The sequence below is a fragment of the Salvia splendens genome, chromosome 1, assembly GCF_004379255.2.
Source record: "Salvia splendens isolate huo1 chromosome 1, SspV2, whole genome shotgun sequence".
Lineage (NCBI taxonomy): Eukaryota > Viridiplantae > Streptophyta > Magnoliopsida > Lamiales > Lamiaceae > Salvia > Salvia splendens.
In genome coordinates, this window is record NC_056032.1 from 220,741 (window position 1) to 290,853 (window position 70,113).

Here is a 70,113-nt window from a genome sequence, read left to right on the forward strand (position 1 = left end):
TTGAACCATTCTATTGTCCTCCAGAATATCATATCAATGCAAGCTTTAATTGGGAGTTGTCTTGCGCCTCTCAACACATTGTTGTAAGATTCCACCATATTAGTGGAAACCTCACCCCATCTTTTGTGTTTGTCATACGCCAGATTCCATTTTTCTAACTCCACGGCATCAAGGTACTGCAAAGCCTCGTTGTTGACGTTTCGAAGTAAACGACGTCTGATCTTAAACTTGCGCTTCTTGGTAGCAATACCAATTTTCCAAACAAGTCTTTTGACCATGATACCTTTGTGATTCTGCAAAACATTCTTTCTAACATGTACCAAGCAAAATCTGTGATGACCCACATTGGGTTCTTCTTTCCATATGGGAGAATTCATTGCATCTATGATTCCCACATGCCTATCAGATATGACACATATTTCATGCTTTGCTACATGAAGTCTAATGCGTTCCATAAACCAATTCCAACTTTCTTTGGTTTCCTCATCAACAATGGCATATGCAACAGGCAAACATTTCTTATTAGCATCAAATCCAACGGCAATAAGAATTTTACCTCGACATCGTCCACGTAGATGAGTTCCATCAACCGTTAAAACTGGTTTGCATAGTTGAAAAGCCTCCACAGCTGGTCCAAAAGCCCAGAATACGTACTTGAATACCTTGTTCATACCATTGCTTAATATGTCATCGTGCATCCATTCCACAATTGTGCCAGGATTTTGTCTTTGCACTTCATTCAAATAAGCTGGTAAAACTTTGAACGACCACTCCCATCCACCGTATACAAGCTCAATCGCTGTCCTCCGAGCATACCATGCTTTCTTGTAACTAACTTTGACATGAAATCTATTTTCAATATTCGCCACAATTGCTTTTACCTTGTAGCAAGGATCGTTTTCTATCTGATGGCGAACACTCAACGCTATTATACCCGACGAAAGATTAGCGTGACCATTATAGTTACGATCCCCCATGCAAGTATGAGCAGTGCTGAACACTCTAATTTGCCAGTGTTCATCATGCTTCCTCAGTGTTGCTCGGCACTCCCACAAACATGGCGGTAAGGACTTATCTTTCGGATTTCCCTGTGGCCACTTACAAACTGCATGCCATCTCTTTCCTTTACTTTCAACAACTGTATATTGTCGGATTTTTTCCAAATGCCAATGAGTCACAGCTGCCTTCAATTCCAACTTCGTTCTAAATTTAGTATGCAAACCGACATTGGTAGGATCCTTTTCACTCCAATAATGCACACTGGGATCATCACGCTCAAAGTTTTTGGGATCAAAACTATCATATGGACCTGGTAAGGTGCGAAAGTAGTTGATTCCAGGCTGTGGGAACTGTGGAACTACTCTTCCTCCAACTGCCCTTCCACCAACTGATGTTTCTCCAACTGCTGTTTCTCCAAGTGGAATGGATGGTCTTGAAGCAACAAATTGTTCATCATCCGACGGATCACCATCTGAGTCTGTACTAACCGTGTCGGAATCTTCAGAATTATAAGGTGATTGTGGATCAAGAAAGTCGGCTTTATCAGGACCTATTATGTCCTCCACCACATCACAATTGTCACGATCCCCTAAATGCACGCCTCCAGCTTCAAAATCTTGTGTTGCAGCTAAATATGGTTCTTCGGCTCTCGTAGACGTACCAACATCAAAATCTTGTGTTGCAGCAAAATATGGTTCTTGGGCTCTCGTTGACGTACCAGCATCATAACTTATGACATGATGACTATGATGTTGAGTAATTGCCGAATACTCAACATATAATTCAATTACACCTCCAATAACCATACTCTCACTAAACATTAGTTGCATGCATACTTCTTCTAGTTGAACACCTATAAACGTGACTCCGGATCCAAAGCATATAGTACGTTTCCATATTATTTGAATATTGTTTTCATATATGCTTATCCCCATCCTTTCACAAATTTTTTCCACAAGGTCATCGTACGAAATTGTTTCATCCAACATAATGAATCCTTTAGCAAAAGGAGGATCATACGAAATAACTGCTCCGGGAATTATCTTTCCACCCCAATATAAATTGACACACCACGTCATACTATCTGCAATAATGTAAAACACAAATAAATATGTATTATTTTTACATTCATCATTATGTAGAGTCAGCCAAAAAATTGACAAAATAATTCTATTAAATACACTACAATATGTATTATCATAACAATCCATAAAATATACTATAACATATAATAGCATAACAATTGGTCAAAATATTTCCATTAAAATATATACTATCATAATAATCCATCAAAATATTAGTGTACCCATAATAATTGGTCAAACTATTATATTAATTACACTACAATATATATTATCACAACAATCAATCAAATATTGGAAGACTAATGTTTAGAAGAATGAGTCTAAAATTTGATATACTAACCGATTAGAAGGACTAATGGTTGAAAGAATTAGCCAAATTCAAAATATCCACGCTTAAATCCACCACCGGGTCGACCCGAGCGAAAGGTTTTTATGCGTTTGGGAAGGGTTTTCGCGTTTTGGGGAGGGAAAGTGTTTATGGTCGCGATGTTGGGGGAGATCTGATAAGGATATGGTTCAACAGAAACACGCCGCTCAAATTGGCGTTTTTAAGCATAACACGCCAACCTCAGTGGCGTTTTTATTAATTAAACACGCCAACTACATTGACGTTTTACCTGGTATACACGCCAACTTCATTGGCGTTTTTTCCCGTCGCTGTATTTGGCGAAAATACACCTCCAATACGACGCGAAGATAAACGCCAATGAGGTTGGCGTTTTTACTAATAGAAACGCCAATGTGGTTGGCGTTTTTCCCATTTTTGGAATAGATAACAAAATGGGTACATTTACGTAATCTTTAGTGTAAAGTGCCCCATAAACCCGATTTTCCCGACTTTTACTATTATGGTTTTGATTTTTGAGTAAATCCTCTCCCGATGTCAAATCCGGCCTAACATTTGACCTGAGGCTGAAACGCAGCGTTTCACGTTAATAGTTGAGCTTCAGTGTTAAAACCGCGCAACCAGTCTCAGTCCGATGCCGCGACAAACCTCCGCCGCCACTGGATTGAAGGCGGAGGGGACAAAAAATATGTATTTTATTAAAAAAGTATTAAAAAACCCCAAGTTATCCTCCGCCGTCGCCGTGCTCCTCGCGGACGCCATCCTGGTTTCTCTCATCATCCCATATGTTCCATGTAACGAGAAATTCACTCTCTTCTTTGCAATTGAGTTAGGTTAGCTACATATTTATGTCTTAATCATTGTTTCGCTCGTGTGTTTCAGATACGAAAATTGATTGGGATGCTTACATGTCACAGGTGAAAATCCCATGTTTTTCTTTCAATTCTGAAAGAAAATACTTATAGTATTACTTGTGATTACTTGCAGTAACGTATGTGAAAGATGATTGGAATTTAGTTGGCATAGAATTGAAAAAAACCATTTTTAAAAGAAAAAGTTTAATTCTATCTAAATCCTGTTAAAGCAAATTTAATTTCTTGTTATGCGGTTTTGAAAAAAATTATATGGTGCAAATTGATTTGGATAGGTTACTGGTTTTCTGGGAGGTGAAAGAGATTACAGCAAATTGAAAGGTGATACAGGGCCTCTGGTATATCCAGCTGGATTTCTGTATATCTACTCTGCCATTCAGTATGTTACTGGTGGAGAGGTTTATCCTGCTCAGGTAAATTTGCAATTTGTTCAATTCTTTTGAACAAATTATTTGCCTTTTACAAATTGGATGAGTATGAGCTTCCCCTTTCTAACCATAAACTTTAAGTTCCCCACTGCCGACTACTTATATTGCTTTGTCTATTCCATGGTTACTGTTTTTTCCCCATTGTTTTGTGATTATTTATTGGCAGAATTTGCATTTCTGATGAATGTAAAGCAATTTAATCGTTGATATTATTTCCACTCTTGTTTGATAATTATTTTTTGTAGCCTTTTAAAAATCTAAAAAAGTACATCTCTTTTTGCAACTCTGATTTCATGATTACTTGAAAGACCATTACAGATATTATGTATACTAAGTTGTCATAACCTGATGTTCTATTGATTACAGATTTTATTTGGCATACTGTACGCTGTGAATCCCGGGATGGTTCTATTTGTTTATTTGAAGACGGATGTGGTATGGAGTTTGATCCTAGTGAACAACTAGTCTTTGTAGCAAAGGTTTTGATTTCAGATCATATGTCTTGCAGCTTCCTTGGTGGGCTCTATGCCTGCTTACTTTGTCAAAAAGATTGCACTCAATCTTTGTGCTTCGCTTGTTCAATGACTGTTTTGCCACAACAATGTTCCATGCAGCACTGATTTCATTTCTTTATCAGAAATGGCATCTAGGTTTAATCATTTTCAGGTAGCATACTGGTTAAATTGGTATTTATTTTTTCTAGTTCTTAATGCATTTGCCAGTAAAGTCATCATTCTTTATTGGTGAATATATTTATTGCCTAAAGGTGCGTTAGACGTTCTTCCTGTTAGCACAGTGGGGCTGTCTCAGTGAAGATGAATGTTCTTCTTTTCGCACCTCCATTGTTACTCCTCTTGCTGAAGGTAAGCTGATTGCTAACATTTTTCATTTGTCAAAATTCCTAAAATGACATTTACATTTTAAGAAACTTACTGGCTCAAACATGGAAAGCAGCTGTGGATGTTTTTGGGGTAATATCTGCTGGTGCAGGTGCGGCCTTAGTACAGGTGATTGCTCTTAAATCCTTCTTGATAATAAATCAGTGTTACCACTGAGTCGCTGATAATGTGTTATATACCTCTACTTTATTTGCTATAATGATATTTATTTATTGAGTTAATTAGCAAATTATCAAAATAAGCAATCTTCAACTGTGGCATGGTCTGACAAAATATTTACCTTTTACAGATTCTCTTGGCTTTACCTTTCATATTATCACACCCAGTCGCATATTTCTCAAGAGCATTTAATCTTGGTCGCGTGTTCGTCCATTTTTGGTACCTCCATTGACCCAGATAATTTTCTATGCTCGACACGTGTTACCTATTCAGTATCAGCACATTGTATACTTACTTTATCGTATAAGGACTTGTATGCAGGTTTATTTAACTATTTCTTGTGACTCTATGATTTAAAATTATTCTGCGGGTTATGGATCACAATGAAAATAAGCTAGTGTTAAATATTTGACATACTACATAGCAATGAGATTAATGCTATATGCATTTCCTGGGATAAAAGTTTAACTGTATTGTCCAGGTCTGTCAATTTTAAATTTGTCCCAGAGCCGGTTTTTATTTCAAAAGGATTTGCGCTGTTTCTACTGGCTGCTCATCTTCTTCTGCTTGCAGTCTTTGCTCATCATAAATGGTGCAGGTAAGGATTATCACCATTTCAATGCCACTAAAGGCTTTTAAGCTGGCCCTTTCTGCTAAATTTATAATCAATTTTTATTTGATTCTCTTTTATATTTTAAGTAAATTTCTTATCAATTCTAATATAGTAGGACCTTTAATATCCATCAGTAGCAAAGATAGTGTCCCATAATCCAATGCTACATACAAATGATTCTTTTTATTGATAAAGTGTCTTTGTTTTTCTTTTGACTTGGTGCAGGCATGAAGGAGGTTTGTTCTCTTTCTTGCATTGTAAACTTGCTCAAACGAAGCTCAAATTTTATAATCCAACTTCTTTCCCACTGAGAGGGCTCAATGAGCAGAATATCAATCCGAGAGTGCTTAAAACAGAGCGTAAGTAATAGCTAATAAATATCCATTTCCCTTTTTTACATATGATTTTAATCACGACTTCATTCCTTCATCCTCTTGTGGAACTCAATTCAGATATTGCAACGACTATGTTTGTTGGGAACTTTGTTGGAGTCGTGTGTGCTCGGTCTCTCCATTATCAGTTCTACTCTTGGTATGTGCTCTTGGACATTGCCTTAATGTTGGAGTCGAGTACTACATTCTTTACTCTGTTTGTAGACGTTCTTAATAATCTTTTCTGGGCCTTTTGTCACTTACAAAAAAAAAGAACCACCACCTACTGACAAACTACCGTCGAAAATAAAGAACAAGATAGGTTCCATGTAACATATTTTGAAAAACAACTCTTCTAATGTCATATATTGACTTGCAGGTATTTCTATTCTCTACCCTATCTATTGTGGCGAACACCATTTCCTACTTGGTTCCGGTAGGTCTCCTGACCTCGAAACTTTAATTCTCTAATCTATTTACTACTATTATCAGCTTCTCCGTCCCCTTTGATAACCCTAATATCTATTCCATGCAGTTTAATTCTGTTTGCTATGGTGGAGTTTTGTTGGAACCTCTTCCCTTCTAATATCTACTCATCAACACTGCTGCTCTGTGGATGGCACCCCCGGAGTATCCATACATGGACAATACTACGAACGGCAAACCTGCAAACTCAAAGAAGGCCAGATGATTATAACCCATGTCAATCAGATTTTGAGGCAGAGCTTGTAGTCCAAAAAAGGTGGGAGGATAGTAGTACTAGCATGGTCATGGCACACTTTTTTTTTTCTTCTTTAGGATACCGATAATGAGAGTTGTACGTAGTGGCAATTCTTGAATCTGTTTTCACACTTGATTTGATGAAAGAAAGAGAGTAATCTGTTTTCACACTCTGACCAAATCAGCGACCTCCTTCCAATACGTTATACGTCAGACCGAATTATATGATCCACTTCACACCACTTTATAAGAAATACCAAGAAATGATGTCAAATATGATCATTTACTATGTTTAGTGTTGTCTAATTAATTCATTGGAGCTCTAGAAATAAGAGAAGCACCCTCACTATTCACATGGAATGGAGTAGGTTCATTTCTTTGAAAATAGGTAAATTTTATATCTGCATTGCAGAGTGAGCCTAGAATTTTCAAAGCTGGGGAATTTTGAAATTTTAATGGTGTCATTTTCGTCACTTTACATTGTTTGTTATGAACCTTCATTAAAATGTTTTCTGCCCAAATCTGGGTTTATTTCATGCACAAGTATCCGGTTTCAATTATGTGGGCCATGTCTACCCAAATCTTTACGGGCCCATTTCTCTAGAAATGAAATAGAGACTAGTACTACTACTTTGAAATGGGATCATAAAATTCTATGTAAGTTCCACTAGATTCGACACGGATAATCCAAGCTCAATTGGGATTATATCAATAATATCACAAATCGAGCCAAAGAAAAAACAAGTAAAGGCCTTGATCTGTGTTTCATGATCTCCTAGTACAATAATGTTAGTTGCATAAAAAAATGTTGAGATGAAGCACAATAATGTATAGATGGGAAGGCAGAGAAGAGAGTAAACATTATTCAACAGTAGTTTCTGTTATTGGCACACTAAGAATCGTATAGGTAGAATAGAAGAAAAGCGAAAAAAGGAAAGAGATGAGAGATGTTTGAAATGCGGAAAAATAGATTAGTAGTAGTAGTAGTAGTACATGAATGTAAGATGTTTACGTAGCAGCCTATTTAATTTATGAACATATAACGAAGCTAACTGTGTGGCAGCGGAGCAGTTGTAGTACGACGTTGTTCGCCCATGCAGCTACACCGATTACTCACCAGCTGAATTCGCCGCCGCTGAGGAGGAGCGCCGTCACAGCTGCGGTGGTGGTTTTAATATTCAACCTATTCACCAAATTGCCACTCAGTGCCCCTCCCCTACCTAATTACTTTCCCATTTTAAAATTATGATTAACATTGCTTGCATTACCATCACACAAGCTGAAAAATACTCCATACTAGTACATCGTGTTTAGATCAAAGAGATTCTTGTAATACTCTTCATATTTGAAAATTTGTTTATTAACTTGTAATTTAAGAAGCCGATACAAAATAGTTCAAATAAAAGCCCTTCATAAATTATACTAGTATTTCCAGCTGTGTTACAATTTGCCTAAACAAGGATTTTGTTCTTTTATTGACTAAACATCTAACTATTATAAAAACTGCTCTAAGTCTTCTCACTGTGAACTGAACCACATAATTTCAGCTTGATTATTTAACAAATTTTGCAATTATACATTTATTTTTTAATATATTTAGCCTATAATATACATTACCTTATACATGTAATTAATGTGTATTAGGAAAAAAAATCAAAAGATAACTCAAAAAGAAACTGGTGGAGCTACTTTTGGTTTTAGCTTTTCTATACGTCTTCTCTATTTCATGTCCTTTTTTATTAATAAAAGTAGCGCTAGCTGTTTGTGATCTTTAATTGCTTTAAAAACTATAGAAAATACAAGGATTCCCAAATCTAGTTGGCGCTGATGATTGACATCAGACTCTATTTTATTTCTATTAATTTAAATTAGCTTGATCAATGAATTTTTTTATTTTCGGTATAAATTGGATTGAAATCAAGTACTCCCTATTTGAACTTGAACATTGATTATAGAAATGATCCATATATTCACCCTGAACAAAGGGGGGCTAAATTATTGAGAATCTCTCTTCCTGACTTATTGAAAACTTATTTTGGTTGGAAAATGATTGATCGATTTTTTTATTAATTAATTTTATCCGATCACCATAAACTATATAAAAATGCTTCAAAAGATTAAAATGAAAATAACAATGGAGAACCTTTATTTAGTAAGCAGTGAAAACTAGAAACAAAATCCCTTTGAAGAAATGATCCAAAAAGATAACGCAAATTGTTGATTAGGGTTTGAACACTTGAAAAAGGATGTTAATGCTTATGCACTTAGTCAAGTCAGCATATTCACAACAATAATCAATAGTTGAATTGTCCTAATCTTGATTAGTATAGTGAAATAATTGCAGAGTTAACCTACCAACAAAGACTAAGTTGAAAAGGGGCAAATGATTGTGATTGGCGGCAGGCGGTGGTAATATATACAGTACCATGTATACTAAGTAAACATTTTGAGAGAGAGAGAGAGAGAGAGAGAGAGGGGCAAAAGGAAAAAGAATTTATTATCCAACTTTTGAGTGGTTAAGATGTTGTAGTAGATGGTGAGTCAAGTACCACCTAAACATGAGCAGATATCAATGTGCACTATATTGGTAGCTAGCTCAATTTGAGAAAGAAATATGGAGTACAATATTTTCTCATAGAATAGAATTAATTTAATCTCAACTAGCAGTGTTTCGACACGTGGTTTATCTCTCCAGCTTGCTCAAGAGATCTTCCATTGGGGGCACCTCCTTCACAATTTCTTGCCAATCAGGCATTCCCTGCAAAACAAATGCTTACTATCTCAACATGGAAACCAAGTATATTCATCTGGCTCTTCACCCTTCAGACGCTCCGAATCAAGACTCTTCCATAAAGTTTACATATCTAAGCTAACAGACTGGCCATAAAAAATAGCAATAAGAATGCCAAAAATGTCCATAAAGTAGCTACAAGTTGATGTATAGTGAAATGGCAGCCTTCATATTCTAGTGGGAGGGAGACTTTGATCTTTGATGGTTGGTGGTCGAGAATCAACTTTACTAATGCTTCTGTGGCATTTTATGGTGGATAGGATATATTGATTTTCAGAATTGACACGCTTAATCCTAATTTGTAAAAAAAAAAAAAAAAAAAAAAACTGATCCGTGACTTAAGCCTCAACGTCTGACAATCCTGACCAGCTAGTCGCTTAGAGTGATCTTTAGTAACAGCTAATGCAACAGAACAAGGTTCGGAGAAGAGAAAAAGATATCCTTCTCCACCAATACATTCACAAATCACAATGAAGAGTTTCATTGGTTGCATAAAAAGATTTAACAGCTTATGAGGATTGTAATCAGCAAAGAATCACTAACCAGCCCTGATTTTCGAACACGGCCATCTAGACGGAGAATTATGTACACATCTTCACCCGGAGTTATGCCTTCAGCCTCTTGTTGATCTCTTATCCACCTGGAAGTAAAAAGGTTAAAGTCCATATTTGGTTTTAAAGCTTTACGTAATTCAAAAATCATGCACATTAATATAAACATTGTCTTATTGGAATATCCTACTCTCGGATAAGAAAAATTATCATGTGCCATCAATGGAGAGTTCCCGAGTAAAATTGTGGAAACAGTTACCAAGAAAATTACAGCCATGCTTTTCTTTATCTTGATAGTGGGATGTCTAGTAATCGAGAGAGCTAAGTCAAAAGATATTCATAATCTTGCAAGTACCAACCTTTCCCATTCAGCAGCTGATACCACTTCTGCTCGGAATCGAATCTCAGCTTTGATTTTTGAATTTGCAACAACTGATTGAGTTCGCTTATCAAAATCTTCCTAGCAAAATGTAAGTAGAACAAATCAATCAGAACAGAACATACACTGTTTTTTGATATATATTCAAGGGAAGGTAGAATAATAAGTAGAATGATCTTTTCTCTCAAACAGGACAATCATACGAATATGAAACAACTACCATTGACTATGTTATGACCAACAAAAACTTGATAAACCTCTGTCAGATGGTTAAGGTGCAACACAATTGACACCATGCAATATTAGGAGTCACTCAGATTCCATGACAAACAATTCATTTAGACCCTATCTAAAGTGTCTTACCCCAATTGATGGGAGAGAAGCAGCTGCTTTTGGAGAAAGACCAAAGCCTTTTTTCTCTGCCAGCGGTTCTCTCCTTTCACCCCATACAACAGGAATCAGTATAACTCCTCTCCGGAGAAGATTTGTTCGAAACCTCTCTGCCTTTCGCATGGCTGAATCAACTGTCTCTTTCTTCCCAGCCAAAATAACCTACAGCTGGTACCAGACTTAATGCCAAATGATGGAAGGATATAAGCAAAATGTGGGTACTGTGAACCCTCAATAGGATCAAAAGAACACAGGCACTACCACATAAACTAAGCCTCACTTCTAAAAGGTTAAAGAGGGAATTTGAATAAAAAAATTCAACTTCAAAATTATAAAGTGAAAAAAAAATTATTGAGGAAATGTTACAACAAACGTTGACAGAAAATGCCTGAGGTCATTTTAAACAAGCAGTTGTAACATCTAGAGAGGATATGATGCCAAAATAGAGTTCGTAGAGGGTTTTTCTCAGTAACAACTTAATCCTTGTTTGAAACCTTGTTAGAAAAAAAATGAGAGAAGAAGAGTCACTAACAGGCCTTGCTGTGTCCCGTAGCTGCACAAGTTCAACAATCCTGTTTGTCGAAAGGCGCAGAGGAAGCCTTGATAGTGTTTCATTCCTTGTAATTTGAGCAAACTGTTCCTCCTCCTTTTTGTTGTCCCATAAGAATAAAGCCACAAAAACAATAATACCTGCACCATGCTGAGCCAAAAACTTAATTAATTTCTTGAAAGACTTCTGTTATTTTGGGCATGACTTTATGTCATGCACACATTATACATTACACATTACACAACATACATTAGACATTATACAGTATACATTATACTTTACCTCCAATATTTATTCCTGCATTTTCAGATGTCTGTAACAGGTCAGGAGCACCATCACCACCTTTGATTGCAGCAAATAGTCTAGGTATGGTTAAGAACAATGAGATTCCCGCAGCAGCTGTGAATGCCACATAGAAAAATCTGCGAATCCCGCGGAAAGGTGCCTGGACCTCACTAATGAGCTTTAGATCCCTTCGAAAGCCATAGCCTATATCCTCTCCACCCAGTCTGGCCTGTTGATGACGTTGCAATGAGAAATGGTGCAAGATTTTACAAGGTGAGCATTGACAGTTGAAATATATTGGAATATCTTGAAATATAGAAACATATGCAAAATAAAAGGTGGCCATAATTGAGAAGCCAACGTCTTCTTGCAATTCCTTGAATTCAGGCATAGCTCTAAATGAGGCCAAATCAGGATCATTTAGAATGGTTCCAAACTTGAGGTCATATTCTCTCAAAGCTGTTCGTAAACATTCAGCAGCTTTCTTGGCTTCCTCCCTTCAACACACAACAGAAGGGAAAAAAAGGATTCCTCATCAATGCAAAATGATCAAATTTATACATAGTTGAATCTGACCCAAAATTCTACACCTGCATAGTATAGCAGCTTCTAAATTGTCAATCAGAAAGAGACTAGATTGGCTTTGTCTTGCATCCTTCCCATGGTAACACGAGTTCAACAAAGAATACAAATTTTACCTGTAGGCATGGCAGCAAGCTTTGTTATACAGAGCAGCTTGAGCCTCCACAGGGTTAGGATCCAAAGTGAGAGCAGTGTCAAACTGTTCAAGAGCATCCTTAACCTGGAATATAACTCGAAGAAATTGATACTAAAACTTGGAAGAACTCCCCTAGAAATACTAATCTTTGAAATCAAATGAGAGAAAAAGAATGCTAGTAGCCTTATGAAAACTTTATCAGAAACTTGTAGCCCTAATATTCATTTATTAAGAAAATAGCACTAAGCATTAAGAATCTCTTTCACATATTCTTCAGGTTTTACTCCCATGATGAAACATATACAACCACAATGCACATAAGTTTCCTATTTGAAATCCAAACTTTATCTCAACCGAGCTTACAAATTCATTTATCTTGGATAATTATTAAATGAGCTTAGCTCAAACAAGCTCCAATCCAGATAAAAACAACTTTGTTTAGCTGGGACTATTCATCAACGAAATACAAATACTGCAAGTCTACACAGACTATTGTACTGATCATATCCAATACTCTACTTTGCAACAAACTCTATAGCATTCTAAATCAATAGCCAATTACAAAAATAACTTCAAAATTGCAAAAAATAAAAAAAAATGAGACAGTAATTTAGTTTAAAACAAGTACCCGTCCTTTGGCGAAAAGAGACAGTCCCAAATTAACACATGACTCAGCCGTGGCGGCACTAATTTCCGGCGAAGTAGAGGATGGCGACGGAGAGCAATTAACTAACTGTCCATGAGTGATTTTCGCGGGCTGGATCGACGCACAAAACGAGTAAGAGGATGAAAAATTTCTGCTAAGGAAACACGCCTTTGATATCAACAACGAGCTCGAATTTGGCGGGGACGGGCAGCGGCGGAAATGGTGGTGGTGGAGTGGTGCAAAATTTGCCGCCGCCATTAATTCATAGGCAATATCTATCGGTTTATCTGTAACGGTTGCTACCATCCGATATTTTACTTTTATTTATTTTAATAAATTTTTAACGAATTCTACATAATTAATGGGCTGATTCTCAAAGCCCATTTTTCTGGATTCGGATTCCTAATAAACGGCCCATCGCGTACCCAAAAGTTACACCAATGATCAATGCCAATGAAGTCTTTTCCCAAATACTAGAATTACAATTGTTTTATTTTCAACCTCATAAATTTTACAATGATGGAGAAAATTGTGGTTTCCATTAAGATTTCAATAAGGATTTTGCTGTGTAGTTGCAAATCAGTGTCAGCATAGTCAAGCAATTATTCAAAATTGATTTGAATCTAAATGAGTTATAGTGTATGTATGCATATGCATATATATAAAATTGATCACTTCCTTTCCTTCTTGGCAATCTAATTATATCTCATTATTTTATCATCGATTTATTTAGGAGGTCCTTATCACCTTTATTTTCCTGAATGATCATATTCATCTAGAAAAGAAAGCACTAGGGAAGTGAATCATATTTAAGCTGCAGTGTAATGAGGAATAATAAAATTAAAGAATATTATTGTTTGTTGCTAGTGTAGATGGTATGCATTTGCAGAATATTTTTTCAATTAAAAGCAATATGAGAGGTTGTGATGATAGTTGCTGTCCCACATTGTTTGTCTTATTCTTGGAAAAGGCTGCTTCCGTCATCCTGCACCTGCAGTTTAAAATGACTGTTATTATTTTCAACAAAATAGGGTGTGTGTTAATTAGTAGTATATAATACCTAAGGCTAAAAATGTATTAATCACATTGATTTAGTGGAATTAATGCTATTTATTCAGATCTCGGACTAATCCGTTTAGTGATCCTCTATCACACTAACTTTATAACTTACTAAACAAGCAAAATCCGAGCTTACAATTCGAGATCATTCACTAATCAACCGTACAAATAGTATTATTTTACTTTCTCTACAATTACAATTTTTACACGATTTGTGTTTTTTTTTTTAATTTTGCCAAATTGATCCGACATGATAAATAGTCTGAAATTTACAGAAATAATTTATATCACCAATGTCACGTTAATTTAAAAACAACTAAAAGTTCACATATTTCACCATTGATCATAAAATGGATAAATAAATTATAGTAATAAAAACAAACAAAACAAAGGGGGTTATTGCTTTGTCAGTCACCACTTAACTTTGTCGAAAGGACATGACAATAATTTTCTGAAAAACTAATAATCTTACTAAGTCAACTCATCCAAGAATATTTTTATTTATTCATCTCAAATTAACAGAATCAAAATAATCAGAAATCCAACATAAAGTATGACGTAATGTAAATTAAATTAGGGGTGAATATAGAACGTAGGAAATGAAGGCATTTGACAATGATGAAATTTGTTTGTGAAGTGGCCACGATATATATCCACTTGGGAGAGCAATAATGCATGGGTATTTCATTAATGGATAAAGCAACCAACAAGTAATTTCAAGTACAACATTGTCATCATGCAACACCACATTATTAATGTACGGATTATTACATTTTCTAGAGTTGAAATATGAGTTTGCATCTACTAGAATACATATAGATTTCCATTTTCCTTACATTTTTATAGATTCCATTATCTTGTAATGTAGATAAGATTCATATTGTGTTCAGTTGTTCACCACCAATCGTAGATGTTTCCATTAAATGGTTTCCTAGATCTCCCTTTTTGGGTACTACTCCTACCACACATCAACAAAAAAAAGAGAGAGATGAAATTGATACATTTCTTAGATTTTAAATTTCGATTCTTATACTAGTATCTTTATGTGATTAATTAGTTGATAACGGTACACAGAAATATCAATTTATGGACCTCAACATAATTATAAGTTATAAGACAAAACCATGATTGTGATTGCAATGCGACGAAAAATATAAATAATTGAAAGTGGAATGGATAAGGCCGTATGAACTAAGGGTACGTGAATGATGTCATGTTCATAATAAAGCCTTTACCATTTCACTTTACAAGAGTATTTCATAATTATATATACCTTTTTTCTCCCCCTTCTATTTCTATTAAAAAGTCCACTTTATAGTACAAATTCTGCCCATCTAAGTAGTGTAAGAACCATTTTTTTTACGATTAGTAGTTTTTTTTTTTCTATTTCTATATATCTATGATAATAGATAAAGATTAAAATCCAACTTTTGTAGGTAGATGAGCCGTTTTCTTTGTTTTGCCAATAACCTTATGCTTCTCAGGGCCAATAACAATCTTGATCCAAGATAAGCAAAGTTATCCGATCTAAAATGTGTATTCTTATTATATTTTATCTTATCTCGTCTTCCCTATCGAACATGATATCCAAGTGAAATGGATGTGGGAGATTGAAGAGAAAGAATCATGGTAGGTTGATGATAATGGAAGACACAATTATGCAGACAAGGGCACGCTCATGTTGTCTGAATCTAGTCATAGAAAACAAGGCACGCCAAAAAGATATCTTTCTCTTGCATTGTGGGAAAAGCTGAACCCTAACCATGAGAGAGAGAGAGAGAGAGAGAGAGAGAGAGAGAGAGAGAGAGAGAGAGAGAGAGAGAGAGAGAGAGAGAGAGAGAGAGAGAGAGAGCACTAACTGTTGCCCTGAAATCATACATCTAAAAGCCATCTTTCACACACATCACCAATACATTAAGTCTCTCACTTGTTTTCAGAAAGGTAAAAACATTATTTTTGGGGCTTATGTCATTTGATGAAAGGGAGATGGACCTCTAATTTCTTTTCTTCACCCCTCCCCACCCTTTTTTTTTCTTTCCTTGTTTTCTGATCTGCATTCTTCAGAATTACTCTAATTCTTGATTACTACTATTAAATTATTGTCCTAGATCAATAAATGATCATTATAATGAACATGCACACACATATACAACATATGCGACATATGTATAGTCGCATTAAACTGTACATACGTATACATACTATGCATATAATACTTACATAGATATAGTCGAACCTGAGTGATGTCACTAAAAAGGGGCAAAGGGTGGTTGTGATAAAATGTTCACAGACATGAATATTAGTGAAGAATAATGCTAGTAAACTTTAATGTGGATAGGACATAACTAAATATATAAGGAAGTGTTAGGCTTCAAACCCTTTAAATTAAACTACAAATTACGAATTAAAACTTATTGTGAAATACTGAAATGTGTATAATTCGTTGATTAAATATATAAATTCATAAATATGTATAATTCATTGACTAAATATATGGAGCACCAATTAACACGAATTTATATGATAAGATGGTAAATACATGCATGCTAGATGATCTTTCGTAATTACCTAAATATAGTTAAAAACTGTTATTTTATTTTAGATAGACAGATAGATATGCCAGAGAACAAATTGTACATGTTGAGAGATTTGGTAGAAACGACACCAGGTTTCCGATTTATTCTGTTTTGATTTGCAAAGTCGTTGCACATAAGCCGCACAAGTTACAATCATACAAAAGAAAATTATTTGTTCCACACGTCAGCAGTAATTAACAACTTTTTCTTTAATTTTCCATTATTATTATTATTATTATTAATATTACTATTATTGTTATTATTATTATTATTATATAAAAGATGAAACAGATGCCCAGAAATAATGCGTGATTGATTCAATTGTCTTTTCTCATGCAAGCACTCATTTTGTGTGTTGGGATAAGAAGAAAAAAGAGGATGTTATTGTTTCTCTTATGTGGCGAACCAAAACCCAATCCCTTCCTTTTATTTTGTTCTTCCATCACAAATGTTTGGGTTTTATTCATTCTAGTAATACTTTTGGAATATAATGATTTTATCCTTTTAAAATTGGATGAGATGAACAAACCTTTATTGAACTTTCAATTTTATATACTACTTTGACTTCATTTTGTAATATTGTAATTACAATTTTGTTTTTTTTTTCTACATTTATAAGAGTATTATTTTTATTTTCTAGAAAAGTTAATGGTTAAGGGCTTTCAGTTACAAGCAAGTCTCATCTTTGGGTTATGTGATGTAAAAATGATCTGATAATTAATACAGGGAGTATTTTTTTCCAATTATTATTATTATTGTTATTATATTATTATTATTATTATTATTATTATTATTATTATTATTATTATTATTATTATTATTATTATTATTATTATTATTATTATTATTATTATGGCCCTGTAAAAGTACCAGTAACACAATTTTAGGCTGGTTTGATCCATCACTTAGGCGGAACTCTTTTTAATTCCCCCTTTCTTAAATTGTCCAAATTAAATCACAATATATCTATAATGGCTTGCGGATTTGGACATGAAATATAAAATTTTGAATTAATATAATCAAATTGTTTCTTGTCCAATAATAAAAAGCAACCCTATTGGTCACTGAAATAAATGTGAAAACAATATGATAAATAAGTATTTTTCGTTTGATGACGATGTCTATCATTATGATATGGAGTACTATTATTCAACAATCATAGTCTCATAGATAAATTATATTTAAAATTTCAAATTGTAATATGTAACTTGTAACTTTTTAATATATATATATAGGAGCGTTATTCTCCTATTCATTCCTTAGATCCTTTATTCTTCTTAATATGGGCCGTTAGATCTCATTCATCAACGGTTCAGATGATCTGCATTATTACACTATAATGGTGCATTATTCAACTGAAAATCTGCATTATTACACTATAATGGTGGATTATTAGCCGGTGTGCATTATTCAACTGAAAATCTGCATTATTAAATGACACGTGGCACCAATCTAACCGTCGGATGACAAAATCGTGGGACTGAGATTAAAAAGAACAAAGAACAAAAGATACAAAAAGGAAATGAATACATCCATATATATATATATAGGGTTGTGATCAATTGAGATTTTTTAGCTTAATTGAGAATTGAGATGCATTATAAGCCACTCATTTTTATTAAATGAGTGGTCCAGAATTTGCCACATGGAAAATATTTTTACATTAATTAATTGTGAAAGGGCATATTTGTAATTTCATCATATATTTTATTTAATAAATATTTTTTTTATTTTTTTAAAAAAATTTATTTTTTTTCGATTTTTTATTTATTTATTTATTTATTTTTTTTTGTCAACTACATATACAATTCATGTCAACTACACACATGTAATGTCAACTACATATACAATTCATGTCAACTACACACATATAATGTCAACTACATATACAATTCATGTCAACTACACATATATAATGTCAATTATAAGCTATTGACATTTGATGTGCAGAGCTATTGACATTTGATGTGCAGACTACACATCGTAGTTGACATAATGTCTCAGTAGTTGACATCGAGCGAAAATTTAAAAAAAATTTAAAAAAAATTAAAAAAAAATAAAAAAATTAAAAAAATTAAAATTTTTTTAGTTGTTGACATTTTAATACGAGTTGTTGACATTTGATATTCTGGCTATTGAAATGAAATGACGATAATACCCCTTAGTTGACATAATCTACTTGCAGTTGACATTTCAAAATGAGTGGCTGAAAATGCATCTCAATTCTCAATTAAGCTAAAAAATCTCAACCTAACAAGACCCTATATATATATATATATATATATATATATATATATAGGGGTGCATTATAATGATAACCCCAATTTCCGTAATAACCCTATAACTAAATCTGGACCACACATGTTTAAAATCACGTGGTCTAGATTCAAACTTAGCTTTCCTTCATAAAAAAGGCACAGAGGGTAAATATGTTATTTCGCTTATTTAATTTCTGAATTTCGCTCATGATAAAATTTACGTATCCAAATTTCGCTCATTTAAATACGTAAAATCTTATTTCCCATGATATACAGATGTATGAGGTTCAGTTACACGTATGCATGAGGTTCAGTTATACGTAAAATCTTATTTCCCATGATATACAAATTTCGCTCATTTAAATACGTAAAATCATATTTAAGTATCATTTTATCAGTTAAAAGTATCATTTTATCAACTCAGAGTATCATTCTATCCGGCAAAACTATCATTCTATGCAATACACCTAACATATATCATTTTATCATTTTATCAGTCAGTCAAAAGTATCATTTTATCAACTCAGAGTATCATTCTATCCGGCAAAACTATCATTCTATACAATAAACCTAACATATATCATTTTATCATTTTATCAGTCAAAAGTATCATTTTATCAACTCAGAGTATCATTCTATCCGGCAAAAACTATCATTCTATGCATTAAACCTAACATATATCATTTTATCAGTCAGTCAAAAGTATCATTTTATCAACTCAGAGTATCATTCTATAAGCAAAAACTATCATTCTATGCAATAAACCTAACATATATCATTTTATCATTTTATCAGTCAAAAGTATCATTTTATCAACTCAAAGTATCATTCTATCCGGCAAAACTATCATTCTATGCAATAAAACCTAACATATATCATTTTATCAGTCAGTCAAAAGTATCATTTTATCAACTCAGAGTATCTAATATCCGGCAAAACTATCATTCTATGCACTAAACCTAACATATATCATTTTATCATTTTATCAGTCAGTCAAAAGTATCATTTTATCAACTCAGAGTATCATTCTATCCGATAAAACTATCATTCTATGCAATAAACCTAACATATATCATTTTATCATTTTATCAGTCAGTCAAAAGTATCATTTTATCAACTCAAAGTATCATTCTATCCGGCAAAACTATCATTCTATGCAATAAACCTAACATATATCATTTTATCAGTCAGTCAAAAAGTATCATTTTATGAACTCAGAGTATCATTCTATCCGGCAAAACTATCATTCTATGCAATACACCTAACATATATCATTTTATCATTTTATCAGTCAGTCAAAAGTATCATTTTATCAACTCAAAGTATCATTCTATCCAACAAAACTATCATTCTATGCAATAAACCTAACATATACCATTTTATCATTTTATCAGTCAGTCAAAAAGTATCATTTTATCAACTCAGAGTATCATTCTATCCGGCAAAACTATCATTCTATGCAATAAACCTAACATATATCATTTTATCATTTTACGTGATATTTGGCGAAATTCAGAAATTAAATGAGGGAAATGACATATTATCATTTTATCAACTCAGAGTATCATTCTATCCAGCAAAACTATCATTCTATGCAATAAACCTAACGTATATCATTTTATCATTTTACGTGATATTTGGTGAAATTCAGAAATTAAATGAGGGAAATGACATATTTACCCCCGCGCCTTTTTTATGAAGTAAATCTAAGTTTGAATTTCAACCACAAGATTAGAAAATATGTGTGGTTCAGATTTGGTTATAGGGTTATTATGTGATTTAGGGGTTATCATATGATCACAACTCTCTATATATATATATATGTTTGTGATCAAATACTAACTTTTTATTGTAATAACTAATAACTAAATATCAATATTGTACGTTAAAAATATCAACACAAAGATATAAATTTGTCAATCTCTCTTGTGTTGATAAATTATGTTTTTGTATTGATATTTAAATTTACATGTTGTATTGATATAATTATGTCTTTGTGTTGTAATTTTAATACATAACATTGATAGTTATTAGATATTATTGTAAATAGTTAGCACCCTAGTCCAACCCTATATATATATAGGGTTTTGATCTATGCAAAACTAGATTTAAATACAGAAACGCAGAACAATATCACACGTAGGACACTTTTAGGTCATAGTTAGTTAATTTTTAGGTCATGCTAACAAAGCATGACCTAAAATGATCTTAGCATGACATTAAACCCAAATATTATAATATGACCTAAAATTGCTTAATTATGACCTTCCGTGTTTTTGATTAATTATTGATCATTAGATCATCTAATCATAGGGCCAAGATTTGGGCTGCATTTCTGAATTTAAATGCATTTTTATTTTGATCATCGTAAAAAAGCTTTGGATTAAGAGTTTTGAAACGAAACCACGTTTTTCACATAAAAAACATATGCATCGGATGCTGTCTGCCGACATCACTAAAATCGTTACAAGTGGGAAAACAGTAACAACCACATTCACTCAAAAAGCTATTTTTCCATGGCAATGGCATATACATCTAACTTGTTTTACTTTTACATCAACAATTTAAAATATATACAATTGTTACTTCACATGTCCAACTAATTAAATAATACTATATGATGCGCTACACATTGATGTTCTGGATGGTCGATATAATCTAAACAAACATATAGCACGTTTCTAAATGAAGAGCTCAACGTACAAAGCAAGAAATAAACATATACTACTAGTACTACGTAGTATTTAAACATTTGGGGTTATTAACGAAAGCATGCTTATTTATATATGTCAATAACTATATTTTTTAAAAATAGATTTTTGTAATTTTATCTATAGCAAAATAGTACTTTGCTCACAAATTAGGCTTTAATGTGTATATATATAGTAATTAAATAAAATATCCAAAAAATAAAAGAATAAATTGAGGGGTTTAATTTGCAGTGTGGATTGTTTCCAAAAGTGATTTGGCATTTCGCTAACAAATGTTGTTAGCTTTGTCGGGTGATATCTAAACCTCTCTATATTGGTACAAGACTAGTTCCCTTTTTCAAGAATTCGGTTTCACGAAATTTTGGTAAACATAAACAATAGAATGGTTTACGTGAAAAATAGATGTTATTTAACCACAAATAACTAAACCAACATTTTAGGATAACTACAACTTGCAAGAAAAAGGAGGAAACACTCACGTCATCACTTTTTAATTGTTTTTCCTCAACCAGTAATTAATGAAACATACAGTTGGTTTATAGATTAGATTAGCTTACAGTTTAATCACACTAATAGTACTCCTATAAAATTTTGTGGATATAGCTAAAGCTTTCAAAATAAGTAACTAACATCAATTGTTTGAATAAATTAGATTAGCTTACAATTTAATCACACTTGGTTCTGGGTCAGGTTACCTGGCCCAGAGATTTGTGCGTTTATTGCGAATGATTTTGGCACATAGTAATAATTTTCTTTATATATGCTCAATTAACGCTACTATGATTTGTGGTTTTTGTAATATACAGTATATCAATTGTTCAGGTTGATATTTGATAATTAATTAAAAAATAGTTTCATTTAAATTGCCTAATTTATATATATTTACAAAAGTAGAGTAATATAGGGAGGGGTTATACTAAAATGATAACCACAATTAAAATGACAATGTACCACTAATAGGAACCTTTAGATTTAGAAGCAGATTCAACCTTACTCTATCACGTGACAGTCTTGCTTGCTTATATATCACAGATTACTTGATTATCTCTGATTTTGTAATCGCAAATTGGTTGGGACCATATACCGAGTTGCGTGCATGTGTATCACATTTTGTTTATCTATGTATCGCAGATTATTTGCATATGTTGTCATTTTAATTATAATGTCATCATAGTGCTCTGTTCGGGTGCATGATACACTTTTCTTTTTTGTATTTCATATTTTATTTTCTTTAAACTATAAAAGTAAAAACGTGTTAGAATGAAAATATTGTTAAAGAAATAAGTCATTTTGGTTGGAAATGATATTGTTGGTGGCTAGGGCATAGGCAAGTGGGGTGTAGAATACTGGAATCAATTGAAACGACAACGTGCAAAGGGGAACCAATCCTCATATTCAAAAAAGAAATTAAACTAGCCACTATTCTTATTAGATTTTACTAATTAATATCTTCCACCTTATATATAGAACCATTGAACCCTCAAACTATTCAACCAAGAAACACAATTTCGAGCCATACCACACAAATTAGTCATCAATCCAACAGGAAACCAAAAAAACAAAAAAACAATAGTTTCTTCTCGTAAATAATTCCCTCGTTATTTACTGTACAATTCTTTTTTGTTTAATGGACGGCAAGAAATTGGAATACAAAGGCGATGAAGCACTGAATGAGCTGGAGAGGCTGACAAGTAAAGCAGGTGAAGTTCAACACGAAATTTTGAGAAAAATTTTGGAACAAAATTGTGATACAGAATACTTGAAAAAATATTTGGGAAATTCATCAAAATCAGCGAAAAGCGTGGTTCATTTTAAGAATCGTGTTCCTGCAATATCGTATAAGGATATCCGTCCTTACATTGTTAGAATCGCTAATGGTGAGGAGTCCACACTTATTACTGGTCATCCCATAATCGAGATGCTTTGCAGGTAAAAAAATTAAAATTAGTAAAATTTATATATAGCTTCATTTTTTTTCCTATTACTACTATTATTGAATTTTAGTGTTGAGAATCATCGATTTGCAGCTCCGGGACGTCGGCCGGAGAGCCCAAGTTGATGCCGACGATTGCGGAGGATCTTGATCGCCGTACTTTCCTCTACAATCTCATCATGCCAATTATCAACCAGTTAAGATAGCTATAGTATATCTTTCACTTTCAATATTTTTATGGTATGTATATAAATGGAGAAATTAAGTCAAGGAACATGAATTATTCGTACAAATTTAGTCATGAAATTTTATTGTTATTTTGACGTCAGGCATGTCTCCGGGCTGGACGAAGGCAAGGCGATGTACCTCTACTTCGTGAAGGCGGAGATGTCGACCCCGTGCGGGCTGGCAGCCCGCACAGTGCTGACCAGCTACTACAAGAGCGGTCACTTCTCTCGCCGGCCCCACGACCCATTCAACGACTTCACCAGCCCGGACGCAGCCATCCTCTGCCCGGACAGCAACCAGAGCATGTACTGCCAGCTCCTCGCCGGCCTCGTCCACCGCCGCCGCGTCCTCCGCCTCGGCGCCGTCTTCGCCTCCGCCCTCCTCCGCGCCATCTCCTTCCTCGAGCGCCACTGGCGCGACCTCTGCCGCGACATCCGAGCCGGCTCCCTCGACACCGCCGTCTCCGACCCCGCCTGCCACGCCGCCACCCTCAGGCTCCTCGGCCACCCCGATCCCCGCGCGGCGGACGAGATCGAGGGCATCTGCGGCGGCGCAGCCTCGTGGCGCGGAATCCTGTGCAAGCTGTGGCCCAACGCCAAGTTCATCGAGGCCGTGGTGACGGGGTCGATGTCGCAGTACGTGCCGGCGCTACGCTATTACAGCGACGGGCGGCTGCCGTTGGTTTGTACGATGTATGCTTCCTCGGAGTGCTACTTTGGAGTTAATATGAAGCCGCTCTGCGATCCCACGGAGGTTTCCTTTACGCTGCTGCCCAACATGGGCTACTTCGAGTTCATCCCGCTCGGTGAGGACGGCGTGCTGTCCATGGATTTTGACGACGACACACCGCCTCCGCCGTCTGACCTGGTGGAGCTCGTCGACGTTAAGCTTGGCTCTTACTACGAGCTTGTCGTCACCACATTTTCCGGTAAATTGCTCATTCCATTTTTAAATACGTACTTAGTCACTAATAAGTAACTAATACATAGCCGATCAATTTCTTTACATAAATAAATTATGCCATGATAAGGTCTACTCTGTGGAATCGACTATATAAATATAAATATAAATAGTGCTATATATTACGGAGTAGTATATGAAATGAGCGTTTATTTAAAAATCAGATGGTAGTACTAGATTGAGATGCAACATAATTTGTCATTATTTGTTTGTTGCTCAAAAGAACATTATAGAGCAATAATTATAATTCAATGGGTTGTAGAAAGGCAGCTTGACCCACCTTAATGCTTAAATAATTCGTATTGCGATTCGTAGTACTAAGTACGGAAAGGTACAAACATTAGTCAAAAGATTTCTGGATGCTTTCTTTAGGGTAATCATGACATGACATAACTTCTCATTTTATTTTTGCCTCTTTATTTGCATTTTATCTCAATTTTTGACAATAAATTGATATAATGATTATGAATTTTAGTAAAATTCTACTCCAGTTTATTTTGGTATTTAAAAAAATTAGTTGGATTTTAATTATAATATATTGTTGAATATATTTTCTGAAAACAGTGGAGTATTTGTAATTAACAAGTAGAGTATGCATTTGATCAGGTCTGTACCGGTATCGCATCGGCGACGTGCTGCAAGTGACCGGATTCCACAACGAGGCGCCGCAATTCCGCTTCATCTGCCGCCGCAACGTCGTCCTGAGCATCGACAACGACAAGACCAACGAGGAGGACCTCCACCGCAGCATCACCGCCGCCGCCCGTCGCCTCCTCGAGCCCCGCCACGCCCTCCTCGTCGAGTACACCGGCTACGCGGACACCTCCTCCATCCCCGGCCACTACGTCATCTACTGGGAGATCAACGAGGATATCCATCCCCACGCGCCTCCGCTCCCCGCCGACGTCCTCTCCGAGTGCTGCATCTCCGTGGAGGAGGGGCTCGACTACGTCTACCGCCGCTGCCGGACCAACGACAAGTCCGTCGGCCCGCTCGAGATCAGGGTCGTCAAGCCGGGGACGTTCGAGAAGCTCATGGATCTGTTCATCGCGCAGGGCGGCGCCTCGATCAACCAGTACAAGACGCCGCGCTGCGTCAAGTCCAAGCCGGCGCTCAAGCTGCTCAATGCTAACGTGCGCGACTGCTATTTTAGTCCCAGAGATCCCATCTGGAACGCTTGAAATTGGACTGGAGGAAGGAAATAAAATTTGGGAATTAGGGTTTTTACAATTCGTAGAAGTAGTTTCTGATATGTGGCCGTTGATGGCAAGCTTATTTGCTACGTGTAATGATCCAGCGATCATGATCTTATTCGGGGCACAATTTCGCATCGCAATAAATAACAATTTTGATTTGCAGTCTCTCTACAAAATATTTTTGAGTCAATTTTTATAATACTCCACTATCTATGCATATGGGATTAATTTTCAATTTTATTCAGAAAATAAGACTTGTCCGATTTTGGAACTTAAACTTCAGTCGATATGTTATTCAATATTTTCAAGAATCAGGTCATTATTAAATTCCCATGTTTTAGCCCATATTAATGTCAGACCACACCAGACTATGGATGGATGCCCATTTGAGGCCCACGTGATTCTAGGGATATCATTTTCTATGTTTTGAGTGTTCAATTCACTTCAATATATTCTACTGACTTAATTTTAACCTTTTCGTATATAAACTACAGGAGATATCCCTCTATCCAATAATAAATGACATAATTGGAGAATGATATGAGATTTTAGGAGATTTTATTTTGTGTATTAGGTGAAGAAAGAAAATAGTATATTTATATTAATATAAGAGAGACTTTTTTTTAAAAGAGAAAATGTGACATCTTTTGTAGGACAAACTAAAAAAGAAAGTGTGACATCTATTATATGACGGAGGGAGTATTATTTTTACGCGTGGCAATAGACATATTTCTCATGAGCAAACTTCGTCTGTATTTTGTTGGCTTTCTAAGTAGCATTCATTCTTTTAATCGAGTTGTCTTTAAAAAAATAAATAAACATGTAAAGTATGAAATATAAAGAGAGAGTAAGTAGGTAATAAAATAAAGTAAGAGATTGGATGTTTTGTTTTTTTTAAAAAAAATACTACAATTCAACTTAGTTGAAACGTATGAAGTATCTTTTTTGTTTGAACATGAGTCTCGGAATCTTTCCTGAAACTGTGAACAAAGTTGAATGACTGGCTAATTTTCAGATGCCTAGTAGCTCTCTGTGTAACACAAATAAAGTAGGATTATTAGTACTTCATTTCTGGATGATGATCATTTCTCTCTAGCTATCATAATTTACCTACTAAGACCATCCAGAAGCGGTTGAGCGCAGCCGTCCGTGCCAGCGACGCGGCACCCGCTGCTCGTCGCTGCGCTCTTGCCGCTGGCACGGCGCTGCTCGATGCACGTCCGTGCCAGCGAGCAGCCCACGTGTCAGCCGTCCATTGGCCAACGGCAATGCCGTTGGCAATTTGATTTTTTTTTAAAAAAAATGGATTTTAATTAAAAAATCTGATTAAAAATAAAAAATATTTTCTCACTTCCCAAAAAATTATATCCGTTTTCTACCCACTTTTAATTTATTTTTCAATTTTCCCCCCAAAAATACACATTTTCATCTATAAATACATTCATTTTCACACCAAAAATTCACACCACACTACACAATTCTCATCTAAATTCTCTTATTTGTATTCTTACAATTCTCAATCTTTCTTTCACTCACAACAAAAAAATGTCCGACTCCGGCGATCACCCCTCCGGCTCCCACGGTTGGAACCCCGATTGGTTCGGTTCACAACCATTTCCTAGTCCGGAAACGAAATATTCGGCCCCTCCTTAAACCCAAGGTTCGCAAGTTCCGGGTGGCTACTGGCCTTACCCGATCGACGACCAAGATGCCCCCGAAGGGCAATACGGGTGGACACCCGAACCACCCGTACCTAGAGCGGGAGGGAGCGACCCCTCTCAAACTCCTCCTCTTCCTACTCGTGGTGTCCGCACCCCGTACACTCCGGGGGAGATGGAGCAATTATTCAAAGCGTACTTGTCAATCTCCGAAGATCCGGAGGTTGGCACGAACCAATCCGGTGACCATTATTGGTGGCGCATCTGTCGCCGGTACAATAAAAACCGGCCAGCTGGGACAATCGAGCGCAACGAGAGTATGGTGCGCAATGTCATATACAGAGCCAACGAAGAAATCCAAAAGTTCTAGGGGTATTACCTCCAGGAAGAGCGGTCGGCGGGGAGCGGCCGGAGCGAGCTTGACATCATCAGTTCCGCCTTGGCGACCTACCAATCCATGAACTACAAGCCGTTCAAGTACCTCAACATTTGGCAGGAGACGCGGGCGCATCCGAAGTATAGGGGATACGTATCATCCTCATCTAGCTCCTCGTCCAAACGGTCGAGATCGATATCCCTATTCGACGCCGGCTCCGAGGATGTGGCTAGCCAACTTGCCGGAGCTAACTTCCCGATGCCGGCCCGAGCAGTTCCCAACGCCGGTCGCAAGGAAGGAAGACGGCGATGGCCAACCGCCGTCGCGCCGCGACTCCATCCGCCCTCGCCCCCGCTCCCGCTCCCTATGTGCCACCTCAACCTCCTACCAACCCTTTGTGGGAGATTTTGGCCCAACTCAATTTGGCCGATAGGTCAACTATGACCCCCGAACAACTTCGATCGCATTTGGTGATGATACGGGGTCTCCAAAGAACATTCGGGGTAGAGTCGGATGAATAGTCATCCACATGGGTAATTTTTATTTTTTAGGTGTTTAATTATGTAATTTTTAATTTTTTTTGTAATTTGTAATATTATTCCGGGTATTTTTAATGCATTTTAATTTTGTGGAAATGTTTTTATTTAAATTGAATAATAGAATGGTGGGACACTTGAGCTTGTCCTTGCAGAAGAGCACGGATGTGGGTGTTGTGCTCTTACCTAAGAGCATGGAGTAAAAGTGGGACCGGGCCCACATCCGTGCTCGTTGGCAAGAGCACGGACGTGGATGCTCTAAATAATTTAGTAAAGTATACTCACTCTGTGTAACACAAATAAATTGTAGCATTGCTATCCAACTCACGCATGTACACACATTCACACAGAATGTTTCTGATAAAAGATTCTGAGAATGTGCCTGTGAATAAAGCAGCTGTGAATAATCTTATACCAAAGTGAATTACATATATTCCAAATAGATAAAGCTCAAATAAGATTTCCCAATAATTCAATGTTTTTTACTCTCAATTTCTCTCTCCCCTTTCACCACTCGACATGGACCACTAAAAATGCATGCAATCCCTCCTCATCTCTTCAAAGCAAGATTCTCAACATCTCTTCAATTTCTATTCCTTTTTTCTCTACATTTATACGGTTCATCTTCTCTTTTTTTCAGGATATTATACATGCACTACTTTTCTACACTCTAAAGTGGATGTCTACAAGACAAACTTATCTTCACCTTAGTTTGCATATATTCAATTCTGCATGCACACCAAATTGTTTAAAGCTATAAAGATTTAAAAGTTAAAGGTCTCAACAAAAGAAAGATTTCTCTTTCCCGGAAAGGAAAAATCTTTTGTCTTGTGTGTGTGTGTGAGAGAGAGAGAGGATTTTTCAGGTCCCAACCAGCATATATGCTTAGATAAAACATTGCAGCAAGATCTGTCCCTCCGTTGCCAACTGCGCTACGCCCCTGCAGGCAAAAAAGTGGAGATGCGGGGGATCGAACCCCGTAAACTCCTAGACACTAATTAAGATTAATGAAACTCTTCTATTCGACCAAAAAATGCAACTTAAATAATTGATTTGTAAGAGAAACGTTATATGCTATGTGTCTATTATACATAATATAATAAGTGGAGTTAAACTACATTATCATAATCAATTACACAAAATATCACCTTAATTCCGGAATAACAATATTGAGATGGGGAGATTAAAGAGAATCAGGAGATGGAGCAAGAGGTGTCATCTATGATTGAATCAGACGGTAGATAAGAGTCCGCCCCATAATATGCGTATGAATACCTAGGCATCGTATAATACCCCCTTCCCATACTCGCACTTTGTGGCACACTATTGTAACTCACCCCATACTCCGGCGTAGGATAGTAAAACTGCGGATAACTGAATACTTGCTGACGTGGTGAACTCTCATTCGTCTGCTCAACGGGCCCACCCGTCGCTACGCCGCCTGGAGCCGCTCCACCACCGGCATTGGCGTTGGAGCTCTTCTTCTTTTTCTTTTTCTTCTTCTTCTTACCTCCCCCGCCGCCGCTTTGAGCTGGGGGAGGCTGTGCCCCGCCCTTCTCCTCCGCCTGATCCTCACCGGAAGACTCACAGCCGGTTTTTGACCCGTCGGTTTGATCAATTTTGTTCTCTCCGCCGTCTTTTGACTGATTTTCCGGCCAAAGCTCGGCGGCTTTTCCCGATTTGGTGAGCTTCTTGATCAACGTCTCAGATTCGACGTTACCAGTCACTACAACTCTGTGTTGCTTCGAATCTATCTCTATTTTATATACTCCTGGATTGGATTAACATAAGCAAACATAATTTAAAACACAGAATTAATATAAAAGCTGCTTGCATACCTTCAATACTTTGAAGGACTTTCTTTACTTTCTTTTGGCATCCTCCACAATGAATTGACACTCTCAAGATCCATGTCTTCATCAAAAGATATACTCCATATAAAATCATCCAACAATGATTATATATACATAATTAAAACCCCGGAAAATTAATACATATGATCATATACCTTATAGGTGAGGGGTTCGGGGCCTTCGCTGCTGCCACCGGCAGCGGCATCTCCTTCGCCGTCGGGAGCTTTTTCCATCCACTGTGTGCGTTATTGAGAAAAGAGGAGAGATCCTCACAGAAGAAGAGAAACAACAATGGACAGCTCTATATACTTCTATTTCTAGTCCAGGAAAAAGAGGTCAAATCAAAACATACGACATGTGAAATGACTAGTCCACCCTTGCCTGTGGAAGCCACATCAGACGGACCATAACCGTCGACTTCGACACGTCATTGGAATAAAGAGGCTGACAAATCAGAAAGGTATATAAACCATAAATAAAAGGGATGCAATTAGAGCATCCACAATAGTGCCTAGCGCACCGCCTAGCCGAGCGCCGGCGCTAGGCGGTGCGCTAGGTGATCTATTGCAGCCGCCTAGCGGATTTCGCGAAAAAAAACCGCCTAGCGCTCGGCGGTTCCGCGGCGCTAGGCGATCCGCTAGGCGCTATTGCAGCGTCCGGATCGCCTAGCGCGAATTTTTAATTTTTTTTTTGTTTCCGAAACACGGAGGAGACGACGACGGCGACGAGGAGTGAATTATTGTACTTTTTTAAAAATTATTGTAATTTTTTTTTAATTATTGTACTTTTTTTTAATTATTGTACTTTTTAAAAATTTTAATAGTATTATTAATGTTTCTCGTATATGTCTCGTAAATTAAATTTCGTATATTGTGTGATTGTTAATTATTTCATTTTGTATATATTTGTTAATAGTGATGTGGATATTATGTGGCTAGGCTATGGCTGGGCTATTTGCTGGGCTATTTGCTTGTTTTGATGATGTGTCAGGAGGATTTTTAGTGCTGATGATGTGGCAGTGGCTAGGCTATGGCTGGGCTATTGCTGGGCTATTCCTATTGTGGATGGCCTTAAAGATTGAAAGCTGAAAATGACAAATTAGAATGCATCAGGGCATTTTATCCTCTTACCCTTCGACTTTAAGAACCGCCCTATGCACCGTCACATCAGCATTTTATCCTCTTACCCTTCCACCTGCAGTAGGGCGCCCTAAGCCGTGCCCTATAGGTTTTCCTATTGTTTTGTTAATTAATTTAAATGTTTTCAAATATATAAATGCAAACTAATTAAAAAACACAACGATTAAATGAAAAACGACAAATACTACATTGATTAAAAAAAAGCTACACGGGTTAGAAATAAAAAAAAAAGTTCTACTCTACAAAATTCACAACTTCCGTCGCAGCTCATCGATCAACCCCTGGAGGTATTCGGCTCTGACCGGATCCGTACACTTCATGAGGGCGTTGTGTGTGTCCAACAACATCCACGCCATCGAGGCCGTTGCCAACTCCGAGTAGGCAACTGCCGCCGGGGTCGGGGTAAGGGTCGGGGTCGGGATCGGCGATGGGGAGGCGGCTTGCGATGAGGATGTCGCCTTCGCCTTCCCCTTGTTCTTCGCAGCCTTGACGCCTATGGGACGCCAGGAGGACATCGGTGTGCCGGAACTCTCTTCCTCCGTGTACGTCCGGTTGAGGTCCACCGGACGAGTTCCGCTTTCGCTGCTCGTGTAACCACCAGCGTCGGTGGTCTTCGTCCTCTTCGTTGCACCGGTGTGCAGAATCTCTCCTTGGAACTTCTGTTTGTCCCTCAAGAGCGCCTAGATGCTGAAATGCTTGAAGTCGTCGTACAGGGACTGGTACGACAACAACGCTCTATCGCGCACATCGCTCAAGGTCTCGCCGCTTCCCTGCTCCCTCGAGCACTTCTCGTACTCCGCCGCGAACAGGATGACTTGCTTCTTCACCGTACTCCGTACTGAAATCGGGATCGTACTGCGTGTTGGGGTCGAACGACCGATATTCGTCAGGTTGTGTACCCGGCCAACGTGCACCGTCTCCAAACATCGGGCTATTGGGACTTGAGTATTCACCGGAATCCATTTTATAGCGTAAGTTGAGAGTGGAAAACTGAATCGAAAGGTTACAAATGTAATGTGGAGTATGGGTATTTATATAATCACAATTATAATTTTAAAAATAAAAAAAATAAAAAACACGTTGCATCGTCCGCGCCATCGTCCGCGTCGCCCACAGTGGGCGGATGATGGCGCGGACGATGCCCTATCGTCCGCGGACTAAGCTTAGGGAGAGGACGACGCATCGTCCATCGTCCGCGCACCCACAGTGGCGGACAATGGCGCGCCTGAGGTATCAGGCGGCCTATCGTCCGCCCCAGTGTGGATGCCCTCAGAAACAACAATAACTCTTCCACATTAAGCAAGTTACAGTAGCAATAAAGGTGACTTAAACTAATGAGGTCTTACAAATTGAATTAGGCGTGGGAGGGACGGATGCGGACGTCCTACCGGCGTGTCGGATGGGGGATTTCTCGCGTGTGGCACTAATGTTCCCTGTGCTTATCTTGTTTACAAATTGAATTATAAGAGCATCCGCAATGGGGGATTTCTCGGCGAACGTCCTACCGGCGTGTCGGATGTCCGCGCGGGACGTCCGCCATTAGGCGTGGGAGGGACGGATGCGGACGTCCGCTGCGGACACTGAAGATCCGCGGCTTTCCGGCGACGTCCGTCGGGACGTCCACCATTGCGGTGACACGACGGACGTCCCGATTTTTTAATTTAAAAAAAAACTCTATATATACGACTCGTTGAACTTCATTTCATTCGCACAACTTGTTTTAACGAATTTCTCTCTCTATTTTCATTTCTTTTGAAGATACATGGAGCACAGCGATAGTGATTCTCCCGCCACGAGCGAGTCACAAACGCCGATGTTTCCAGTTAGAGGTAGGGGAAACACCGACGGAAGTGCACCGATGTCCGTGATGATGCCCGGGAACTACAATATGTGCCCCCTTGGTGTGCAGGGATGGGTAGGATGATGCCCCAAATGCCCAGGGTGAGTGCCGCGATGACGGGGATGACGCCCGTCCCGATGATGCCCTAAATGCCCGGGATGAGGCAGGGCATGCCTGCCGCTGCGGGGGTGTAGCAAGCTGGGGGTCCCCCAATCACCTAGGGACAATGTCTATCGCCCCTACATGGATTTATTGTCTAGCGATTCCCCCAAAGTACTCCTCTGGAGACTCAGTTCACCGGCATTGGGATTTTCTCTTTTGAGGAGTTGGAGCTATCTCCGGTCAGGGAGTCTCCCACTGAGATGTCACCGGTGGTAGGGAGGACGAGGAAGCGGAGCAAAGGGAAGGGCAAGGGCACTACCTTGTCCTCTCGCGCGGGGATGATGGTGGGGCGGGGGCGGAGGATGCCGACGGGAGAAAGAAGACCATCTGGAGCATTGGGGAGTGCGTCGCGCTGGCGAAGGCCTGGGTCGGTGTAGTCGAGGATCCCTACATCGGGGCTAACCAGCATATCGACAGAATGTTGTGGCGCATCAGCCAAAGTTACCTCCAATTCAAACCGCCAGGTGGAAAGCCTCACGATGGAGAGCAATGTCGGAAACAGTAGGAGCGGCTGATGAGGCACCTTAGCCGATTTGCCTGCATCTACCAAAACAACCACCGCATGCCAACCAGCGGCATGTCCGCCGAGGATGTGAAGGTTATGTCCATGCAGCAGTACGCCGACAGTTCTTTGGGTTTCGGGGAATTCAAATATTGAGAGGTCTATCTTGTGGTGCAGACTTCCGCCAAGTTTAGTGCTGGTGTTGAAGCTGGCTGGCCGAAGTGGATGAAGATCAATGCCTCCGGTGAGTACAGCAGCAGTGCCGGTTCCCATGACCTCCCCGACGCAGAGGCAGAGTTCCCAACCCCTCAATCGTCTTCCCGCCGCCGTCGCCCGGTTGGGCAAAAGGCCGCGATGCGGATGGCTAGGGGAAGCGCCAGCGGGTCCCACGAGGTCCAATCGGAAGCTCCTTCCCAGCTCAATCCCGAGCTTACCTATCTCGCCCTCGTGCAGCAAACGCAGAGCCTGCTAGACACCATGGACAAGTGGCATGCAGCGACTAACCCCTTATACAAGATGATGCTGAAGGATGCCATCGACAGTATGAGGCGCGATTTGGGGATGCCACCCCTACCCGGGAGTGACGCCGGTACTGGCACTGGGGACGATGAGGAATGAGGCGGGGCCGCGTTTGTCAAAGCTTTGGGTTGTAATTTTTTTTAACTATGTATTTTTTTAGTTTGTCCCACAAAAAATGTCACATTTTTTTTTGGAAAAAGTTATCTCTCACATTAATATAAATATATTATTTTCTCTTTCCACTTAACACGTAAAACAACACTTCCTAAAATCTCGTGCTAATCCTCAAGTGTGACATCTAACATGGAACGGAGGGAGTATTATTATTAACGTGGTGCCATAATCATCAATTAGCGCATGTAGTGTAAGTGGTATCATAGTGCCCTCCTACTTATCGGGGATCGATTTCCCGGATGCGCATTATTTCATTTTTGTTTTGGATTTTGGCTTCTTATTTTGGCCTTTTACTTTGCTTCTGCCCTTTGAAAATCGAGTTATTCAGCAATTCACAATCCATGGCAGGAATGATCAACTCTGCCATTGCAAGAATCTTCTCTGCCACTGCAAGAATCCTCCTTTCCTTAACCACTCGCTGCACAGCTCCGTCACACCTCTCTCAGATTCTAGCGCAGCTTATCGTCCACAATCTGACCGCAAACACCACCGTCGCCGCCGCCTTCATCTCCTCCTGCCGCGCACACAATCTCCTCACTTCCGCTTCCTTCCCCCTCTTCATAAACAACCACACCAGGCCCCACACCTTCGTCTGCAACACCCTCCTCAGAGCCTTCTCTCATTCCAATGCTCCCCACACCTCTCCAATTATCTACTCTCACATGCACACAAACTCCATTCCCGCAAATCACTACACTTTCCCTTTCGTGCTCAAAGCCGCCGCAGATTTGAAATTGATTCAAGAAGGGCAATCGGTGCATGCACAGATTATCAAATTAGGTTTTCTGAGCGATCTGTACGTTGGGAATTCTTTGGTCAATTTGTACGCTGCGGCTGCCGATTTTGAGATGTGTCTCAAGGTGTTCGATGAAATGCCCGTGAGAGATGTCGTGTCGTGGACTGTCGTGATCTCGGGGTTTAAGGATTCTGGGAGGTTTAATGATGCGTTATTAGTATTTGATAGGATGAGAAACGAGGGTGTGATGCCTAATCAGGTGACTGCAGTGAATGCTTTGGCTGCCTGCGCAGGCTCTGGAGCACTGGATACGGGCGTGTGGTTGCACAATTATGTGAAGAGGAAGGAGTGGGAACTGGATGTCATTCTTGGCACATCGTTGATTGAAATGTATGGGAGATGCGGGAGGATTGAGGAAGGGTTGTGCGTTTTCGAGGAGATGAGTGAGAAGAATGTATACGCATGGAATGCTGTCATAAGAGGGCAAGCACTGTCCAAGAATGGGAAAGAAGCATTGTGGTGGTTCTTGAGAATGGAATGTGAAGGGATTCAACCTAATGCTGCTACTTTAACTGTAGTGCTCAGTGCTTGTGTGCATATTGGTGATGTGGATATGGGGCAACGTATATTTTCTTCGTTACTTGATGGGAAGTATGGAGTTCCACCCAGTGTGGAGCACTATAACTGTATGGTTGATCTCTTGGCGCGTGCTAAGTTGTTTAATGAGGCATGTAGGTTGATCAATGAGATGCCGTTTGAACCTTCTGTGAGTAGTTGGGGAGCTTTAGCTGCTGCCTGCAGAGCTCATGGTGCCTTTGAGTTGGCTGAATTTGCTGCTTGGAAACTCGTGGAGTTGCAGCCGGAGGGCAGTGCGTATTACGTTGCCTTGTCTAATGTGTACGCAGAGAAGGGGAGATGGAATGATGCAATGAGAGTGCGAGAATTGATGGCTGACAGAGGACTTAAGAAGGATATGGGTTGCAGCATAGTCGAAGTTTAGAATTCAAAGCATCCCCTTGTGCTGGAAACCTGAAGTTTTGCTTAGATCTCGTGTTTTGACGAGGGGAACGTTGCAGCTACACTGTGAATACGATTACTAGATTATGTGCATTAGTCGTGTTGAGTCCTTGATTCTTGATTATGAATTCTTGAATGGTGCAATGTAGTGAAAATGTTAGTAAAATTTATATCACCCAACTTGTGTGCAAGTGTATTTTACCTGGGAAGTTTGTTAAATATCCTGAAACAAAAGTAAAGACGCCAAAGTTATCGGATGGTTTAGCTGTTGCTATGTTATTTTCAACTTATTGAGAAAACAAAGTCATCTGGTTTCGTGGTGTAGTTGGTTATGACGTCAGTCTAACACACTGAAGGTCTCCGGTTCGAGTCCGGGCGAAGCCATTATATATATGTTTTGTCTGCTAGCCTAATAATTGACCATGGAGATAACACAAAATGACTCTTTTGTTGGACAGGTAATTAATACTCCCAATACCAAACCATACTACATTTGTGTATGTAAGTATGATACTACATCTTATCAAACTGTTGATAAAAAAATTATAGTAGTATAAGATAGATAGATAGATAGAAGAATATGCAAAATCAAAGTTTATTGAGAATGATAGAATGGTCTCCAACTCATTCAACACTAAACCAACAACAATGATAGATAGCATATGCAGATTCAGCTATCATCAATTGGATCTTCTAAGCCCCAGTAGCCTTCTTCCAAGAGGGGCGCGCCAAGAGCGTGGCAGCCCAGGGGGCGACACAGGGCCTAGACTCGAACACGGCCTTAACCTTGGTGTTTAACAAGTTGGCTATGATCGGAATGTGGTGCAGATCGGCCAGAGAGAAGTCTTCGCCGCCCAAGTACTTTGAGTTGGCCAACCGGGTCTCGTACACGTCAAGAACCGCCGCTAACTCGGCTTGGCCCTGCTCGATGACACCCTCATCCACGGCCATCCTCTTCATGGGCTTCACCAGAATCTCGTAGCTCAGTTTCTGGACAGCGGCGTCGAATTTCTGAGATTCCACTTCCAGCCAAAGTCCGATGATTGCCATCTTCTTCGGATCATCCGAGATTAGTGGAGTTCCCTTGTCGGCATAGGCATGTGCAATGTATCTGGTTATGGCCCGAGATTCTGCAGCATTAAGCATACGTGTTACTGCAAATCATTTCTTCAATTTTCGGAGAGTCAATTCAGCGAACAGGTGGAGTGTATGAAATATTTTATTTATTTATTTTTTATTTTGGTTTACCGAAGAGCTTCAAATCGCCATCTTCGAATCCCAGCACCTGCCCGAATGGCTGAACCGAACAACAAATGTGAGTCAATTAACGGAAAAATCAATCAAAGAAGCTGCAAAAACACAAAATTATGCATGCGTTGATTGAGATTAGGGGCTCCTTCTTGTGCTGGCCGGTTGAAAAATCGATCGTTATGTTCTCGTAATCGAGGTCCTTTTCTGCAAGGCAGACAAGAACCCTTCTCGCGGCGGGAGAGAAAGGGTGGCCGTAGACCTTGATAGTTGCCATTGCTGCTGCGGTGAAGAATAGAATAAGAGAGAAGAGAGGTGGTGAATGATGTGTGGAGGAAGATGAACTAGACGGCTAGTGTTTAAATAGAAGGTGGATATGGAGTAGATCCCAATCACAGTATTATATTTCACAATTTCAACTAAGTCGAGTTTGGAATGTCGTATAAATTAGATAAAACAATACCAAGATATAATCTAGAGTTTCACATGATTATCTATTTAGGATTGAATTATGAAATTCAATTTCATGAATCAAAGATATTACATATTTGATTTTAAGATACAATCGTGCAAACCGAATAACTCAGGGTATTGAATTATGAAGTTTGTTAAATCCCTTATTATATTTTAATAATCAAATTTATATTCTGCCTCTCAGTCCTTGTTGACTATGACAAGAGTCGTGAATACTCCCTCCATTCCACAATAATTGTCGCTCTTTTCCATTTCGGTTTGTCCCACAATAATCGTCACACTTCATTTTTACCATAAATGGTAAGTAGGTTTCACATTCCACTAACTCACTTCACTCACATTTTATTATAAAACTAATATAAAAAAGTGGGTCACACATTCCACTAACTTTTCCAACCAACTTTTCTTTACATTTCTTAAAACTCGTGCCCACAATAAAAGTGACAATTATTGTGGGACGGAGAGAGTATAATATACTATATAAAAAAATATTAAGTAGTACTATACTCTATTTACTTTAAATTGGGTTTGGTTACATTACAAGCAAAAAAGCGATTCCGTCACCTTGAGGGCCCTCACACTGCAGCCCGACATCATGTGAGAGGTTCAATCAAGATACGTAGTAGCCCGTTAAGGGGGTTTGGTTACAACTTACAAGGAAGGATGCTTCAGGCCTTGGGACAAAATGGTAATTTACACTTAATTCAAATACCATATATACTCTATTTTATTTGATCAACGAATCAAATATACTACTAAGAGTGTAATATGCAAATGGTCTCCGAATTATTTATTTTGCATGTAAACGGTCTTTGAATTTTAAAAATATCATGGGTAGTCTCTAAGTTGATATTTTTTTTTATTATTTATCACAATTTTGTATCAAAAATGCCCTCAATGCATGAAGAACATTTTTGGACTTTCATATCTACGTATTGGATATGATATTTTCTCTATCTCTGTCTAGTATGGGATATGATATTTTCTTATAGTTTGAGTGATATTTTCACTTCACTTTTTCAATCATGTTATGTCAAATCATCTTTCTCTCTCTTTCTATTAAACTATTACTTCATTCGTCTCATTAGGCCATTCCCAACGCTGTCTCTTATCCGTCTCTTAACCGTCTCATCTCTTAACTATTCATGGGCCCCACTGTACTTTTCACTTCATCTCTTAACTAAGAGACAACACCTGCAACCCTCCATCTCTTATTCATCTCTTAACCATCTCATCCCTTAGCTATTCATTCAATTTCATTTTTTATTTTTATTTCCAACAAATTCAATTAATAAAAACACACTTCATTAAATAAAATAAAATTACAACTTAAAATCCTAAAAAAATACATAATTAAATTCGTGGCAAAATAAATAAAAAAAAGACATAATTTAAAATACAAATTTATAGAAATTATAAAAACTACTTCGCCAGCGAATTATCCCCCGAAGGCGGTGGCGGTGCACCGAATGGATGTGGAATACCAAGTTGTCCCGCCAAATACACAATGTCGGCATGATGGGCTTGATATTGGGCGGGCGTCATCCGGGAAGTGTCCACCATCGTGGCGGTGAAGTACATGGACATTAGGGAGGAGGGCGGCCCTTGGGAACCCGTCTGGCTTGATTCGTCTCGGCCCCTCCTCCCTCTAGCCGCCTTCACCGCCTTGGTCCCTTGCGGCCGACGGTTCACGCGGGAGGACCCCCCCTGCATCGTCTGCCGTGCCCTCAACCTCCTGCGAGGCAACCTCTTGTGCGGCGCTGCCTGAACCGCCCCCACTAGACGAGTATTGGCCACCCGCCATGTGCTTCGTGCGTTTCGAGGTCGGGCCCGTGTTGGACTGGACACCGCCGACCCACCTTTCGACGTCTTTGACGGCCTCCCAAATATCGACATGTTTGAATTCTTTGCCGTTGTCGTCGAAATAGACTCGCAAAGCTGATCTCAGAATGTCGGCTCCAATGGCTCCGCTTTGGTAATGAGCCGCTTCATTCTTGTAGATGCCGCAGAATTTTTTTACCTCTCTGTCGACTCGGTCAAAATGACTTCGGAGCATCTTCAAAAGCACATCTGAGATTGTTGATTCCCGACGATGGGATCGTACGAGACGCTGATCCAGGCGTTGTACAGAGCCATCGTGTGCTTGCGGCTGTACGGATGACGGCCTACATCCTCCTCCTCCTCTTCCTCCACGGCGTCGAATGCCCTGTAGCTTCCACCGCCTCGTCCTCCTTCCGGATTGGGTTCATCCGGATAATCCTCCCTAATTTGGGATAATCCCTGCGAATACCTCAGGGCGGAGGGACGAGCGTATGCATCCACATCAAAATGGGGTGGTTGGTACCCCGCCGGTGTCGACGAGCCTTGGGTGCCCGGCGTCGACGAACTGGAACCGGAACCACCCAAGACATTGTACATGCCCCCTAGTCGCCAAACGCGTTGATGTCAAACCCGCCAGAGCCGCCAGAGTTTCCGTCGCCAGACATTTTGTGATAAAAATTGGAGAGGTTAGATGAAAATTGGAGAAGAAATAGAGATGATTTGGGAAGAATAGATGTGTGTTTGTGTGCATAATGAGGATGAAATAGGAGTATTTATAGAGTAAAAAAAGAAAAAAAATAAAAAAAAAAAACGGTCGAAAACGGTAGCATTACCGTTTGAATTTTTAATTTTTTTATTAAATTCAAATTTTTTAAAAAAATGATTTATTGCGTCAGCGTGACGAAGCTCACTCACGGGCCGGCAAGAGGGCGTCACGCCTAGCTCCAGCGCGCGCCACGTCGCGCGGGCGCGTGGCGAGCTGGATCGCCAGCCGTCTCGGTGGGACGGGCGTCTCGGCGAGACCGGGACGAGACGGGATGCTGCAACGCGTCTCGCTGCCGTCTCGTCTTGGAGGGATGAGATACGAGACACCCGCGCGACGCGTTGCGGGTGCTCTTATAAGTGAGGTGTATTCCTTCATAGGTCGTCCTACTATAAGTGAGATATTTCCTTTTATGGCAAAAAACAACACTCTATCAATTTCTTACTTTATCCCCTCTCTTACTTTTTATCTCTACTTTTTTTCACTCCTAAAATTGGTATCCAAAAGAAATGTCTCACATGTAATGGGATAGAGGGAGTATAAAGTAATTATGAAATTTTTAAATATATTAATTATAAAGATTAAAATTATAAATTTAATTATCAATAGAATTTGTAGCTAAATTTAATTTAGCCGTGATTTGATTATTTTTTTTAATATTAAAAATTACTCCTTCCGTCCCACTTTAGGAGTCCCAGTTGAGTTCGGCACGAGTTTTAAGAAATATAAAGGAAAATTGATGAAAAAAGATAGTGGAATGTGAGTCCTAATTTTTTATATTAGTTTTATAATAAAATGTGAGTGGGAAAAGCTTAGTGGAATGTGGGGGCCTAATACCATTTATGGAATATTCTAACCGGGACTCCTAAAATGGGACACCCACAAATGGTAAACCGGGACTCCTAAAGTGGGACGGAGGGAGTATTATTTTTAATGAAATCTAAATTTTTAATTAATCCTAAATTTTAATTTTTAATGTTAAAAAAATAATCGAATCACAATTCAAATTAAATTTAGTTACAAGTTATTTTGGTAATTAAATTTATAAGTTTAATTTTTATATTAATATATTTAAGAATTTCATAGTATTATTTATTTTAATTTTTTATTTACTAAAAGTTTTAGAGAAAGAGAGAGAAATTTGATATGACATAAAGTGATTAAAAAATAGAAGTGAAAAATGTCATTTCAGACACTCGAACTATAAAAAAAATATCATATCCAATACTAGATAGAGATAGAGAAAATATCATATATAGTACTTAAATATGAAAAATCAAAAATACCCTCCATGCCTTGGGGTATTTTTGGAGCAAAATTATGATGAATAATGAAAAAGCATTATGAATGTGATTACACCTTAATCCAGAGACTACCCATGATATTTTTAAAATTCATGGACCGTTTGAGTGCGAAATGCATAGTTCATGGACCATTTGCATAGTTCACTCAATTAGTAATGTTAATTGTGATTTTCAGAAGATGAGTAGCAATACATGATTATAAATAATTAACAACTTAAGTCAATAAAATTGTGAGATTCAATCGAAAGATTTGCTAGGATTAGTCATTGGTGTTAGTTCTGGACTCTAGTGTTTGAGGAGTGGAGTATATGCTAAGGATTAGTAATTAATGTTAGTTCTAGTATGTGAACCAACGGTCGAGATACATGATGGGAGGTTTAGATTATATTAGTGACCGTTGTAAATAGATATTGAATTAATAATCGAACTTTCTGAATTAGAGTTAATGAAATCAATACTCTGGAATTTTTTTATTTGTTTGATCAGTTCTTATTCTTTTTCATGCTTTATAATTAGTTTTCAGTGTTTAAGTCACTCATTATAATTTGGATGATTTAGATAGTACAAGAGCATATAAGTTAAGTACTAATAGGATCGGATCATTAGTCTCCGTGGATACAATACATTGTCACAGTCACAGCTATAATGTAGTTGCACTTAATAGTAAAATCATAAGTTAATTAAAAAAAACACCAAATCATTTATAAAATTAAAGAAAAATAAGGTGAAAAAGGTTCACCCTTGTATCTAACACCATGACACCAAATAGGCTCTACAACAATCAACAACAACAACTAATATCAGTAACTCCACTCACTAAGACATTAAGTTCAACATTTAGCAATAACTATTCGTGTCAACAATATCAAATTAGCAACAACTGATTTCAATCATTAGCAATAGCACAACACATACAGACACGCATACACTGCACAAAATACACATACAACACATACACACGCACACCATAAACATGTAGTAGTAAGAAAAATGAGGGAATGATGTACTTACAGGTAGAACTGACATGCAGTAGCAACTAAATGTGGCAACATGCTTATGTATATGCAGCATATTTGTTGGGTTGCAATGACGATCTTACAAGAAAAGAATATCGACAAGAAAATGTAAAGTACACAAAAGGAAGTAACGTGGTTCGGCAAGAGAGTGCCTACGTCCACGGAGAAGGTAACCAGAGTTTATTAATCGAGCTCACAAGATGGTGTATCCACTCTACAATCTGAAACGCCCTCAACTAGTCACAAGCAAAGGCTAAGCTATCAAATCGTGTGTGTATTTTTGTGTGTTCTATTTCTTCAATCTCTTTTATTGGCTAATATATGTGTGAATACAAGTGAATGAATCAACTAACTCCCTTCAGCTGAAAGTTAGTTATAACCGCATCCAACGGCTACTTCCAGAAGCTTCAGACTCGAGCTCATTCCTTCACTTCACCACTCAGCCTCAACGGCTATATATTCGGCTCAATACTTAGATTGATTTGGCGAGGAACAACTCACAATATTTGTGGTGGCATCCTTTAGAGTGTCATAAGTTATAGATGTAGTGATAGTCTATTTTCGTAGAAGTGTAAATCGACAACTGTAATTTATACTTAAAATTAAAATAAATTTATAAAACATGTAGTGACGGATTAGTCTGTTAGAAAACATGTAGGGGTCAATCAGTCGATGAAATTAACAGTAGTTTTGTTTGTTGCATTCACTTTGTGGCGTAACCCATCGAGGGATTTAGCGAAAGTCAATTTCATCGTAATCCATCAACTAGTAACATCGAATAATATTCCGTCGAAATCCCACCCATTTTTAGTGCATATTAATTGTTCAAGTCTATTTCATACTCCTATTATCTTATGGTGAGATACACATAGCTAGGTAGCTAGCTATTCACAAGTACAGTATTTTGAGAGTAATATATAAGTGGTCCCTTTCGGCATCTATGGCTTCTGCATTGTTTAATTGGGAATACAACAAGTTATATTTCTTATTACATAATTAATTAATTTGGGGGGCAACAAAAGTCGAGTACTTTACCTTACAAATTTTGATATTTTAGATGCTCGGGGTGTACAACAAGAATACACGAACTGGACAACCACGTGTCGAGTGCACATTTATTTGGACTAGAGTGCTTTGATCTACTATTGTAAAAGTTAATTTGAGAAATAAACTCGTTTCCCGAGCTGCATCAAAATATTTTTTAAATTTGCTAAAAAAGGTAACTGAATGAGAAGAAGCAGGAGCAGCAGCGTCGTCTGGATTGCAAAAATTTTGGGTATTTAACTCCAACAAGTTCACCTAGAAAACCTCACAGTTTTTACTTAAGTGAACTCCTTATATATGTAGTACTAGTATTTGATAATAGATCTCGGTATAGTCAAATTTTGTCATTTTGATAGGTTCACGAAATTTGAAATATAAAGGCGATAGATCTAATGTATTTCAAAATTAAACAAGTGTAAAATGGAGTAGCTAGAAGAGCTGAAATCTGAATCATCTTGCTTTGACTTGAATCGGCTTTGAAATACTAACCCTAATTCGAATTTCTTCTCTGCAAGATTAAATGATTAATAGGTAATCATAACATTCACAAACTGCAAATCCCAATCTTGTTTTATACAAATACAAGCTTCAAATCAAAGCCAAATATATTCCACAAACTCAAAACACCAAATTAGTAAGCAATGAAATTAGAAAGTTTTAGCGTTTTAGGTATTCATAGAGCCCCAACTTGGTTCAGAACTAAAAAGAAGAAGAAAAATCACAGTAATTTGCAGCAACAAGATAATTAATTAAAAATCAGATTTAATCAAAACATCTGCAACTCCTTTTTCCCCACTTTTCTAATTAAATCCTCCTCTTATCCATGAGATCGAAGCTGAAGTGCAGGGGCTCGGGGGCGGCGGTCTCAGCTGCAGCCGCCTTATTCTGATTAGCCACCCTCTCCCCCTCGGCCTCCCTATACCGAATAAGGTACCTCTTGAGGGAGTCACCGTAGTCATCAAATCCCAAGCTCCCGAGAGCCCAGCAGATGTCGTCGCCGTTGACGGTCTTCCTCTTCTCGCGGTGGCACTTGTCGGAGGCCTCGCCGGTGACGAAGCTGATGAACTCAGAAACGCATTCCTGCATGGTCTCCTTGGCCTCCTTGGAGATCTTCGCGTTGGGCGGGAGGATCTGCTTCATGATCCTCCCCACATTCGCGATGGGGAGGAGCCGCTCCTGCTCCTTCAGCGCGCCTTCCTCTTCGTCGCCGGAAACTGCATAATTAGATCGAACGCCTCTTTGCTTGTTTGAGTGGTTAGGGCCTATGCTGTCCACCATCTTTCTATATACACAAACCTTTGGATCCTCTCACACACAGACACGTTGCCAACCCCCTTACTTCACTTGTATATATAGACATATATATACACCATATTTTTAGATATGTCTATGCTTGTAATTTATAATAATGTCATAAAAATAAACTCTTAATTAGTATTAAGAATAGACTACTTATAAACATTATCAACTTTTTAGTCGGAAGTTCGAGTCATCTTAGTAAGCAGTGGCGGACGCAAGTAGTGGCTAAACTTTCAAAATTCTACTTAAAAATAAATTTTTAGGTAATTTAGAGGCTTTTATATAATGATATGTGTAAAATATGAATAAATTTAATACTTCATAATAGAAAAAAGCTAAAAGAAATTGATTTAAATAAACACGAACTATTTATCTGTATATATATGAGCTGTTAAAAGCCATTAAATATTCTTTTATTTTTAATTTGGAGTTTGTAAGATGGTTATAAGTAGAGGATGCAACTTCGTGACCGGTGCCCTAGGTTTGCGTCAAGAAAAATATTTGTTTAAATTCAAAACATAGTTATAAAATCTAATATCTTAAATTTATCATGTCAAGTCAAACAAATACATAAGTAGCAATTGCAAGTAGCTAAAAATTCATTTGCATAGTCAGTATCATCACACACACACACACACACACTTGCAGGCAACTTAATATTTAGTGAAATTGTAAATTGAAGCGAGTTAGGTCACCTCTATCGGTGTTAAATTGTTAGTTAATAATTTAAACACCTTAAATATTAGTACTAGTTAATTATTGAAAAGAGAAAAGGACTTGTGCAATTCTTTATTCATTTATAGTAACTAAGCTTATAGATGGTCCCCTCTTACGTTTGCTCTCAAATTGGTGTACTATAATATGGATTAAAAATTAGATTAGCAAGTTAATTATGGATTACTGTGGTGCACAGGTGCCTGGCGCAGAGTGCATTGGTTGCTACCAAACAAAACCTAAAAAGAACCAAATTTTGAGGATTATAATCCAAACCCATGTTGGATTACCTGTACTACTTAATTAGGTCTAGCTTCACATATTACTATATATGTACTCACATATCTATCTCCTCCTCCTCCTCTCTCTCTCATATTTATATGTATGTATTACCTACCCTACTCGATAACCTATATATGGATATGTAAATCTTTTAATTTATCCATTCCGAGAAATCTAGTATGCAGAATCTATTACCATAAATCCATAATATTATTGTTTGGTTTCTGGAACGACAAGAAAAACATGGCTTAAAGTAATTATAATTAGGCTTATTTTCTTTTTCTTTAATTCTTTTCTTTCCCTCGTTTGACCAGTACAAGAGAGTTAATTTGATTCCTAGCTTGACTCACGAAGTTTGGATATGAGTATATTAACAATAAGACCTGTCTCAAAAAACTTGACATTCTTATATTATAATATAAATCACAAATTAATAAAAACTTATTAATCAAATTGGCACTCTTATTTTACGATATACTAAATTACAAATTAATAGTAAAAATTATTAATCAAATATTATAATCTAAAATAATATAGTTGAAGCGTCCCATTAGTAATGGTTCCCTATTTAAAGGACATCATATATCTTTATCAGTTTAATGTAATTTAGATTTAGATAAATCCATATGTCATTTTCCTTAAGTGCTGAGTTTTCTTCTGAACAGTTAACCCCTAGCACCATCAAGATTGGCAAGATTGTGACATCAAACATATAGCAATCAGCTGCACATAAATAAAAAGAGTTAGAAAAAGTGGTCACCAATAATTGACTTGCCCAATTTACGTACCAATACAAATACCTAATTCCATTAATCCCTTCCATATCCAGAAGCCCTGTTTTAAAAAAAGAATCAATTAATAGCAAGTAATTAAATTAGTGTAGCCATTCCAAATCATGTCTATGCCTCGTGTATTTAACGTAATAATATATTTAAATAAAAATCAGTTTAATTTTATGGTTATGTTTTGGAGAGGCGGAGCTGTAACGGGAGGAAAAGCACCCACCAATCAAATTTAATTATATGTATTTATAAATCATCAAATTTTTTTATTTATGTGAATATTTGTATAAATATCTCTACAATCCTGATAAAATTAGTTAAATCATAAAGATCTCTAGCCCGTGCACTTAGGGATAATTCCCTAAAAAATACGAAGTTTTTTGATAAAATAATGGGTAAATTCCCAATAAAATTGTGAGGTTTGATCATATTTTGGTCTGTCATGTATCTTTTGAAAGTTTAATGACAAATGAAGTTCAAAAAATGATAATCGATAAGATTCAATTGCAGCTCAACTTACTTACGGTTAGGTACGTACTTTAATTTAGAGCTGTAACTATGACGGCATGCTGATGCATTTGTATAATACTGTGAATTATGTACCCTAATAGAGTAAAAGGGTTAATTAATAGTATTAGTATCTATACATTCTACTTACTTACTTGTAGTAGGTAACAATTCTTTCTGATCATACACATCTACTAGTTTACCATTCATATAGTTAATTTGTTCGCCATTCGGAAAACTTTCACAACATATATACACCGCTTCAGAAAAAATGGAGATAACAAAAATCTCTCCATTTCCGTTTGTTAATTCATTAGAATGTTCCGTCATACATACTCCATATCCTTGAACAATCATCCAACGTATTTTCATGCTTAGGAATTAAATGATAGTATCAATATACGTCTCATTTGAATACTAATATTATAATATAGCATCGTTAATATCTCCTTAGGAAAATTATTTTTTTGTTTACACATACGTATGATGTAGTACACCTTACACCAACAATAATTATATGGAATTTCTTAGAGATTAAAAAGAAAAAGAAAACATAAGAGAGCAAAACCTAAATGAAGAATAAAAATGTCAGGCTGAATTGTCAATGGCTGTGAACTTAAGTGAATAGTGTTTGTAAGGTAAAGTGGTCAATATATATACCGATTTACTCTTTCTTGGAATCCTAAATAATTAATATTCATAATTCGGAATATATCCCATTATGCCCATTATAACATTCATTACTATTTCCACTATCTACATCCATATTACTTAGTATTTTATTATTGGGATTTAACCAATAATAATGTTCCAGCCGTACAGTGAATTCACTATTGCATGGGACAGGGAATGTGGTTCAAAAATCAGCTTGAAATAAACAAATATTATGCGACTTTTGGTCTTATCAAGTAGGAAAAGCATTTTAGGACCACAAACTAAAGTAGGGATCTGGTTCAAATTTTATTTCATTAATTTACTTATTTAAAAGTGAAAAGTTTTTGGTGCTAATATATAAGCTGATATATATATTGATAATGGATCATATAGTACTCATGTTGAAGTTTTACGCAATAGATAATGGAATAATTCGTAATATCAAATTTTATTTGCACACTCCTCACATCCAATATTCGCATTCCACAATATTTTCTAGGTGTTAGGAGTCTGATCCCATGTTATATTTGAACCAAATAAAATAAATCAAGTGGCTAATTGTATTTTGTTAATGCCTTTTCAAAAAAAATTAATATAGGTCGGAATATTTTTGAAATGATCCTAAAATAGAATATGCATCCTTTTATATTCGAACACCAAATACTTTTATTTTTTGAGGTTGACTTTTAGCCATCCAATCTACAACATTTTGTATATTTAATCCAACCATATGACTTCACAAATTTTCTTTTATTTGAATTTAACAACGAAATGGTGATGGAATATTCCACCAAAATAGAAAATGAATTGCTATTCTGAGGTTGGAAATAAGGTGTTCGCAATAGGGAATGTGGAGAAATATTATAATACATTAATTAGGTATCATGGTCGCATTTTGAGATTTGAAATTAGTGAAATTATTGTGCTTTGGTAAGTGAATGATTAAAGAGAGCTAACCAACATGATGTAAAACGGTGTACGTGAACGTAAAAAAATCAATAAGCACTACGCGCGATTGGTTAAATATAAGTAGAATATATCAACATAAAAAATAATTAATGTTAAAAAAATTACAATTAGTTTAACAAAGATAGAAAAAAAATTAAAAAATATTGGAATATTACAATAAGTTCAATTAAAATAGCTAGATAGAGAGCATAAATAAAAATTAAAATAAAATACTTCATGCATGCTCAATCCTAATATGTTGTTGGAAATGGGTGATCAAGTCCAGATATTAACAAATACGAAAGACTCACATGTGATAGAAGCGTGTTGAGATATTTAAATGTAGGTTGTCCAACATAGAAAATGACTAGTGAATCTCTCCTCATCTAACTAATTGGAATGCTTCTCTGACAACTTCTAAATGTATTCTTTGCACTACAAAAAACTTAGTACTTTTAAGGATACAAAAATCTAGATGCAATCACTTGTGTTGGAAAGTTTTTAAAAATAACAACAATTTAGAATGCAAAAGAAAGCGTCCTTAGATTAAGGACAAATTGACTTAATCTTTTGGTTTTTTAGTTGGAATACCAACAATAAGGATATTTTTTAAAGCGTCGATGGTAGATTTAGAAACACAATTAACGTGTTTAATTTCATTATAAAATATACTTAACAGTTTTTTTTTCCGTAGTGTTTGAAGGCATCTGAAACAACTTAGAAAGGTATTCTTCAAACATAGGATTATAAATTTGGGCTTTCCAACCACTTACGAAATGTACACTTCAAATTTGGGCTTTCACATTTATGTTCCATGTTTCAGCCCAATATCGCAATTATCATTTTTCTTTGTAATTATTTTGTTGCATGTGAGTTTAATACACACAACCATTTCTCAAGAATTAAAGTTACTAAGTAATGAAGAAGTTGACAAAAAAAGTACATGAAAAAATCATACATACGGTCAAAATAATGAGATATAGTACCCAGCAGTACGGATTAATAGCTTGTGTAGACAATTTTTTATAAGTATATATTACTAGAACAATAAAAGATTAGGATTATGTCATAAAAGTGCATATAGTGTTGTGGATAAGGTTTTTCATACATTATTTACAAGCCAAACGTCAAATTATATGAAGCACAAATTATAATCAATTTTGAAAGCCGGGTTGAATATATTGGTTTTTCACAATCGAATTGGTCGATTTTTTTTTATTCACATTGATTTAACCAACAAACGATTTATATATATATGAATTGGAGTAGATCAAATACCGATCGCGAGAGTCTGATTTCAATCCGATTATTAAAACCTTGGTTTTGGAGGGAACTCAATTCACTATAATGTACAATCCGATGAAGCGGCCCATGTAAAATTTAAGATCACGAGATTCGAGTGAAGGAGACAATATATTGAGCAATGATTCAAGCTAATCAGTTGCTTTTATATATGTCGATTAAAATAAATATTACAACCTTTTTGCAACCATCTTTTTACAAGTCAAAAAGTCTTAAGATTATGTGAAGGAAAGTAACAAACCATATACCCCCCCTCATATGCAACTTGGAAACTTTTATTTTATTGTATTACTTTTATAGTATAATCTATTATAATAGTATATGGAGTATTACTTAGTAAGTTTGTTTCATAAAGAAAATATATTTAATAAAAAATTCAAGGATGTTATACTTATATCCTATCCTTATTATTTATAGGAGTGGTTTAATTAGTGAAATGATGAGTTTTGATTAAATGGTTATAGTTATATAATATGTGGGGATGAATGGATGTTCTCATATAGTATTAATTTATAAGTTGAAATATGTAAATTAAATGGAAATAAAAAACAAAAATATGTAGACTTCTTTTTCAAGGTGGGCTCAAAGAGTTGCAATCAATTGAATATAAATAATAGGGCTGATCTGTCTCTTTTTTTGTTTCTTAGTATGTGGAGCCTTTTTTAAAATTTTTATATCTTCCAAATAATTACTCACTGCTGTATAAATAATTAAATGTATAATTGACCTAGTTCCTTCACTGTGCAAATCTGCAACGGAATCTAAATGGCTCTTTCACTCATTAATTAATAAATATTTCTGATCAAATTAATGTCTAAATCAAAGAAAGTAAATTAATCGAAAATCCCCACGTCATATGCATCGGTTAAAGTTATACAATGGGAATAGTTAGAGGAATATAGAGCTCTAATCTGACTTATTTTGTTGGTCTTACACAATAAGCGCGTATTTTTTAGACAAATTGTCCAGTAATCCTGCTTATTTTAATCGTCAATTAATTATTTTTGTTGGATTATGGGTGTCATTATATTTGTGTGCTGCCAATGATGTTCATTAATTGTATCGAATTCCATCGATGAATCCCACGTAGAATTTTTGTTTTTGATTAGGAATCAAGAATTGTTAAATATGCTTGAAATTCTACTTCCTGTCTTGTTGTTGTTTTTTTATTTTTAAGTAGCGGGACTGCTTGTTTGTAGTCTAATAGGGTTAAGTGGAAATACATAGGCAAATCCAGACTTTTGTTTGATTGAATTCGTTTGAGTTAGACTACTATATATTAGTATGTAGCAGTGTAGCACATAGTTATAAATGGATTGACTTTAATTTAATTTAGCATCTTCCTTTGTAGGTCATAAATCAGTAACTTTTCCCACGGCTTTTACAACATTACAGTGACACGAATTTAAAATGTTTTTTTAAAAAAAATCGGTGAAATATTTTGTTAGTTAAATGTTGTGAGATTAATATATTCCTGTTCCTAATATTTAATCTTGATTATAGAAAAAATATAGTATCATTATTTAAACAATAGCAACTCATGAATTTGGTTTTATCAATCCCCGAAACCAAATAAAAACAGTAGAAGCTTCAACAGCACATATTTCGGCCGGTAATTGGCTACAAAAATTATTATATTACTTGGGATTTGGGAATATCAGTGCAGATGCTCTTTGTTGGACATTATATAAATTTTTAAATTTTAATCTATATACATGCATGCATGCATGCGTGCAAACTTATATGAGAAAAAAGGGTTTAGATTACGTTAGATATACGTACGTAGGATGAACATATATAATGCCTGTATTGAAGATAAAGATAGATATCTGCAAAAGAGCAATATTTAATATCAAATCAAAGCAACTAAAATATCAAAAAAACAAGTATAATGAAATAAATTAAGGCCATGTTGGGTTGACGGAAAAGTAAAGTTGGCAAGGAAAATGATTCCTAAGAAAATGAATCTCGAGAATATGATTTCTAGTAACTTTACTTTCCCGTGTTTGGAAAATATTAAGATTTCAAATTTATATTTAATTTAAACACCACACTAAAAATATACTTATTATTTTTTTATTTATAAAAAAGAATAAAATGTAAAAATTTTAATAAATTATTAATTAAAAATAATAATACTTATATTATTATATTTATTATTACGATGGATAGTTTAAATATTATCCATCATAATATATAATAATATAATTATAATTATAGTTACATGGAGTATTAATAATTTGCTATACTAATAAATATAATAATAAGTATTATAATTATAATATTTACGGATATTATAATTGAATAAATTTTATATAAATTAAAATTGCACTATGACTTTATTGATTAATTATAATTTATAAAATAATTATTATTATTTATTATACGATTTATATTATATAATTATATATTAATTATTTTATAAATTATTAATTACTATTATGAATTATTATAAAATATAGTTATAATTATGATAATTTTAATCATAATTATTTATTATGCTGAAAATTAAGTATTTATAATTTTAAATTATTTTTTAAAACATTCTAATTAATAATAATAATAATAATAATAGTAATAGTAATAGTAATAATAATAAATTTATACTATATTGCATTAAATATATAAGAATCCTAAAATGGGGAAAAAGAATACCTAAGAAAAGTTAGGATTCAAAATCCTTTTCCACTTGTTCTCGAATTCTGATTACTTTTCCAGTTTGATTAAAAACTGAAACAAACACAAAAATTTAAAATTTAAGGAATCAGATTAATAACTCATTATTTATAAACTAAAGTGCGTGAATCCAATTTAATGCACAATGCTACGACCAATATATGTACTTAAACAAATAAAAGTGCAACATCAGTTTTGTATAAATAAAGAGACCTAAATTTTACCTTTTGTTCATAATACCCATGTACAATTAAAAAACAGTAATATAGCAATTAATTCTCATTTTTAATAATAAAGTTTATGTATCCTGTATTTCTGTATCATGTAACTAATTGAATTTTGTATGCAACATCTCAGATGAGAAACAGTGTCAAGCACTTTACTTTTATGCCACACCAATCACCATATACAATATTCCTTTAAATTGCAAATTAGCATGAAGCATAATTAGGAGGAATTTGTGTGTCTTATCAATTAGTAATTCTGATTGTTGGCAACAAAACATCTCCCTAGCTCCTCCATCCCAGCTGCCCCTTTGTCCTCCTCCAAATATACAAACAAACTCAACAAATAGTTCATAAAATAAAACTAATAATGTCAAATATCACAGGTGATGAAGGGAGCTTCTCTTCTGGAGAAGTCCAACAGCAGCCAGAGAAGCACTCCAACCCCGTTGCCACCTCCACCAACAGCAATGGCTCCTCCGCCTCTCAGCCGCAGCAGAAACAGCCCCAGCCTTCAGCTAAGAAGAAGAGAAATCTTCCAGGAACTCCAGGTATACTTTATACTACTATAGTACTTATGAATATTTCAAGAATATAGTTAAAGTTGTTTATAAATTATAATTGGAAGATCCGACGGCGGAAGTGGTGGCGCTGTCTCCGACGACGCTGATGGCGACGAACCGGTTCGTGTGTGAAATCTGCAACAAAGGGTTTCAAAGAGACCAGAATCTGCAGCTGCACAGAAGAGGCCACAATCTGCCATGGAAGCTGAGGCAGAGAACCACCATCGAGGTCAAGAAACGGGTCTACATCTGCCCCGAACCCACCTGCGTCCACCACAACCCCGCCCGCGCCCTCGGCGATCTCACCGGGATCAAGAAGCACTACAGCCGCAAACATGGGGAGAAGAAATGGAAATGTGACAAATGCTCTAAGAAATATGCAGTTCAGTCCGATTGGAAGGCTCATCACAAGACTTGTGGCACCAGGGAGTATAAGTGTGATTGTGGAACTATTTTCTCAAGGTTTTTATTTTATTTTATTATATTTTATTTTCTTCATCATCATAACCAATTAATTAACCATCAAGTTTTCCCTTGTGCTTGTGCAGGAGAGATAGCTTCATCACTCACAGGGCTTTTTGTGATGCACTGGCTGAGGAAAACAACAAGGTGAATCAAGGCTTATTGGGCCCAAATTTATCGGCCCAACTTCCAGATCTAATGTCCGCGATGCCCATAACCTCTAACACAAACACACACACAAACACATCAATGGGATTCAACAACCCATTAAAATCACTCCCCCAAGATCTCCTCCCAATCCCCTTCAAGCCCATCAACATGCCCGCCGGCGCTACCTATGCTTCCGGAAACTTATTAGGTAGCCCGCGAAGCATGCCCTCGTCGTCATCGGGGCTCCAGCTCAGCTCAAACTCCAACCAAACAGGCTACAACTACCACCAAGACAGCAAGCATTTGGGCCAAATCTTTGGATCGGCCCAAATGTCAGCCACCGCCTTGCTCCAAAAGGCGGCCCAAATGGGAGCAACTGCTACCAACTCCCCTATGATGCAGAAGAACTTCGTCAGCACCATGGCGGGCCCAGACCATGTGTCTATCCGCCCCAGCCCAACTGTGCATGGGTACGAGAGCTTCCATAACGAGCCGTTCAACAGCGGGTTCTCACCCCAGATGATGCAGAAGGGCCCGCCAGAGCTCTTCGAGGGAGGGGGCGATATGGTGATGTATGGCGGGATGCTGATGGATCAGAATATTCCGGCGCCCGGATTCTTGAAAGACATGGTGGAAGGGAGTGGTGATGGGAGAATGGGCGACATGACGACTGTGGATTTCTTGGGGGTGGGAGGATCAAGGGGGCAGAATTTGGAGATGAATCAGCACAGAATGCAAGTGATGCAGAATAATAACAATAATAATTTCCATCATCATCAGCAGCAGCATGAAGAATCTGATGTGGAAAAGCCACTCTACAACACATTCTGAAATAAGTAGCTAATTCATATTCAAGAATTTGAGATATTGTTGATTCAACTTAAACTTTTACTCATGCTATCTCCAATCTACATGGATATTGTTTTTTGTTATAGTAAAAAAAAAAGAGAGATCCCAACTTCAAATTAATACAGTAGTGAGATCTACTGTATATTAGGCATTACAACTCATGTATTTTATGCCATTTTACGAAGTCTAGTTCATAAGTTTTACTCACTTTTTTTTATAAAAAATTCCGTTTTTACTGTGATTTCTTTTTGCAAATGATATAAATTTCTTATAGTGATCGTAAATTTTTATATAACCGACCCATTTATTTTAAAATTTTAGACTTTTTAACATCTATGATAACCTTATTATTCATGTGAAAATTTGAAGGGAAAAACAATAGAGAGAAGAACAGAACAAAGAAAAGAAAAATAAGAAAGAAAGTTGATAGCTCATAAACTTCGTCGTTGCTACAATTATTTATCGCACTCCTAACTGAAAATTCGGGATCTAGGATGATGTTATATCAAGTACTACTAGCGATGGGTCATATACTCGAGTTATTCAACGTTGGTAATCGAAGTATGCTAAATAAAAAAAAAATTACAGAGGCGAAAATAAGTAGTTGCATTATTTGTTTCTACTTAGGCTAAAAAGCTGGCCTGCAAAGGGTATTGGGGAGACGATTGTTGCAATGGCCTTGGTTTACTGCCCAATACTGTTATTTCTTTTTTTAATTGCAAAAGAAGCACAGATTAGCATTATTTAGCAGAGAGCCTCAATCTTTCTTACTAGTTGAAAATCACCAGCAACGTGCTGGCACAATGCCTTAGTTCATTGTCGGAAGTCGGGCATTGGGCGGCCAAGTTGCAGCTGAATGGAGACGTGTGCGATGCTTGACACAGCCTCCAAGATCTTCTTCTCAGCCTCTTTTGCAACCTCCATGGCCTCCCTAGTTTGGCACCCCTCCAGTATGAGTAGAATGCCGGAGAGCTAGGAACTAGATTTTTTCAAGATTGTTGTGGCATTACCTGATTGATGTGTCCGGTGGCATGGAAACCTCGATTTGGAGAAGGATCTGGCCTTGCAACGAGTGGCGTGTGATGCGTTGGATACTCATTTTCTGAAACAAATTTCCAATAACTCTACCTCACTTTTAGTACCATATGATGTTGTATAAACAAAAACACAAAGGGAGATGAGCAAGTGGATGATTAGAAACAGAAAACTCATACCTCAGAGGAGGTGGATGATAAAATCGCTGAAACAGTGTCCACCACGTCAGTTGGCTCTAGTGAAGCGGTGTTGCAACGATGATCTGAGCTTTTACAGCTTCTTTGGTGGTTAATACCACTCTCCGTAATACGTGAAGTTCCTGGCTCTACAGGAAAATTCAAAAAACTCTTGATCAAATATCAAGTAAGACAGTCAATTTGAATCCTTAACTTTCACATAGCACAACTCTAATACAAAAGGCCAAAAGAATCTTACTATTTTGATGAGCAACTTATTTACCTATATGTATAAAGACTTCTGCAACTTCTGGGTGGGATTGCTGAAGCTGACTGCGAACATTTTCCCCAACATCATGTGCAGCACTAATGCTAGAAAAAGGGTCAACCTACACCAAGTATTTACTCATACCGACTCTCTAAACATGTGACCATATTATGGAACTTGTAATACTATATAGTGTGCTTCAAAACTGCGGCGAGAGAACAAACCTCAACATCCACATCAAGGTACAGATTTGATCCAGCTCGCCTTCCTCTGAGGTGATTATAGCCCTAAAGTTTGCAGCGAAGATCGCTTAAAAAAGGATAGACAAGTGATATGAAACCATGCATAGCAGTTAAAAAGCTAAAATAAAGGAACAAGCCTGAAATGAATGTTTATAAAAAGGAATTAGTTCTACAGGAATTTGAAAATTTCCTACCTTGACTCCCTTAACCCCAAGTATTGTTTGTTTATAAGGTTCAAGGTGTTGTGATGGAATAGCAGCATCCACCAATTCCAAAATACTGAATCATCCACACAGAACAAGGTCATGTCAAAAACTCTCAGCATGTAAAATGATCATTCTCTTTCTCAAACTAAAGCATATATTTCTCAATACAGAAAACGTAAAAGAAGCAGATATATATTGACGCTTGACACTCTACCTTTGGTAACCGCTTTCAAGTCCTGCTTTAAAAATCATCGCAGAAACGAGAAGTCCAGCAAGAGGATCAAGAAACCTCACCCCAAGGATAGATCCACCTAATATTGCAAGTCAGAAATAAATATCTCAAAAAATTGTTAATGACATATCAAACAAAGGATGTTACATCCGTCCAAAAGTATATATTGAATTATTGATAAATTCAAGAGCAATTTTTAACAAGCGTAACGCAAACCAAGACTTAAAAGTAAAAGAAACGGATGATCTTGGACCTATGTAGCTCAGCTTTAGGTCAGCAGAGAAAATCTAATGTCCCAGACTTAAATATTAAGAACATATAACTGGCTAAAAATTTCCTAAATTCCTCATATGCATACTTTTGGAATTCATTCTTTTACTCTTAAAGACAATGGACAGATATTTCAATTTGACTGCAAAACAGACTGGTAATTATTCTGATATTCTAGTACATTTAAGCCGCATAGATTGCAAAATATTTTTTCCACCAAACATATTATGCAGGCTCGAAACAATCAAGCCCTTTGAAAGTGAATTAGGGCAAAACACTATTAAATTTAAATGACCAAATAAAAAGGAAATAAATATGAAGTAAAATATTTACCAACCCCGATGAGGGCAACTACTGATGAGATAGCATCTGCACGATGATGCCAAGCATTAGCTTTCATGAGTCCACTGCCACTCTTCTCGCCAGCTTTCTTAGTAACCCAATATAGCCTTTCCAAAGTAAAAAAAAAAAGGTGCATGTTAGTCAATACAACGATTAGAGGTAGATCGATATCTGTAGAATCAAATTGACAACAGAAATATCAACTATGAAACAGAACATAAAGAAAACACCAAAAAAACACAAAAGATACTATCCAGTCAACGTAAATAAAGGCAACAGATCCTATAGATAATAAAGAGAGAAATGGCTTTATACCCTTCTTTTACACCTATTGAGACTACAGTCATATTTAAGGCCAGAATCGGGTGCTCCATGTCCATTCCGTGGTGATGTCCACCGAGCTGGTGACCATGAGCATGGTTATGAGCCAAGGAGTGGTTAACCACCTCGGGAGCAGCCGACCAGACACTCTACACAAATTTGAAAAAATGGAATTGGGATGTTTAACAATGTAAACTGCAGATCTTCAGCTTTAAATAAGTCATATACATCAGAAAAAATATAGAAATGTACCGCCAGAACATCTATCGCATGCCAAGCAATGCCTCCAGCAGTTAGCAAGAGCACACTTGATATTCCAAGGGCTCCTAATGTCTCAAACTTTCCATGTCCTGAACAATGGCAATTACAATTAATTGTCAAATATGGTGAGTAGAATATTTCAAAATGAAATCCATCAAGAGTGTTTAAGAATATCTCATAAGTCATAATACAATGTGGATGATGATCCGTCCAATATTTGATTGCATTGTGTGCAAGATGGAGACAAATAGACAATATAAAGCGTAGCTGAACATGGAAAATTCACTAATCCAACAACCTTTCAAATACAGCTTTATACAAACATTCACATTTAGCTATCGCCTAGTAAAATAGTTTGATCAAAATTTTTAAGGGTAGAAAAAGGGCCAACTAGTTTTAGTCTCTATGATTTTGACAGAGAAAGGGCATACGAACTAGTATTTCCTTTGTAAAGCAGACAAGTCAGTGACTAAGGCAACAAAGTATAGCTCTCATTTCTAAATTTCTGTTTCATCGTTCCTGATAGATGAGGCCTAAACAACTAAACTAATGAAACATTACATCTTTGTCAAGTCAGATGGCATCTCACGTTACACCTATTCATGGTTGTCTAACAATACTGAACAGTCCACATATCTATTTAACACTCAATGCCACAGCTGAATCAGTAAAAATTGAACACAAAAGCGGAGAGTCTCCATATGAAAGCATGGTGATACAGTTAGTTACTATCATCTTCTAAGAAGCTAAAAACACATTGAATGAACAGAGACTGCTTAAATACAGATCAAATGTGACCATATGGATGTTCTTTATCCTTGGGCGCCCTTCCAGCTCTAAACGAAAACAATGCCACCCCACTCAATACCTAAACCATTACACCACACAGCTACAATTATTAAGTAAAGAAAAGTTGTTACTGTATAAAGAAACAAAAAAACGCCCAAATCATACCACATCAGAAACCGAATGAGCTGCATCAGCAATAATGGCGGTGCTGCCGGACACATAGCCCGTGAAGGCTTTTCCCAGTGCTAATCCGACGTCCGCGGCGAGGCCTAGCCGAAATATCCTCTCGCCCTCTTTTCCAGAATGAGAATCACCGTGATCGTGGTGCGAGTGGCCGCCATGCCATCGCCGGAAGATCTTGATATTTCGATTTTCAGAATAAAAGGTTGGCCGATCATGAAATTCACCAACAGAAGAGCTTCTCAAAATCTCCGAGTTGCAAAGCTGTGATTTGATTGATATGCAAGATTTCGTAGCAGGATGGTGGAGAACTTTCAAGAATCGAAAACCCATTTCCTCTAATGTGAACACAAATTGAAGCTTAGCCTTAGCATAGTATATATGTATATATTTTCGTTTTTCGTTTTTCTTTTTCTTTTTCTTTTTCTTTTTCTTTTTCTTTTTCTTTTTCTTTTTCTTTTAACGAATGCTATAACTAACTCAATCAATAAATTAAATTTCAAACACCGTCTTTTATCTTGAAGATGTCTATTGATTTTTTTTGAAGTAGGAATAATGTATTTTGGAGAGTACATGTCTACGAATTGTAATTGTAAATCTTAATAATTATAAACATCATAGAAAATAGAAAATTCAATCCCAAAAAAACAATTTAATTTTTTTATCAAAATCTATGAAGCGTGAATCATGCCAAGTTATTAATCAAACATCCAAAAGTTCAAACAGTTTGTTTTTTGAACATATAGACGTTATAAATTGAACGCATACAATACAAGAGAGCGAAAAAATCGGATAATTTCTGGAGCTTGATAGAAACAAACATCCCTTCATTCACAATAAACCATTTTGTTAGAAAGAATTGAGAAATTCAATCGCAAAGCTTGATAGCTTTATCATCCCCACCACACGCCTAAATATTTCAGCAACAAAATTGCTCTAATTCTACATCCGTACAAATTGCACTTTACCCCATTCTGCGTCTCTCACTTACAAACCAATCCAATCACTGCTATCTTCTCCGATCTTGCCCCCTTTTACTTCCAGCATCTTGATAACCGGAATGCTGAACAAAATCTTGCTGTGTCGTCTTTCCATGCCTGTACCCATTCCTCAAGCTCAAGCTCGGCTCATTATGGCGTTGGCCTGGTACATACTCGTGGCGCCTGGAGGGGCTGTGGTCCGGGCTCCATGACTCGTATTCACGCCTACTTCTACCACCCCAGGTACCTGAGGATGATGATGGATGCCCTCCCGAATAGCCATGGTGGTAATTCGCACTAGGATTACTTTGATACTGATAATTCGACTCAAAACCCTGTCTTGCTCTCAAAGTATTTGGTGGCGTGGCTGACCGAGACAGGCCTGAGGCTTCGCCCCAGATAGCCGGGGATGGACCCCGGTTCGGGATAGCCATTTCTGAGGTAAAATGTTGTGCGTTTGATGAATTATGACTATTTAGGTGGTGCATTTGTGGATTAGTGTGTGGCTGCCACTGTTCAGGCAACTGAACTGAGGCAAGCTGAGGCGCCACCTTGTGAGAATACTGTTGGAGTGATGCTGAACGCTGAGGAGTCAAAATTGTGGCGGCCGGAATCGCTGAAACCATACCTTGCTGCCGGGCTTGAGAAACTCCGTATGCGATCCCATTGGCCAAGCCCTGCTGCTGCTGCCGAGAAAATGGATTTCTTGAGAAGTCGGGCTTCGCTCCATTCTGCATCAAGAATAAAATTGTCCATCAACAAGGTATTCAGCAGAATCATCAAACAGTGGAGTAAAATATTTAAGCAAGTATTATACAACAGTTACAGATTGCAAGAACTGCATGATGGGTATCTGGATGTCAACGAAAACTGATATTTCCCATCCTTCCCAATTTTTCAATAACGAACTTGCCTTTTTAGTTATTTATTAATTTATTTTTTTATATTTGCCCTTTCCAGAAATGAGTTTGCCTGATCTTTTGTTTGTAAAAAATGATTTCATTGGATTCCTCAGTGTAATAGTTGCATTTTGCGAGACATTTGAGTACTTCTCTTCCCAATTCTCATTCAACTGACCAGACCCCAAAAAAATTATAAACCATACAAATTTTGTTAAGAGGGAACAGAAACGGACACTGAATATTACTATGCAAAAACTGGAAAATTTTCCAAGTTGAGTACAGAATGTGCTAAGATTACGCACCGGAACAGGGTCGCTTGAAGGTGTTGGAGATGGCAGGGAAACTTCAACCGTATTGTTGGCTAAATTACCCAACGAATTCACGCCGTTGGCTTTGATTCTATCAAGCAGTTTGACGGTCTCTTCACTAGATAGATTACCAGCTTGCCCAGAAGTCAAGGCAAAAACCAATTCTGGGTTTTTCAATAATGCTGCTAGTAGCTCAAAATCAGGCTCATTTATACTCTCAGACGATGCTGGAGCAATAATTTTGCAGCTATTGTGTGGAGGATTGGCTGGTGATTCTAGGGGTTCAACATCGGGCAGTTGCTCGATGGGGATTTCAGGGGTTAATGAATCATCACAGTCCATTTCACGGTCCCAAGGTTCTCTAGGGTTGGATGGAATTTCCTGTATTATCCTATAAAATACTTCTCTCTCGCGTCTATTTCTGCTATTTTGGACTTCAACTTCTTTGCTATTAGCACCTTCACCGACACTCCATGTCTCGTCGATTTTCAATTCTGCACGAAACAAACAAATATTCTGGCATAAATAAAGAACAATAAGCTAAATCGGTAGCCTAACTAGAAATATCACATAGAACTACGAATGTTTGATTAAGATCGACAAAATCAAATTCAGCAACTACTAATGTTTGATTAGAAGAGTTACACTTGAAGGCTAGAAAAGAATACAAACAAGAAACTAGTCGTGTATTCTCATTACAAACTCCCGAGTAATTAATGGGATATTTGTGAGAAATATCTTAAGGGTAACAGCAAAATCCAAACAGATGTTTGATACTGCCATCTCACTCACGTACCACCACTAAATGCAGTTTTCAGATTTCAGAAGATGAACTTATGTCGCAAGCACTTAAAATCTATTTGTTACATTTGAATTTAGAGCAAGAAGATTATACTTTGTGGAGCCGTCAATTTGGATTTTCTTACATATTGGTGTCCGATATATCATCTCATTAATCAATCTTAAAAAATTAGATCACTTGCACTTTATTGAGCTTCCACAACTTGGAAGAGAGAACCATTCGGTATAATGAAGGCAGCTGATCATTGTATGATTTGCTCCGGAATGGTCAGAAACTAAATTAAGATAATATGTATGCCACTTAGGCCTTCAATGTTACCTTTAGAGTATAGTCCTGATGAAACATCAATGATAGAATGATGATGATATCAGATAACAATAGGAAAACATGAAATTAAATGCCAATATCTGTATTGTTTGTATGACTGATTTCTGCAAAGCTTAGAAAGCAGCAGAGCCACACAAGCAGCAGATTTAGGAATGATCAGATTAAACGCCCTGATGTTTGGAATCCCAAAATAATCTCCTCAGGTCTTAATCTTTCTTGGAATTAAGTTTACAAAACAATAATAAGCATGCAGTATACACTTAGTTAATTATTTGTGTAATTATTTGTTCATTTGAAGGGAGGAATTAGCTTATCTTGTAATCTGAAAAATTGTAAACTGCATTACAAAGTAACATTAAAGATCAATAAGGAACAGGAGCCAAGCAAATGTACCTGGAGGCATCTTCCATGAGATCTGAATTCTCTTGTACTTTTTCCGTGGAGGCTCCTCCAATTTCAAAGAAGTTTCACATGGATTAGAAAGTAAAGATAAAGAATCGTCAACATTTGTCTGTTCCTCAAGTTCTATCTGAACATTGGCTTTGGAAACTAATGTCACTACACTGGCATTTGGACTAGCTGTGGTCAACTTATTCTCACTTTCAGACTTTCGTTTCTCACTTTCTGACTTAATTTTTTCATCAGGTGTAATTGTCTTTCCATATTTATTCTGCATAAAATGAGCACGCATCTTTGCTTTTTGAATATCATCAGCCGAGAGTGGGCGGCTCTGAGTAACACCCATTGATCTTGCAACCTGGGGACTCCTTACAGCCACCCTTTGACCTGGATGCTCTACCAACTGGACTTTACGACGCTCTCGTGTTTCTATTGACTGTTAAGGAAAACAATGTCTAGAAAACATAGAGAGGAAAGAATGGTATCGTGAACGTGCATTGGAGCTCTTTTGACTTCTCATATATTTATTATCACTCAGATTGTTGGCATAAAATACAAAATCTATAAAGCAACAATCAACTTTGACAGAAAACTTAGAGCAAATCTGCAATCTATTGCAACAAATCTATTTCTCATGATCTTATCTAACAGCCCATAATCTGTTCCAAACAAAAAACATGTAGCATTCATGATTAAATGAACACAATGAAGGATACGGGGTGGGTAAACACCTCTCCTTTTATTGGAGTCATCTCCTGATGCTGTAAGCATTTTTAGAGGCTGAGCAGTGTCCAGCTTCCTACAAAAGAAAATCAGGGTTTAGAATGCAATATCAAAACAAAACCCATTGTTAATGTTGATGAGGAAAATATGGTAAAGCGGGATACCTATGGGAATCAGGATTCTCACACATGAACCTCAAAACATCTTCCTGAAGTTTTACAATATACATTAGCACTTACTTGGACATGCTGTGAATATATAAGTTAGTAAAGTTAAAAAAGACTTACGGGATTTTCCCTTTTTAAGTCCCATGACTCATTACCCATAACTTCACTAATGCTGCAAATTAAAAGACAATAACTCTCAATTAAAGTGAAAAGTCGAAAAAGTAGTTTTCACATGGGATAAAAGAATGTGCATGCCTCTGCTTCAACAACATCTCATCCAGTAAATCACTTGCTGATTTCAGTCCATCGTTTTTCTTTGACGATAGGTTCTTTCCCAGCCTCTTGCTCCATTTTGATAACATAGACCGAGCCCTGTTTGATATGTCTGATTTTCAAATCAGAAAATGAGCCAACTAGCAAGAGGATTTCAAGCAATAAAGTTCATGAATAGCAAGAACCATGAACACAACTATGCCATGTTATATTGAATAGCAAGAACCATGAACACAACTATAGCATGTAAAATACTTATTTGTCAATAACATGATAATGAGATAAAAAAAATTAGTAACACAACAGGTAATCGGTTTATGTCTACAAGGAACAGCCTCAAGATCCATAGTCTAAATTTCAATCCAAATTGACATTTGAGTCTCTGAAAATATATTTGCTAGTAAACTAAAAACCAAATATAAATTTCAGCATTCCTTCAGAAAGCACGGAATATTCACTGAAAGCATCAACCACATTGATGGATGAACAAAAAAAAATGGAACAGTCACTGAAAGAACAGAACACACCTGCTGCTCTGTAAAACCGCAGCTTATTAACACTCTGCAATATAGCAGACATATGCCCAGGGAGAGCCTTGCTTATAGGCAAAAAATCAAACAACTGAAAATGAAGAATTAGCTTACAGCTATTAGCTATATGAACTCCATTATAAATTGAAATACAAGCATTGAGTAAAACATGTACATATTCCAGTACCTTGAGGATAACAAGCAAAACACTTGTCTGTTCTTCTGTAGCTGCTTCACTTAACCATGTTGCCAATATCATCAATCCACCTTCAGCTAAAAACCTGCAAACACACAAGCATCATAAAATTAAGGGAGGAAACAATTGATTAAGTCAATCATCAACACGAATAGAAAGGGAAGCTACCAATTCAGCACTGACGGATTTGTTATACGCAAAATCCAGCGTATCAATTTAACCTGACCAGAGAATGATTCTTCTTTCCTCATTAAGCCAAATATATTATCAATAAAATGCTTCTCTGAATCAACCAGGCCAGGTAAATCCTCATGCCTCTTTGAACTAGAAGACCCTTCATCAATACGTGTTGGAACAACAGTGGCTAAAGGAATAGGTTCAGCAACTGTAGCTAAAGGAATGGGTTCAGTAACTGTAGCTAAAGGAACGGGTTCGCCAACTGTATCTAAAGGAACGGGTTCGCCAACTGTGGCTAAAGGAATGGGTTCAGTAACTGTAGCTAAAGGAACGGGTTCACCAACTGTATCTAAAGGAACGGGTACACCAACTGTGGCTAAAGGAATGGGTTCAGCAGGAATAACCAAATTTGAAGTGGTAGCAATTACATCATGCATCAAACCATAGGCAGATGTATTAGCTTTCTCTCTAGACAATCTGACAAACTTTCTCACTCTAGTTCGTTGCCCAGCAAAGAAATCCCGAACCTACAAATGATAAATATTTGAACATAATTGAGTTAGATCCAGGTGTATAGCATCAGCAGCAGCTATTTGTCTCCGTAAATTTCTTAATGAATAGTAAACCAATAAATGTACAGAGAGCAACATTTCTTTCAATGGTATCGTATCAATATACATGAGTCCTTTCATCAATGACAAAGCATGGTAGCATCTCATAATCATTAACCGAGACAAGAAGAAACAACTGTTGTCTAAGGCACCCGCTTCTTTTTACCAACCACTGGAAATGAAAAGGAATGAAGATTAAAACCTGAGTCACAGTAACTCCAAACTGGGAACTTATCTCCCGAGTTTCCCTCTTGCTAATTGCATCTTTCAAAGAGAACACGAGTTGCATGTAGTTTACAGCCTTGGGATTCAGCAAATCCCTAGGCCTCTTTCCTGCAAAAACAAAATTACAGATAAATATAACAAAGGGTGAATTCTACAATCCACAAATATATTCAGATAAATATTGACATCGCAACTTGGAACACCACGCCTATAACCCTCAAACAAAATACATGAACAAATTCAAATTATACCAATAACCAAAAAGCAAACAGAAGCCCAAAACAAAAAAAAAATTACAAGATAACTTCTATGCAAGTAACTGATATTTGGGCAATGGGCATAATCAAAGAGGAAATTAATTCCAATTACCGATACAGAAAGTAACAAAGAAAAAAAAAACTCACCAATTTTAATGGACAAGGCACTAGCAGCCTGCATTGTAATTCCAAAAATTAGAACAATCAACTAACCAGCTAAAAAATGCAATAAACTGAGTAGAATATTAAACAAACAGTACCATCTCCTGAGAAAGGGGATTGACACCGGTGAGTTTGCATTGGGTGGCAACAATCTGTTGCAGCTTCTCGATCTGATTCTGGAAAAGATCCTTCTGCTCATCCAACAAGGCCTGATACGAAGTCGGCGCAGGAGATGCTGCGACTTCCATCAGTTGAGTATCTTTCGATGACTCCATAGCCTAATCCCAATTCACCCAACCATTCTGAGCTAGCAACTGCTGATAGACCCGTACACGGATTGAAATGAAGAGTGATTGTTTCCGATTGGGTAGGGTTACAGGAAATAGAGAAGAAATGGGAATTGGGTAAATGATTAGGGTTCCAATTCGATTTTAGGTAACCCTTGTTTATTATTACAGCGGAGATCTGTTTTCAAAGCATCGGAATTGGGGTGGAGTTTTAACTCTTCGTTCAGGTATTTTATTTAAAGTCGACTATGGCACCTGATCTATCACTTTTTGCACGTACCTGTTCTTTATTTTATATCATTTTTAGTATTTATAAATCACATTTTTTTACCTCATGCAATTTTCACCCAAAATATCCTTTAAATAAATTCATTTTTCCATTTGTATCATAAAGGATATTTTAAGCATTGACAAAACTAGTACTAAAAGTGATATTATAATATCTTCTCTCATTCTCATCACTCTTTATACTATTATTATTAATCAATATTAATATTATTATTTTGATATTATAAATTAATAATTTATTTATTTTTAATATCATTTAAATATACTTAATCATAATTATAGTTATAATTATATTTAATTATTATAATAATATTATTGTTATAATAGTAAAATTTAGTAGTAATTAATAAATAATTATTATTTTATATTAAATTAATAACTAATCGATATAGTCTTAATCAAAATTTAAAATTGTGAATTGTATTCATAATGATAGAGAGTTGAATATTTTTAGTTAGGTGTTTCAACCCTAAAATGAGTGTAAATAATTTAATTAAAAATATTCAATTGATTTAATTACTTTAAATAATTAATTTAATTATGTGTTTTGTTATTGATTTATATTATGAATGCAGTTATATGTATGTATAAACCACTAAAAAGGAAAGAAGAAAAAGAAGAGAAAAGAAAAAAAGAGGAAACATAAACTAAGGAGAAAAAAGAAAGAAGAAATAAATATAAAATACTAAAAATAAATAAGAAAATGAAGAAAAAAGAAAGAAGAATAAACTAAAGAAGAAAAAAAGAAATAAGAACTTAAGAAAAAAAACCACATAATTGGTTCTATTTAATTGAAATTTCCAAAAATATTTTCCATAACAAAAAAATCACATGTTTGGTACCTATGGTTATTTTTGCCATGGGGTACTAAAAACGATATAAAATAAAGATCATGTACCATTTATGTGCGAAAGTGAAAGATCAGGTACCATTTATGTGCGAAAGTGAAAGATCAGGTACCATTTATGTATTTCACTCTTTTATTTATTGTATCCTAATTTTTTAATTTATCAATTTTATCTTAGTCTTTTCAATCCATATAATTAAATTGATGAAGTAAATTAAAAATATTTAGATATAATTAATAAATTTAAAAAAATCAATAAAGTTAATTGTAGTATAGTTATCAAAAAGAAAGATAAATTTAATTTATTTTTCAAATTTAAATAAAATTAATTCAAGAAAGATGCCATGACTAAAATTATCAGAGGAGTATGAGTTTATGTTTTTGAGACTTAAAAAAAAGTGTGATATGATATTGGAAATACTTTATCTAACTGTTCTTAAACTCATGATCGTATTCTAAGAGCATCAGTAATAGCGCCCGTCCCGGTGGAATTCTGACCGGCGTGCCGGAATTCCGCGACGGACTTCAGCCATTGTGCATGGTATGCACGGATACGGAATTCCGCCGAGGACACCGCAGTTCCGCGGCATTACGCGGAATTCCGTCGCGACGGGCATGCGGACGTCTGCCATTGCATTGACTCCCACGGACGTCCGCGCAGAATTCCCGTTTATTGCATTAAATTTTTTTTAAAAAAATCTATATATTCGGGAAGTCCTTGGGGATGTCAGCCACTGTGCAGTGGGAAGTCCTTATGACGTGGCAGTGCAGTGAGAAGCCATGTATGACGTGGCAGGAGGTGTTTTTGGGAATTTCGCCGGGAATTTCGCGCCACGGCTGATGCTCTAAGGATTAGTTACCTAAAATCTCGCATAAACTTTGTGTATATTAATACGATGTTGAATTATAGTAGTATAATTTATTGCTTAAGAGTAACGTATTTATGATGGTATATTTTTTTCATATAGTGAACTACATAAACGGTACCTGTTTTTTTTACTTTCGCACATAAATGGTACCTGATCTTTATTTTATATCATTTTTTTACCTATAAATCACATTTTTGGTACTTGATACAATTTTCACCCCAAAATACCCTATAAACAAATTCAATTTTTTTATTTGTGATATTATAATATTTTCTCTCATTCTCCTCACTCTTTATACTATTATTATCAATCAATATTAATATTATTATTTTGATGTTATAAATTAATAAGTAATTTATTTTAAATATCATTTAAATATAATTAATCATAATTATAGTTATAATTATATTTAATTATTATAATAATATTATTGTTATAATAGTAAAAACTAGTAGTAATTAATAAATAATAATTATTTTATATTAAATTAATAACTAATCAATATAGTCTTAATCAAAATTTAAAATTGTATTCATAATGATAAAGAGTTGAATATTTTTAGTTAGATGTTTCAATCCTAAAATGAGTATAAATAATTTAATTAAAAATATTCAATTGATTTAATTATTTTAAATAATTATTTTAATTAGGTGTTTTGTTATTGATTTATATTATGAATGCAATTAGATGTATGTATAAAACACTAAAAAGAAAGAAGAAAAATAAGAGAAAAGAAAAAAGAGGAAACATAAACTATGGAGAAAAAAGAAAGAAGAAAGGAAGATAAAATACAAAAAAAAAAGAAGAAAATGAAGAAAAAAGAAAGAAGAATAAATTAAAGAAGAAAAAAAATCACATATTTAGTTCTATTTAATTGAAATTTCCAAAAATATCTTTCATAACAAAAAAATCACATGTTTGGTACCTAGAGTTATTTTTGTCATGAGGTAAAAAAACGATATAAAATAAAGATCACGTACTATTTATGTGCGAAATTGAAAGATCAATTACTTGAAAGATCAATTACAATGTATATAGTTCACTCTTTTTCATAAAAAGAGGAACACCTAAGAATTAAAAAATTGAATTACAAGTATAAATGGAATAAAATGTGCATTCTTTTCACTAAATCTAACCTAATGGA

At 36.4% G+C, this 70,113-nt stretch overlaps 10 protein-coding genes, 1 non-coding gene and 1 pseudogene across 13 annotated transcripts in view; 5 read left to right on the forward strand and 7 right to left on the reverse strand.

The window, feature by feature from the left end:
- Nucleotides 1–3,046: 3,046 nt before the first annotated feature.
- On the forward strand, nt 3,047–6,673 carry LOC121792876 (annotated as a pseudogene).
- Nucleotides 6,674–8,964: 2,291 nt separating this feature from the next.
- LOC121805778 (protein LOW PSII ACCUMULATION 1, chloroplastic-like) lies at nt 8,965–13,102 on the reverse strand. Of its 2 annotated transcripts, XM_042205785.1 has the most exons (9): nt 12,785–13,102; nt 12,137–12,240; nt 11,800–11,935; nt 11,436–11,667; nt 11,136–11,293; nt 10,577–10,765; nt 10,194–10,294; nt 9,827–9,923; nt 8,965–9,250 (listed from the first exon to the last, which is right to left on the reverse strand). In XM_042205785.1, exons 1-9 carry the CDS (start codon nt 13,058–13,060, stop codon nt 9,176–9,178), a joined length of 1,368 nt encoding a protein of 455 aa, XP_042061719.1. In that variant the 5' UTR covers nt 13,061–13,102; the 3' UTR covers nt 8,965–9,175. The 2 variants fall into 2 exon arrangements, with proteins under 2 accessions (XP_042061719.1, XP_042061710.1); XM_042205776.1 differs by having other exon boundaries at nt 11,436–11,935.
- Nucleotides 13,103–22,889: 9,787 nt separating this feature from the next.
- LOC121792885 (putative indole-3-acetic acid-amido synthetase GH3.9) lies at nt 22,890–25,885 on the forward strand. Its single transcript, XM_042191017.1, has 4 exons — nt 22,890–23,335; nt 23,434–23,535; nt 23,669–24,495; nt 25,134–25,885. Exons 1-4 carry the CDS (start codon nt 23,034–23,036, stop codon nt 25,706–25,708), a joined length of 1,806 nt encoding a protein of 601 aa, XP_042046951.1. The 5' UTR covers nt 22,890–23,033; the 3' UTR covers nt 25,709–25,885.
- Nucleotides 25,886–29,360: 3,475 nt separating this feature from the next.
- On the reverse strand, nt 29,361–30,459 carry LOC121792894 (heavy metal-associated isoprenylated plant protein 36-like). Its single transcript, XM_042191029.1, has 3 exons — nt 30,302–30,459; nt 30,132–30,207; nt 29,361–30,064 (listed from the first exon to the last, which is right to left on the reverse strand). Exons 1-3 carry the CDS (start codon nt 30,377–30,379, stop codon nt 29,487–29,489), a joined length of 732 nt encoding a protein of 243 aa, XP_042046963.1. The 5' UTR covers nt 30,380–30,459; the 3' UTR covers nt 29,361–29,486.
- Nucleotides 30,460–34,709: 4,250 nt separating this feature from the next.
- LOC121799371 (pentatricopeptide repeat-containing protein At5g66520-like) lies at nt 34,710–36,410 on the forward strand. Its single transcript, XM_042198722.1, has one exon. It carries the CDS (start codon nt 34,722–34,724, stop codon nt 36,216–36,218), a length of 1,497 nt encoding a protein of 498 aa, XP_042054656.1. The 5' UTR covers nt 34,710–34,721; the 3' UTR covers nt 36,219–36,410.
- A 135-nt stretch (nt 36,411–36,545) lies between these two features.
- Nucleotides 36,546–36,619, forward strand: TRNAV-AAC. Its single transcript has one exon. It is a non-coding gene; the product is annotated as a tRNA-Val (tRNA).
- Nucleotides 36,620–36,816: 197 nt separating this feature from the next.
- Nucleotides 36,817–37,834, reverse strand: LOC121797770 (glutathione S-transferase-like). The gene is made up of 3 exons (XM_042196483.1): nt 37,611–37,834; nt 37,484–37,532; nt 36,817–37,365 (listed from the first exon to the last, which is right to left on the reverse strand). The coding sequence occupies exons 1-3, from the start codon at nt 37,758–37,760 to the stop codon at nt 36,929–36,931; spliced, it is 636 nt and encodes a 211-aa protein (XP_042052417.1). The 5' UTR covers nt 37,761–37,834; the 3' UTR covers nt 36,817–36,928.
- A 6,595-nt stretch (nt 37,835–44,429) lies between these two features.
- Nucleotides 44,430–45,258, reverse strand: LOC121798939 (nuclear transcription factor Y subunit B-5-like). The gene has a single exon (XM_042198221.1). The coding sequence runs from the start codon at nt 45,181–45,183 to the stop codon at nt 44,710–44,712; it is 474 nt and encodes a 157-aa protein (XP_042054155.1). The 5' UTR covers nt 45,184–45,258; the 3' UTR covers nt 44,430–44,709.
- Nucleotides 45,259–53,468: 8,210 nt separating this feature from the next.
- On the forward strand, nt 53,469–55,524 carry LOC121802626 (zinc finger protein GAI-ASSOCIATED FACTOR 1-like). The gene is made up of 3 exons (XM_042202308.1): nt 53,469–53,844; nt 53,922–54,318; nt 54,405–55,524. The coding sequence occupies exons 1-3, from the start codon at nt 53,664–53,666 to the stop codon at nt 55,297–55,299; spliced, it is 1,473 nt and encodes a 490-aa protein (XP_042058242.1). The 5' UTR covers nt 53,469–53,663; the 3' UTR covers nt 55,300–55,524.
- Nucleotides 55,525–55,728: 204 nt separating this feature from the next.
- Nucleotides 55,729–60,019, reverse strand: LOC121792904 (metal tolerance protein 2-like). Its single transcript, XM_042191041.1, has 12 exons — nt 59,625–60,019; nt 59,469–59,538; nt 58,662–58,759; nt 58,404–58,558; nt 58,080–58,195; nt 57,459–57,555; nt 57,233–57,317; nt 57,021–57,083; nt 56,812–56,917; nt 56,532–56,677; nt 56,328–56,419; nt 55,729–56,248 (listed from the first exon to the last, which is right to left on the reverse strand). The coding sequence occupies exons 1-12, from the start codon at nt 59,970–59,972 to the stop codon at nt 56,131–56,133; spliced, it is 1,494 nt and encodes a 497-aa protein (XP_042046975.1). The 5' UTR covers nt 59,973–60,019; the 3' UTR covers nt 55,729–56,130.
- Nucleotides 60,020–60,451: 432 nt separating this feature from the next.
- On the reverse strand, nt 60,452–67,169 carry LOC121805791 (homeobox protein LUMINIDEPENDENS-like). Its single transcript, XM_042205797.1, has 13 exons — nt 66,777–67,169; nt 66,664–66,691; nt 66,237–66,367; nt 65,415–65,950; nt 65,238–65,331; nt 65,048–65,141; nt 64,503–64,632; nt 64,368–64,419; nt 64,245–64,288; nt 64,074–64,156; nt 63,352–63,786; nt 61,824–62,323; nt 60,452–61,350 (listed from the first exon to the last, which is right to left on the reverse strand). The coding sequence occupies exons 1-13, from the start codon at nt 66,951–66,953 to the stop codon at nt 60,649–60,651; spliced, it is 3,006 nt and encodes a 1,001-aa protein (XP_042061731.1). The 5' UTR covers nt 66,954–67,169; the 3' UTR covers nt 60,452–60,648.
- Nucleotides 67,170–69,930: 2,761 nt separating this feature from the next.
- Nucleotides 69,931–70,113, reverse strand: part of LOC121805802 (cysteine-tryptophan domain-containing zinc finger protein 3-like) — an 8,815-nt gene continuing 8,632 nt past the window's right edge. For both annotated transcript variants that reach the window (XM_042205808.1, XM_042205817.1), the window contains one exon: nt 69,931–70,113. This exon is cut by the window's right edge and continues 194 nt beyond it. The gene's annotated coding sequence lies outside the window, so the exon portion shown is untranslated.

Bases quoted from the DNA above. Each gene is read 5' to 3' on its own strand.
- LOC121792904 (XM_042191041.1), bottom strand. From the start codon at position 59,972: ATGGGTTTTCGATTCTTGAAAGTTCTCCACCATCCTGCTACGAAATCT. The intron at 58,196-58,403 runs GTATAAAGCCAT...TACTTTGGAAAG, and splicing joins TCAATAGGTGTAAAAGAAGG to GCTATATTGGGTTACTAAGA. The intron at 56,678-56,811 runs GTAAATAAGTTG...ATTTTCCTGTAG, and splicing joins AGAAGTCTTTATACATATAG to AGCCAGGAACTTCACGTATT.
- LOC121792885 (XM_042191017.1), top strand. From the start codon at position 23,034: ATGGACGGCAAGAAATTGGAATACAAAGGCGATGAAGCACTGAATGAG. The intron at 23,336-23,433 runs GTAAAAAAATTA...ATCGATTTGCAG, and splicing joins ATAATCGAGATGCTTTGCAG to CTCCGGGACGTCGGCCGGAG. The intron at 23,536-23,668 runs GTTAAGATAGCT...TTTTGACGTCAG, and splicing joins ATCATGCCAATTATCAACCA to GCATGTCTCCGGGCTGGACG.
- LOC121792894 (XM_042191029.1), bottom strand. From the start codon at position 30,379: ATGGAAAAAGCTCCCGACGGCGAAGGAGATGCCGCTGCCGGTGGCAGC. The intron at 30,208-30,301 runs GTATATGATCAT...CTTTTGATGAAG, and splicing joins CCGAACCCCTCACCTATAAG to ACATGGATCTTGAGAGTGTC. The intron at 30,065-30,131 runs GTATGCAAGCAG...AATCCAATCCAG, and splicing joins AGTCCTTCAAAGTATTGAAG to GAGTATATAAAATAGAGATA.
- LOC121802626 (XM_042202308.1), top strand. From the start codon at position 53,664: ATGTCAAATATCACAGGTGATGAAGGGAGCTTCTCTTCTGGAGAAGTC. The intron at 53,845-53,921 runs GTATACTTTATA...TATAATTGGAAG, and splicing joins AAATCTTCCAGGAACTCCAG to ATCCGACGGCGGAAGTGGTG. The intron at 54,319-54,404 runs GTTTTTATTTTA...GTGCTTGTGCAG, and splicing joins TGTGGAACTATTTTCTCAAG to GAGAGATAGCTTCATCACTC.
- LOC121798939 (XM_042198221.1), bottom strand. From the start codon at position 45,183: ATGGTGGACAGCATAGGCCCTAACCACTCAAACAAGCAAAGAGGCGTT.
- LOC121805791 (XM_042205797.1), bottom strand. From the start codon at position 66,953: ATGGAGTCATCGAAAGATACTCAACTGATGGAAGTCGCAGCATCTCCT. The intron at 65,951-66,236 runs GTTTTAATCTTC...TATCATTTGTAG, and splicing joins TTGGAGTTACTGTGACTCAG to GTTCGGGATTTCTTTGCTGG. The intron at 65,142-65,237 runs GTACTGGAATAT...CTTCATTTTCAG, and splicing joins TTTTGCTTGTTATCCTCAAG to TTGTTTGATTTTTTGCCTAT.
- LOC121797770 (XM_042196483.1), bottom strand. From the start codon at position 37,760: ATGGCAACTATCAAGGTCTACGGCCACCCTTTCTCTCCCGCCGCGAGA. The intron at 37,533-37,610 runs GCATGCATAATT...TGTTCGGTTCAG, and splicing joins AGCCCCTAATCTCAATCAAC to CCATTCGGGCAGGTGCTGGG. The intron at 37,366-37,483 runs GTAAACCAAAAT...TTAATGCTGCAG, and splicing joins TGGCGATTTGAAGCTCTTCG to AATCTCGGGCCATAACCAGA.
- LOC121799371 (XM_042198722.1), top strand. From the start codon at position 34,722: ATGCGCATTATTTCATTTTTGTTTTGGATTTTGGCTTCTTATTTTGGC.
- LOC121805778 (XM_042205776.1), bottom strand. From the start codon at position 13,060: ATGGCGGCGGCAAATTTTGCACCACTCCACCACCACCATTTCCGCCGC. The intron at 12,241-12,784 runs GTACTTGTTTTA...GTTATATTCCAG, and splicing joins CTCTTTTCGCCAAAGGACGG to GTTAAGGATGCTCTTGAACA. The intron at 11,936-12,136 runs GTAAAATTTGTA...TGTGTGTTGAAG, and splicing joins GCTTGCTGCCATGCCTACAG to GGAGGAAGCCAAGAAAGCTG.